We start from the raw sequence: 72,089 nt of genomic DNA on the forward strand, positions 1-72,089 counted from the left end.
GGTCGTTGAGTGAAGCTGGGTCTTGGCGTTGAGATGGAGATCTCTGGGAGATTTTCCCCGTTTGATATTACATGGAGCTGAGAGGTCTCTTGTGGACCAGTGTCCTGAAGTCAGCTCTCCCACCTCAGAGGCACAGGCCTGATGCCTGGCTGGAGCATGAAGACCCTGTCATCCACACGGTTCAGAATAAAAGGGAGAAAGAAAGAAAGAAAGAAAGAAAGAAAGAAAGAAAGAAAGAAAGAAAGAAAAAGTAAAATAAAATAAAATAATTAAAATAAAATATAATTATCAATAAAAGATTAAAAGTAATAAGAAAGAAAGAAGAGAGCAACCAAACCAAGAAGCAAATCCACCAATGGTAACAAGCGCTAAAAACTACACTAGAAAACAAACAAACAAACAAACAAAAAAACGGACAGACAAAACCCTAGGACAAATGGTAAAAGCAAAGCTATACAGACAAAATCATACACAGAATCGTACACATACACACTCACAAAGAGAGAAAAAGGAAAAATAAATATATCGTTGCTCCCAAAGTCCACCTCCTCAATTTGGGATGATTCTTTGTCTATTCAGGTATTCCAGAGATACAGGTACATCATGTTGACTGTGGAGATTTAATCCGCTGCTCCTGAGGCTGCTGGGAGAGATTTCCCTTTCTCTTCTTTGTTCGCACAGCTCCCAGGGCTCAGCTTTGGATTTGGCCCCGCCTCTGCATGTAGGTCGCCTGAGGGCGTCTGTTCTTCGCTCAGACAGGACGGGGTTAAAGGAGCAGCTGATTCAGGGGCTCTGGCTCACTCAGGCTGTGGGGAGGAGGGGTACGTAGTGCGGGGCGAGCCTGCGGCGGCAGAGGCCGGTGGAACATTGCACCAGCCTGAGGCGCGCCGTGCGTTCTCCCGGGGAAGTTGTCCCTGGATCACGGGACCCTGGCAGTGGCGGGCTGCACAGGCTCCCGGGAGGGGAGGTGGGGATAGTGACCTGTGCTTGCACACAGGCTTCTTGGTGGCGGCAGCAGCAGCCTTAGTGTCCCATGCCCATCTCTGGGGTCCGTGCTATTAGCCGCGGCTCGCGCCCGTCTCTGGAGCTCCTTTAAGCAGCGCTGTTATTCCCCTCTCCTCGCGCGCCAGGAAACAAAGAGGCAAAAAAAAGTCTCTTGTCTCTTCGGCAGCTCCAGACTTTTTCCGGACTCCCTGCCGGCTAGCTGTGGCGCACTAACCCCTTCAGGCTGTGTTCACGCAGCCGACCCCAGTCCTCTCCCTGGGATCCAACCGAAGCCCAAGCCTCAGCTCCCAGACCCCGCCAGCCCTGGCCGGTGAGCAGACAAGCCTCTCGGGCTGGTGAGTGCCGGTCGGCACCGATCCTCTGTGAGGGAATCTCTCCGCTTTGCCCTCCACACCCCTGTTGCTGCGCTCTCCTCCGTGGCTCTGAAGCTTCCCCCACCGGGGAGTTTCTTGCCTTTTGGGAAGTCTGAGGTCTTCTGCCAGCGTTCAGTAGGTGTTCTCTAGGAGTTGTTCCACATGTAGATGTATTTCTGATGTATTTGTGGGGAGGAAGGTGATCTCCATGTCTTACTCTTCCACCATCTTGAAGCTCTACCTTCATTTTTGATAAATGGTGAAAAAACTTATGCAATTTCTTTCCTTCTTCTCTCCACTTTTCTATTCAGGTTAGCCAATGGATCTATGTCTTAAACAGTAAGTCAGAAAAGTGATTCTAATGCCACAAATATGAATTTCAATCCAGAAATTAGGGTACAACAATGATCTCATGTGATGGTTAATTATGTGTCAACTTGACTGGGCCCAAGATGCCCAGATATTTGGTTAAACATTATTCTTGGTGTGCTCATGAGGGTGTTTTTAGATGAGATTAACAGTAGAGCCAGTAGACCCAGTAAGGCAGATTGCACTGCCCAGTGTGGGTGAGCCTCATTCAATTCAATAGAGGCCTGAAAAGAACAAAAAGGGCCGAGTAAAGGAAAAATCACTCTCTGTCTTTGAGCTGGGACATTAGTCTTCTGCACTGAGACTTGGACTTGGATTGAAACTCCATCAGTTTTCCTGATTCTTAGACTTTTGGCTCTTCCTGCATCTCTAGGTTGCCAGCTACAAATTTTGGGACTTTCCAGCCTCTATATTCATGTGAGCCAATTCCTTATAATAAATCATATATATTTATATATGTATATGTGTATGTATATTTATCCTATTGGTTCTGTTTCTTTGGAGAATCTAGATTAATACATCTAATTTTCTCATTTTCCTTATATTGCCTTAACTTTAACTCTGTGCTTCCCTTCAAATTGGACTGATGGGAAATTCAACTCCAGTTTTCTTGGAGTTGAAACCTAGGGCAGCATATAGAGCCCAGACCTTAAGACGAGGAGCAAGTTTTCTACCTCCCTGATCATTTATCCATCATGAATCACTGCTGAGATACTCATCGCTTCTGATTACTTGATCTCTTTAGGGCCAGTCGTTTCTGCACCTTTGGGGCCACCATTGGTACAAGGTTATCTCTGATGAAGCTTAAAACCATCAACTCCTTTCCTTTTGGGTGTTGCCACTTTCCTAGAGTTCTTTCAAGGAATAGGGCATGAGTCATTTCTGCTTATAGGATCCTCAAACATATATCCCTGAATGGATTGGATTCAAATTGTTAAGATGTCAATTTTCTCCAAAATGATATATAGATTCAGTACAATCCCAATCAAAATCCCAGCAAGATTTTGGGGAGAAATTAATGTACTACCTGATTTCCAGACTTACTATAAAATTATACATTAGTTACAACAATGTGAAATTAGAGAGAGGACACACATATAGATTAATGAAACAGTATCAAGGGTTCAGAAATAGACCCACACATATATGGTCAAAGATCTTTGATTAAAAAAAATTCTAAGCTGAGGAGATACAGCAGTGAACAGGACACTTTTTTTTTTTTTTTTTTTGCCCTCATGGAGTTTACATTCAACTGGGCAAGACAAATAATTTATTTATTCAAAGTAAACAAATATTTGAGTAATTAAATTTGGCAGTGGTGAATGCTATGAAGAAGTAAATCAGGATAAAGACATAGAGAATGACTTTTAGGAAAGGCAGAAGTAGCGTGGATAGAGAAGATTATTGAGCAGAGATGTGAATAATGAGAAGGAACAAACGTGGTGGAACTATTTTTATCATGCAATTCTGTTTTTTTTTTTGTCTGTTTGTTTTGTTTAGTCATCCTTTCAATACATTTTTGTTGTGCTCCTACTATGTGCCAGATATTATTCTAGGTGTTGGAAATAGAACAGTGAATAAAATGTATTTTAAAAGCCTACACCCAGGCAGCTTACTTTTTTGTAGAGAAACAAGGAATAAACTACATAAATAAGTAAAAGGCATGGGATGTTAGTGGAAATGCTAAGGCAAAAAAAGAAAGGAGGGCCTCCCTGGTGGCGCAGTGGTTGAGAGTCCGCCTGCCGATGCAGGGGATACGGGTTCGTGCCCCGGTCTGGGAGGATCCCATATGCCGCGGAGCGGCTGGGCCCGTGAGCCATGGCCGCTGAGCCTGCGCATCCGGAGCCTGTGCTCCGCAACGGGAGAGGCCACAACAGTGAGAGGCCCGCGTACCGCAAAAAAAAAAAAAAAAAAAAAAAAAAAGAAAGGAAGGGGATAGAGAGAGTGAGTGTGCACATAGGTATGGGAGAGTGATGATGGTTTCCACTTAAGATGCAGTGGCCAGGAAAAGCTTACTTAGAAGATGATATTTGGAGGAAGTGAAGGAAGACTTATGCAGTTATGGGGGTGGCAGTGGGGAAAGATGATCCAAGAAGAGGAACCAGCAGGTGCAAAGTCCTGAGGTAGAGCATGCCTGTTGGCTAGCAAGGAGCACTCAGGGGGAGAGTGGAAAGAGATAAGATAGTGTGTACAGGGGCTAGACAGACCCTATGGGTTTTTTGGGTCATCGTTAGCATTTGACTTTTGCTTAGAGATGAGAAGCCACTAGAGGAATTTGAGCAGAAGTTAACATGTATGACTTAGCTCTTAATGGGATTGCTTTAATTGTGTTTTAATTAAAACTGTTTTTTAAAGAAAGAGAGGAATAAGCAACTTTGCTTTTCTAAATCTGAAAGAAGGAAAAAAGAGGTAAACAAACCATGGAAAGCATAAATAAATGCATTTTATTCAGGGACAGAGGGCTGAAGCAATGAGGGTGAATCACAGTCACAGAATCAGTTATGTCCAAAGTACTCAGGAAATGGTTTGGTCCCTAATTAATCACTCCATGTTGTTAAACTCCGTGGAGATAAATTTAGCCAGCAGTAGGTGGAATGAGATAGGTTCTCATGAAAACATGTTTTCAATAAAGTTGGCAAAGAATACTGCATAAAACCCAAATAACCCAAACCACGTCCTAATAATGTTGCATTTGGTGGTCCACATCCCCAGCAGTGACCACTTCAGTTGTCTGTGCCTGAGGATGTTAACACTTGTTTAGCAGAAGGGGCAGGGATACTGTGGTGGGTGAGGGTAGGAGATAGTCTTGAAATATACAAATGCTTTGGTGTTACCGCCCCCTGGTGGCGATTCTATTGACAAAAGTTAACTTCTGTGTGATTTGGGCATATTTACTGTCAGGGCTCACACTTGGTTAAATTCCAACTGTCAGTAAAAGAAAAGTGAATTCTTAGTATTAGCCCTTGGATTGCATTTATTTAATTCACTTAATGTGAAAATGGAAAGTTTCTATTTTGACTGGCATCACAATTTTTCTGAGGAGAAAATGGTTTTTTGTTTATTTAAACTTAGAGGAGCCATTTGAGTGTCAAGGGCTGGGACCCAGAACAGAGGAAGGGTCTTGCATAATAAAGCGAGAGAAAATTGGGCTTCGCGGAAGAAAGATGAGAGAGGTGTGGCTAAGGGGAGGGGAATACACCAGAGGACAAGGAGGCCGGGGAAGAAGAAGAGAGAAATCGTGGCTGGAAGACTGGGGCTTGAGGCTAACACAGTGCCAGTGAGACATTCCTTTGAAGATGACAGCTCAAGGATTTTGAGGACAAAGATAGCTAATAACATTTCAGTCGTTTGCCCAGCAGAGGTGAAACCCTCTGGCTTCCCCACTGCCTCTCCCTCCCTTGGCCAGACTCTCATGCAAACCCATGATACACGCTGGCACGTTGACTCTTGTGTTCTGGTACATCTAGGGAGTGGGGGATTGAAGAAGAGGAGAATGATTGCCCGCTGGGGTTCATGTGGGCTGAGAGAGAGAGAGAGAGAGAGAGAGCTGTTGTGAGTCACGGGGTGAAGATAAAGAATTCAGAGTAAAATGGACAATGAGGCCAGTGGAAGAAACTCTGCTATATGTGGTTTTGAAATAGAATTCATATTTTACGGCAAGACAAGAAAATTTTAAACATAAAAAATGTTCTCTGGCCTCCGCTCTCCTGCCTATTGTGCATTGTGTACCTGCATTATGCATCGACCAGACCTCCCCATCGGCAGAAATACCTGCTCAGCCATAAAGAGCAATATTGTTCTAGCGTCAATAAGACACCTCCTTAAAGATAACATTCCTTCTTGATAAGGGGTCACAAGGAGCTTAATCTGGATTATGTAAACTGTCAATAATATGTCATCGAATGTACAGCACTCTGTCTCAAAAACTTTATGTAACTGTGTCTTGACTTCTAACAGGCAGAACAGTTTTCAGAGCTTTCTGAGATGCTCTTCCCGGGTTATAATCCTTAAATGTGACTCAAATAAAATTTTCCATTTCTATCTTAGATTGTCTGATTAATTTTTGGTTGATGTGGTTGAGGCTCAAGCTAGTTTTGTTCTGTAACTATAAGATGAAAACATAATTCCCCAAATAATGGGGGACTTGGGAACACAGAGGTAGTTATCCTTTGGTTATATGGGTGTGTGCTACCTTCAAGGGTTTAGGACTCTGACTTGAAAGAAATTATGTGAAAAATATGGCTTCAAATTTAATGACATTCTTATCAGCACTATTTATAAGAGCTCAAACTTGGAAATAATCCCACTATTCATCAACAGTAGAATTGATAAGTAAATTGCAGAATTTTTATATGATAGAATGCTACACAGCAATAAGAATAAATGATCTATAACCACAACAAATATCTGAATGAATCTCACAAATATAATGTGGAGTGAAAAAAAACAGATCCAAATGGGTACGTATCAAATTAAAGATAGCACAAAACCAGGCAAAACTAACACATGCTGTTGTCAAATAGTTCGGTTCTGGCAACATGGCTGCTTATGTTACCACTTGCTCACTGTCGGAGTAGAGGTATAAGTGGTAGAAAGACCAAAAAGGAATAAACAAGTCATTATTTGCAGTCTATGTCATTATTTACTTAGAAAATCCAAGCGAATCTATAAATTATTAGAAAAAACCATATTTATCAAGCTTACTGGATGAAATATCAATGTGAAAAGCAACTGCTTTCCTATATACCAGTAACAACTAATTAGAAATACAATTTTCCAAATTTTTCAATTTTCAAATTTTCAATAGAATCTATATATATATGTGTGTGTGTATATATATATATATAGACTATATTTAGGAAAATAAATCTTACAAAAAATGTGTAATTCATACTTGGGGAAAAACTTCAAAGTTTCATTGCTGGACATATAATCTCTAAATGAGTAAAAAGATATACTATGTTTGAGTATTAGGGATAGAATAGGAAGTTTTCAATGAATATTGAATAAATGATTGAATGGGTTAATTAATGTGGGAAAGGGCTGCATCATAGTCTTTTGTTTTGGTATCCTTTCTTCATATAGCACCTAGAATAGTATCTGGCACATAGTAGGGACTAAAAAATATTGAAGAAAGAAAACAAAGGAAGGAGGGGAGAGGAGGAAAGGATGAACCACTTTAAGTGAGAGGTGTGGCATTGGGTCAAAAAATTATTAAACATTTTAAATTCTTGTATTCCATTATAGTTTTCACTTTTGCTACCACCCACTTGCTTCATTGTTGTAATACTGTATTTGTTTAGTCCTTTATGGTTTACAAAGCTGTTGCATTTCCATGCTTTCATGTAGTACATATAACATGGTGAAAAAGCAGCAACATCCTTAGAAAACCTCTGGGCTCTCCAGCCTTAGATAAGAAATAACCTAGCTATTACTTGGACCCAAGTTTTCTAACTTCAAGGGTAGCGATTCTGCACTCTACAAATGCCAACCTATATGGACAGCAAGCTAGAAGTGTGGGTTATAGATTGCCATCCTAACTGGGACACTTTTGATAGTGGAAATAGGTACCATTCATTATGCTTGGAAACAGGTGTAAACTGAGACTGTCTGCAGTATATCTGAGATACAGTAACTCTAACTATGGACAAAAACTTAAGTATAAATTAACCCTCTTTATAGGCAGCACAGGTCAGAAGCCTTTTATCAAGCTACAGAGATTCTAAATGCTGCCCCTGGCTATGTTTACTGCGTTTTTGAGCAAAGCCAATAATAAATAATTTAATAAAGGTTAACTAAGAATTGAAATTTGCTTTTTTGTAGAAGAAATGCCACTTGCTTAGAGAGGTTTATATGCTGCATGTAGGGCCAAGTTGCTGCTGAGTATCATTCTTTCCATTGTCCTCCTAACCCCAAATGGCATTAAAAAAGGAATTAAAAAGAAGAATTTCATCTTCTTTCTTGAAGTCTTTTATGATGTGAAGATAATGAGTAGATCTGTGGGTAAACTCATTACCAGGAACAGTCAATACTTGTTTTCCTGTGGTGCTTTTAGTGATTATATTAACCTAATAGAGAATTTTCTTTAACTGCCAATTTTTCACTATATTAACAATTTTAAGGTTAGTGGACTCTAACCTGTAAAGATGTTGAACTTATTTTTTAAAAAACATGTTCCGTTTCTACAAATAAACAAGAAAATGTCAACTTAAAATAGAAGATTAAATCAACTGCTTAATGACATGTTTTATATTAACCTCCTAACTCTAACAAGTGAAACTCAACACTATAAGTACATAAAATATCCAACATGAAGACTTAATACAAAAACGTTAATGTTATGGAGCTGATTCTCTTCAACATTTCAATGCTTAATTTAAAAATCTGAGGATAAAGTTGTTTTCCAACTAAGAAAAAATTTATGTTACCTCAAGTAATTTGGGGAGATAATATTTAGCCAAATGAGATTGCATAATGACCAGAGATGTTAGCTGAGCTGCTGGCTGTATTCTTGTCTGAGACACCACTGAGTCTTTTTACTTGGTTAAATACTTAAGAGGGCATTTTCTGCATTGAATAGTGTGTGTTTAATTTTGTAATAAACTGCCATTTTGTTTTCCAAAGTGGATGTACCATTTTGCATCCGCATCAGCAATGTATGTTATGAGTCCCAGTTCTGCATCCTTACCAGTACAATGAATTGTCAATAAATAAAAATATATAAAATGGATGATAGGCAACCAAATCTTGTTTTCTAATGCCATTCTCCAATAAAAAGAATTAGGTCTTCTAGGACAAATGGTCAATTTTAGCCTCATGGAAGGAAAGAAAAGATAAGCCTGCTATACCTGAAGATGTGCCTGAAGTGTCAGAAAGTAAGGAAGTGCTCAAAAAAAAGAAAACTCCCACAGTAATGGGGACGTGTTAAAGTGAAGCAGGAGCTAAGGGAAAGAGTTCCCAATGACGAATTTTGAGTGATAAAGTAGCATTGGACTATAATCCAAAGGATAAAATAAATATCCTTGAGTCCATACTGATATAAATGATTGAATAGACAAACAAACAAACAAATAAAGAAAAGGAGAATAGACAAATATCCCATACAGAATTCCAGATTATTTATGTAGGTCCTCTGTCTTCAAGGAAGTGGAGCGTAACTCCCCACTCCTGATGCATGGGCTGTACATAGAGACGTTCTTCCAAAAAGTACAGTATGGAAAGGGGAAAAAATAGAAATTTCACAGTGCAGAAATCTGACAAATACAACCTCAGCCTGGTGATCAAGGTTTATATTCATCAATAGTTTATATTTTGGATATGACGTGATGATAATGGCATTTTATATCGGTGGTCTACCTTACTGAAACCCACAACCTCAGTCTAATCATGATGAAAAATCTCCGTCACCTCCTAAGTCAGGGACATTCTATAATGTACCTGACCAGTACTTCTCAAATCTGTCAAAGTCATAGAAAACAAGGAAAGTCTGAGAAATTCTCAGAGCCAAGAGGAGATTAAGAAGACATGATGACTAAATGTCATGTGGATAGAATCTTGAGAACAGAAAAAGGGCATTAGGTTAATTAAAAACTAGGGAAATCTGAACCAAGTATGGACTTGAGCTAATAATTATGTATTAATTTTTGTTTACAGTTGTCACAAACAAACCATACTAATGTAAGATGTTAGTAACAGAGAAAACTTGGTCTGGGGTAGTATAAGGAAACAACCTGTATTATGGTAGCAAATTTTCTTTGAATCTAAAACTATTCTAAAATAGAAAGCTTACTATAATAATGGATGGCAGAGCAGGAGGGATAGTTTTGTCTCACAACCTTGGAAAAAAGAGAGTTGGAACACAATTCACAGCAGACTAGGACATATATTCCTCTCTGGTGTGGGAGGGAGATGACATTTGTTGGGAGGACTGAACCAAATTAGGGTGTCCAGCTTGTTTTGCTTTGCTGTCTCGTGGCTCTTCCTGGGAAAGGCTACAGCTCTATAGAACCATGTGTTCTGGAGGATAAAATTTGACAATTCCTTGGTGCAAGGGGTGGTGATGTACAAAGTCAAATACCCACAGCATCCAGTTAGGTGGAATAAATGAGTAAAGCAAGTTGGCTATAAGAAATGTGGGAGCACCGGGAACTGTAGCAAATAAAAGAGACGAGCCTCAAATGAAAGGACAGCTCCTACTCAGTCAGTGCTGGCTGATTTTTGCTATTCAGGAAGGTAAACTCAGATGCATATTTCCTGATATTTCGAAAGAAGCTGGAAATCCAGCTTAAAAAAAATAATGTGGAATGGTCTACTTTTTAAACATTGGCAACTAATTCAGAAAGTTTTTGTTAAATGTCATGCATACTCCAATTGTGCCAAAGGAAATACTTCTGTAAACATGGTCGTCACACTGCCAGTTTGCAACTACTCTCTATAAAACTGAGCCAGGTGGGCCAATCTGGGGGAGCCAGAGCTTTGTCTGTGTACAAAGCGTGGAGTTAGTCTGTGTCCTGGGCTATGACAAGATCAATCTGTGGGAATCAGTGCCTAATCTTCTTGAAAGTTTTGGACAATATAGAGAACAGCTGGAAGGCATTGAAGGCAAGTAGCATGAGCCAACGTCAAGAGTTACAGCATCATAGTGTGTGTTTAGGGGATTGGATGATTGGAGAAGATTCATCAAAAGAAGATACTGGGCTAGAAAGTTAGGTTGGAGCTAGATTATGCTGGGTCTGGGCATTTGGATTTTAAGCTGTTGGCAACCAATGACTATCTCTAGGTCGTCTCGAAAAAGCACAGGGCAGAAATCAGGCATTTGACATTAACACCTGGAATTTCTAGACAGAAAGAGAAAGAGTAAATTAATATACTGAGTCCAGTTAGAGTAATTGGGTTCAGGTGAGAGTGCCCATTAATAACAATTAGCCAAAGTGTGTGTGTGTGTGTGTGTGTGTGTGTGTCTGTGTGTGTGTGTCCTTCTGTAGTTACTTGACACATACATAACCTTTCTAACTGGGTTAGGCTGGCCTATGTGGGCCCAGTCAGATCAGCTTCCACGGGCACTCCAGCTTTATAACGATAAGCCAACCATAAATTCATTCTCATTCTCATTCCTCTCTTGGTGCCTTTTGAACCCCTTCAAGGATTATTGCACTGACCCAGAGCTGTCAAAAAGGCAGAAACCCATGCCTGACCTGTGCACACAGCACACAGCAGTGATATTTGATGTGAGATTAGGTCAGACTCAGCCAGGGAGCCTTCTTAAGTACAGCATACAGCCAACAAAATGAAAAAAGTTTATCTGTGGGGGAAACGTTTCCCTCTCCGCCTGGCTGTCCCTTCTCACCCTCCCTCAGGCATCTCTTCCCCTAAATTCTAGTCTATAATTTTTATCTGAAACTCTTTAAATTCTACAGGGACTTTAGATAAGCACATTCCTCCCTAAATAATAGGATTATATTTCAAACTCTTATTGTTCTAATGCTGGCCTTTTACTCGCCCACAAGAGGCTGAAATAACTATCCTTACCTCACCACCATCATCGAGGAGATCAAATATCATTTCTAGGATTTATGATAAGCTCCTTCCATTGTGATGAAAGCACAAAACCAGAGGCCAAGAAACTGGCAGCTACATATTTTAAGTAGAATTTTGCTAATGGTGGGCTGGTCCTTTCTAACAATGAATTAAAGTAGGTGTTTTGTTACTTCCACTCATTGGTTCTAGTTCTGTCCAGTGAAACAAATCAGAGCAGCTCTAAGTTCATTTCCCTCCTATGAAAGAACATGAATTAATAACAGCAACTATTAGCAACCTTCATAAAGTTCTGAAGAAATAGTGTAAATTAGGGGCTCTGCCTAATCCCTTGCTTCCTTACCAAACAGGCAAACAGAGAAAAATTTCTGATTTTATAGTACAGATGAACCGGTCTGCAGGGCAGAAGTTGAGACACAGATGTAGAGAACAAACATATGGGGGGAAAACCGCAGTGGGGTGGTGGTGGTGGTGTGCTGAATTGAGCGATTGGGATTGACATGTATACACTGATGTGTATAAAATTGATGACTAATAAGAACCTGCAGCATAAAACAAACAAACAAACAAAAAAACAACTAATACTAAACTTTCTTTGGGTTATTTGTATGGAAATATGTTAATATGAATGTTACAGACATTACATGAAATTTCTAAAAATCTTATATGTTCTGGTATAATGTTATAAGTCATAATTCTAGTTATTACTTTAAAATGTATATCTCAGAAATAACTAAATTTCCTTGTCAATTGCATTATTATGAACTTTCATCAAATCTTTAACAGTGGTCATTTTTAAGTCTTTTGTCATTTACAGAGAGTTCTGGGTGTACTCTGATGCTTTTGCAAAAATGTTCCTAAAAAAGGGTTTCATCTTCAAGGAATTCATGGAAAAGACTCTGACAAGTACAGGTTTCTGGTAACTGACTATACTGCTGAACTGAATGAATAAGCATTTTCAGAACTCTGATGGAAAACTGATGAATTCATAAAAGTGCTAACAAAAGATCAAGATGAAAAAAATTAATTACATGGGACTGAGTGAACTGATGAGGATGATTATAATTTTTGTGACTTTCTGTTTGAAAAAAAAAATCCCACAAAGACTCAGAGGCAAAAAAATATACAAATCAATTTTCACTGCAAAGTGAAGGAGCTGTTACAGTGGAGGATTCCTGGACTGAATGTCAATATTATGACATAGTGTGAGTGTGTTTCGTGTTTGGTAATTGCAATCATTGTTGCTTTTGTTGTGGTCATCCATTTACAATGCTTGGTGTCAGTTTATTTATCTCTTGTAAAAATAAAATACAGTGTGTGTGTGTGAAAAATTTTTTTTCTGATTTTAGTCATGATGATTTACCACTGATAACCCAAAGTTGCTTTTGACTTTGCCATTAAGATTTATAATGAAAACTCTTTTATGTATACGTAATAGGAATTAAACTTCATGTGAAACCTTAAATGATGAACATTCTTGACACTGAAATGAGTGTTTTCTATATCCAAGTGATAGCATGAGGGAGGGTCCTACCCTTATTTCAAAAATGTCCAAAATATTTTGTAATACTTAAATAATTGTGTTTTTTTGTTTTGTTTTAACACGAAGTCTTTTATTACAGAAAGTAAAGAGAAATTTATTTTCAATTTATAGATAATTTTTTGTTGACGAAAAATACAATAGAGTGGCAATAAAAGATTTTCAAACATAAAATGTATTACATTAAAAAAAACTGTGTGGGAAGAATCACCTTTCCTGATGTTAATGCTTAGTATACAGCTTTATTAATCAAGATAGTGTGGTACTGACAGAGAGGTAGACAAGGATCAATGGAATAGAATAGGAAACCTAGAAATAAGGAACACTTATCAAGGACTATTTGAAGTCAACTATGATGACTAAAGTGGATAATTGAGACATCTGATAATCATCTGGGAGCAGTAAACAGGGTACAAGTAATAATCAAGACAGCCTTTTTTCATGAGGTTTAAAAACAGCTCCTGAAGGCAATTCACATAGAGGAACTCCAAAGATGTTCTTTGTAAGTGGTGGTAAAGAAAGACAATACTTGTGATGAATGGTAATCAAGTAATGTTGGATTAAAGAGCTACCTATTTTATAATCAAACTTCCCCTGCTGATATAAAGGTTTCTATTTATTTATTGTTTTTGTAGCATTATTTTTTGAGGTATAGTTAATTTACAATGTTACATAAGTTTCAGTTGTTCAACATAATGATTCACAATTTTTAAAGATTATACTCAATTTATAGTTATTATAAACTATTGGCTGTATTCCCAGTGCTGCACAAAATATCCTTGTAGTTCTTTTATTGGGTTGGCCAAAAAGTTCGTTCGGTGTTTTCCATAAGATGTTATATACATAGTAGTTTGTACTTCTTAATCCCCTACCCTTATCTTGCCCCTCCCCGCTTCCCTCTCCTCACTGGTAACCACTAGTTTGTTTTCTATATCTGAGAGTCTGTTTCTTTTTTTGTAATATTAACTAGATTCCACATATAAGTGATAATATACAGTATTTGTCTTTCTCTTTCTGACTTTTTTTGCTTAGCATAATACCATGCAAGCCCATTCATGTTGTTGCAAATGGCAAAATTTCATCCCTTTTTATGTCTGAGTAGCATTCCACTGTAAATATATGTACCACATCTTCTTTGTCCATTCATCTGTTTACGGACACTCAGGTTGCTTCCATATTCTGGCTATTGTAAATAATGCTGCTATGAACATTGGGGTACATGTATCTTTTCGAATGAGTGTTTTTGTTTTTCTTCAGATACATACCCAGGAGTGGAATTTCTGGATCATTTATTGTTTTGATTACACTTTAATTTGCTTCTGTGCAAGGAGAACCATAATTATGGTAGGATCCACTCATTTTTCAATGATTGCTTATTGAGCAACTTCTCTGTGCCAGGCACTAAGAGTAAGATGAAGAATACCGTGGACTTTGTCCCTGACCTCAAGAATCTGTAGTAAGGACTTCCCTGGTGGCGCAGTGGTTAAGAATACACCTGCCAATGCAGGGGACACAGCTTCAAGCCCTGGTCCAGGAAGATCCCACATGCCGTGGAGTAACTAAGCCTGTGCGCCACAACTACTGAGCCTCGAACCACAACTACTGAAGCCCACGCACCTAGAGCCCATGCTCCACAACAAGAGAAGCCACTGCAATGAGAAGCCTGCACACCTCAACAAGAGTAGCCCCTGCTCGCCGCAACTATAGAAATCCTGTGCACAGCAATGAAGACCAAAGGCAGCCAAAAATAAATAAATTTAAAAAAATTAATGAAAAAGAAAAAAGAATCTATAGTAAGAGTGGGGTTATGAGGTCAGGGTACAGAAAAACCAAAAAGCAAATCTTTGAGGCAAACTGGAAACCACTGCTATTGGTTAAATACGCCCACATTTTGAGTTAAATTTTCACTTTCCCCCAAAACATTATCTTGACAACAATATAGTCCCAGGAAGTATTAGGGAAAGCAGTAATGAAACTGTGGCAGATCTTGTACCTTTGTAATGTTTGCCTTGCTTGTGACCTTTGTGCATGAATGCTTCTGCCCACGTGGCCAGTCAAAAAATGATCTGGTTGAATTGTTTTTCTGTAAGACCTTTGTCCGAATCTTTGATGGACAAACAGAGAATCATGTTTTCAAGAAGGAACTACTTACAAATAAATTTCTATATTGTCATACTTTTAAAGTAAGACATGTGGACCAAAGTTGAGCAAACAAAAAGCAGTAGTGAGGGGCTGAGTTGAACTTTTAACTTTTAGAGGAGACTTACCCTATTAGAAACTTAACATTGAGTTACTTTTCTTTGAATTAATGTCATGAAAAGTTAGAATGCACTCATTCATTCAACATGTATTTATTGAGCACTTACCATAAGTGCCAAACACTGGTATCTTATTCTTTAATACATAACTACAAATGTTGAAGAGATAGAGAAGAAAAATGGAAGAGTGCTAAGAAAGCATGGAACACAGAGACCTAATTCAGGGTAGAGAGGGAAGGCTCTATGAGGAAGTAGTATCTTTAAGCAGAGACCTGAAGGATGAGTAAAAAATGGTCTGGTGAAAAAGACTGAGGGGAAGAGATTTCCAGGCAGGACAAGCAGCATGGGACAGAGTATATTTTGACTTTAATAAATTTCATATTGTGAAAAATCCAAAGTCCAAAATAGAAATTCAGCATCCCGTGACATGAGAAAATCTCATAACTTTACTTTAGACTGGCCAGAAATGTGTCAGGCAGAAAACTTCAAAGAGGTAGATTTCATCTCTCTGGCTGGTAAACAAAATGCTCAGAACACTTCCCCAGCACTTGAGGTCAGTTTGTAATTACTCTTTTCCATCATCCCAGATGAATTCCCAGACTTTAGTAACCTAGTAAAACTTTTTTTCTGCCTTTGTAAATAGAGACACCACTACGAAATCTGGCTCAAAAGATAAACCAAAGGGCAACTCAGGTCTTCAAAACATCATGTAAATATGACTTACTCCCAAACAGTCATTAAAAACAAAAAGAAAAAAATCAATTCACCAATGGAATGCTAGTGTGAGGTAGTAAAATGAAGCAACTCAGACCAGATGCTATAATTCACAAACAGGGCTGTCATGTGGGAGAAGGGTGAAGGGTGCAGTGGCCAAAGAAATTAACAAGCAGTCATGCTGTCTGTCCTTTCTTTTTCCATTTTTGCCCTATTCAACTAACTTTATCCATCTGGGTTATTTAGCTGTGGCTATAAATTATATATGTGTATATATACACCCATGATTGATGCCAAAGTCACCTGCTTAACAATACAAAGACTTCTTGCTAACCTGGGATTATGAATAGTCCTTTACTTTGCCAGACTTATGGAAAGGGTGTGTCCTCGAGCCCGTGGGGAGTGGGTAAGATGGTGACAGTGTCTGCATGTACTCACCTCACCCCACTGCTGCATCTCAAATCATGGGTCACACTGCTGGTTAGTCAGCACGTTTTTGGAGATGGAAGAAAGCACACCTGTTCTTATTCAGAATCTCAGCTTTAAAAGGGACCTCAGAGAACACCTAATCCAAATCCTTATCTAATTCAGTGCCGTATTCCCCTAAAGTGCATGTATAAATTGACTAAGTGTCATTCCCCACCTCCCCGCTATTCCAGCCCAGAATGGCAGTTCACTGTTTCATGAAGCAGCTAATTCCCTTTCTGACAGCTGCCATCTTTAAAGGTTCTTCCTAATATCAAGATAAAGTCCATTTTCCTTTAACTTCCACAAAGAGCAGTAATAATGCTATCTCTTGAGTACTTCTATGTAGAAGAACTGAACCAAGGAGCTTCACATGCATTGTTTCCAGGTCTCCCAACAATAGTGTCAGGAAGGGATCATCATGCACATTTTACAGGTGGGGAAACTGGTGCAAGGTCACACAGCTAAGAGGGGTGGATCCAGTCTGGCTAACTCCAACACCTAGGCTCCTTCCTCAACAGCATGCATAAGTCTGTTTCATATTTGTGTGTTTTAAGGCATCTCAAACTCTTTTTCTTAGTTTCCTCATTCATATCTTATATGCATGCTTTCCGATGCTCTCAGGATAAACTGTGACTGCATCTTTACAAAAGGTATAAATAGATCAAAAAAGTTATTGATCCCCAGAAAAATGCACACAGTACTCCAATAGAAATGTGAGCATTGCAAAGAGACTTCTTCGAGTCTTTTATTAGTGGAATTTATTTTTCAACAATAACAGTAGCATATTAGTTAAGGCATGGATTTAGGTATGTTTAACTCCTGGTTTTGACACTGATAAGCTGTTGGACTCTGGAAATTTTATTTCCCAAATTATTAGTTTTCTCACCTATAACCTGGAGATTATGATAATGATGCTGCTGATGATAGTGCCCACTTTTTTTAGAACTGTTGTGAGAATTGATATAATACATGTAAAGAACTTAGCATGATGCCTATTACTATGTTCAGTAAATATTAGTATTATTATTTCTTTATTTGCAGTAAAGCAAAATCCCTATGACTGTTGTCAAGCCAGGCTTCCCCTGTACCATGATTGTAAATTTATATTATAGATACACATATATAATTTTATAAATTCATGTTAACTTTCATCTAGCCAATAGTTCCACCTAGAATCTTATTCCTGTCATTTGACATGTTAGTAATACTTCCTAGTTTTGTGTCACCTGAAAATTGGCAAACATATTTTCAGTATTTCCTCCAAGTTGTTGCTAACAGGGATTGCACAATGAAATCTATGTTTGTTTCCATTTAGTTAACTTAAGCTGTTCTGTATTTGTTCCCATTTACTTATCAATACACTGGTCTCGGGATTTTGTGCTTGTTCTACAGCTACATATGAAATTTTCTCTGTGCTTTTCTGTCTGTACCATATACTTACTTGTTCTATCCCTTAGTGATCCCTGAGTTTTAAGCTGCCTCTGACCTATGATGCTGTAGATCTCCTGATATTGACATAGCTGAATCTATTAACTAGAATGGAGACTAGGACACTTGGGGCCTAGCACTAGCCCCTCCCCATACATGTACTTCAAACTCTCTGTAGCTCCATTTGTATACTTGTCAAACTGAGAAAATATTTGCCCTTTCCTTCGTTTCAGTGCTATGATGAAGAAGAAATAAAAAATGATAAAAGAACATCGTGTCCTTTAAAAAATTGGGACCATACCATTTACAGAGAAATTCCTCATCTAGTTGCTATCAAATCAGCTAAACAAGTAAACATTAGCAAGATAAGTATCTGAGCAGCAATGTAGATGACACCAAGTCTGTGTTTATCACCTGAATTTTACTCATAGACCTATACACACTTATAGCCTCATTATACACATACATCTAATAAGCTTGTTTCTTTCATTTCCTAGTCCATAGCCAAGTAGAGGAGGCAAGTAAATTAAAAGTAGTGAAGTAGGTAAATTGAAAGTACCCAAAGGAGGCAAATTGAAAATAGCAAGAAAGAAAGAATCATTTTAAAAGAAAAAGAGATAAAAGAACTATAAAAATTAGAACTCCCAGAAGTACAGAAGTCTGAGACCATTAAGTGAAGGGGAAAAGTAACCTTGAACAGATGACTAGGTCCCAAGAACATCACTGGATTATAAACTGGTACTATAATTGATGTTCAAAATGATCACTAATTCTTGTGTTGGACCTCTGTGTTTTCAGGTGTCCAGCTTTCATTCTGCTCTCTTTTGGAAGCAGCACTGTGAGTTTCCTTTGGAAAACTACCCTTCCCAAGTTGTATTCAGTTCCAGTGGAACCATCACTTAAAGTATCCTCTCCTCTCCTGGATAAGGTTGAGCATATCACCCAAGCCAGATCAGTTGAGCTGTTTTCTTGCAGGAATATGGGTGTTGAGCAGAGTGACTCAAAGCTAGTGGAGCTGCTTTATCCTGGTGGTGGTACCCTGAAGAAATGCTTCATTCTTCCCTTCTACTTAGACCACAGCTTACTGCATGGTCCCTGATCTCTTCAAGGTTGGTCGTCCAGTTTTCCTTTAATTTGGGGTACTACTCTAAAACACCCCAATAAAATACTTTGCTTGTTTAAGGTAGCCAAAGGTATTTTTTGGCTGTTCACAATTTGTGATCTGCGATCGACTCAGATTCATTAAAGGAAAGGCTCAATTTTGTTCTGTATGCCACAGTATTTGTAATAAAAATTTTAAATATTTCCATCCAACTTTGTTAAAATAAAATTTAAACATTTTTAGCATTAAAGAGATATTTCCATTTTAAAGGATTTACTAATTTCCTAACCATGTCACATAAATGAATTGTTATTGCATACAAATCCAACAAATAATTACATTTTATTTTATTATTATTATTATTTTTTTGCGGTACTCAGGCCTCTCACTGTTGTGGCCTCTCCCGCTGCGGAGCACAGGCTCCGGACGCGCAGGCTCAGCAGCCATGGCTCAAGGGCCCAGCCGCTCCGCGGCATGTGGGATCTTCCCAGACCGGGGCTCGAACCCACGTCCCCTGCATCGGCAGACAGACTCTCAACCACTGCGCCACCAGGGAAGCCCTACATTTTATTTTTATAGCTTGAGTGTATCTTGGTTAACCCCTTTTCTTAGCATGGCTCTGGTTAGCACCTTACTTAAATGATGACTGATGTCATAGAATGACTTTAGGACACATCTAAAATGGACACCTTTTTGTTGTGGTCAAAATACTTTGAGCACTCAGCAAATATCTGTATCTATTTTGTGTGCTGTGCTAAGTTCTGGGATAAAGCAGTGAACAAGGTGGACACAGTCCCAGCACTTGTGGAAGCTTCTGGTCTAATAGCCCAGCAGTGTATATGGAATGAAAGGAAGAGTGCCTTTGCTCATGATCAGCTCATTGCCCATGTCTTTGGCCTTGCATTTCTCCTGCCTAGAAAATCCAATACCTGACCTTTAACCACATCTTTTACCCATCCTTATCCCATTCTTTTTTCAAGGTCTGGGTCAAATAGCTTATTCTCCATTAAGCCTCATACACTAATAACAACAGTGATGGTAGCTAAACATTTATCGAGCAGGATGCCAACCTCTTCACTTGAATTACATCATTTATTTGTCACAGTGCACTATGAGGTATTTATGTATGACTCTTTAGAAAACTAATTGATGTGAATATTAGGAAGATTTAAATTATCTAACTCGATGCTTTGTGACAACCTAGAGGGATGGGATAGGGAGGGTGGGAGGGAGGCTCAAGAGGGAGGGGATATGGGGATATATGTATACATATAGCTGATTCACTTTGTTGTACAACAGAAACTAACACAACATTGTAAAGCACTTATACTCCAATAAAGATGTGGGAAAAAAATAAAATATTGAATTCAGTATGCTCAGAATTACTGAGATCTTTATTAGAATTACCTAGAATATAAAATATAGGGTGGGAAGGAAACAGTTTTATATCTGACTGTGCCATCAGAATTGCCTTGGGGGACCTTTTAAAAAATAGAGATTCCTGACATTCTCAAAAATTCCCGTTAATTAAAAACACACAAGCACACAGACATAGAATACAGCACACAAAAAATTACCCCAAATCCCATCTTTTTAAGATAATCACAAAGAGCACTTGGTATGTTTCCATTAGGTTTTTGTTTTTTGTAGCTATAAACTTTTAAACATAACTTTAGGGTAAATGTTACCTTATCCTTGAGGTCTTCCCTGAGCACCTTATTTAAAATTATAACCTACTTCCATTCCCTTCCCCATTATGCTTAAATTTTTTTCATAGACTTTCTTACCTGTTACTTATTAATGACATTTTAATTCATTTATTTTTCTCCCCCAGAGTATCTTATTTCCTCCTGCCCTTTCCACCCTTGCCACTAGAATGTCAGCTCCAGAAGGGCAGAGAGTTTTTGTCCGCTTTGTTCATTGCAGTATTTACAGCCTCTAGAAGAGTGCTTGGCACGGAAAGAGGGCTTAATACGTCTTTGTCGAATGATGGATAAATGGATGAATGAAATTGCCAAATTGTTCTTCAGAAATGCTGCACTATTTCCACTCCTACAAGAAGTGTAAGGCAGTGTCCACGTTAGAGAAATAGTTTTGCTCGGTAGGACTCTGAGGCCTTGCTTGAATGCTTCCTAGGATCTCTGTGGAGGGCATCAGGAGTCAGGAGCCCTGTGGTACTAAAGCAGTGGGCGGTGCCCGGGGCCGCTTGGCTGACAGCAGGGGCCACGCACGGGGCAATGCCATGCCAAAGATCACCCGCCCTCAAACGAGTTCAATAGGAATATTTTTTAAAACATGCCTAGCCAGTTATTGGTTTCAGCATTTGAGAACATAACTTGTCCACATTATAAATTCTGGGACTTGCTCAGGACTATGCCCTGGTTCCTTTAGTTCACTTCTTTCTACCACCCAGATTGACTAATTTTTGAACTTTGATGAATAGAGCACTGCTTTCTGTGCTATTTAGTCATTTCCCACCACTCTCTGTCCCTTTAGAATAGCTTTTAAAGTCACTTGGGCCATTTCAGTAGAGTACATTGGATGACTATTTTTGTGCAACTAAATAAATGGAAGGCTTCTTGGTATTAGTAATGTTCAAAACATGCAACCCACACTCATATTATTCAACTGGAGGCTGTTTTGAAGGCATTCTTTAATTACAGAATTTCCAAATCAGGACCTATATCTGAAAATAGAAATTTGGAACTAATTACACAGAAAATCATGAAGGGCTTTTTTATAAAAATTCAGAGGGGTAGCAGAGTTTAGTGGAAAAGCAGCAGGGCTAGGACTCAGGAGATCTGAGTTCCACAGGCATCTCTGCCCATTATTCATCCTGCAAGTCCCCCCATTTGGTTGGGAAATGGGGCTGCTCATCCTAACTTGTGAGCTTTGTTGTGGGGAACTTTATAGTTCCCCATACACGTATTTATATATGTGAAACACAATGAAAGCTGTAAAATTATATTACATCTGAAAGGCTGTGCAAATTTTCTTAAACACTGGAGAATGATGGTAGGATGGTAGAAAGAGGAATTTTGAAGGGTGTTAGAGTTCATTTTCTCAAACTGCTTTGCATGGCACACTACTTTAGTGAGATGTGTTCAGTCAGTTTTGCTGACTGCCAGCCTCAGTATCACAGTGGTTTATCCTCCATGCACATTTATTTTCATGCTTACGGTCGGCAGTTCAACAACAGTTAGGCTGATCTAGACCGGGCTCCATCGGGAGGCTCTACTTCAGAGTTCTGGTCACCAAGGCTTCATTCCAAGCTACTGACTGGTTGGGTTCTGATCTTCTCTGTGTATCTGTCATCATTCTGGACAAGTGGCTAACCAGGACAGGTTCTCAGGGCAAAGGGAGAAGTGCAAGAGAGAAACTGATCTATGCAAGAACCATCTAAGGTCTCTGTTCTAATCACATCCCTAACATTGTATTGACCAAAGCAAGTCACATTTCCAAGCCCAACATCAATGGGTTTGGAAAGTACACTTTAGCTACAGTAGATGCAGAGGGAGTGACTGTTTGCTTAATATTAATCCAAACTTTCACAGATGTCCTTTGAAAAAAAAATGGGAGCGTGTTTAAAAGAGCTTGGGAATTTCTTAAATATTCCCAGTATACAATGGCATATTAAGTTTCTGAGGATTCCTGGTCTAAATAAACTTGTTTGCTTTTGCTTTGCGTAGTACTTCCCAAATTTATGTGACCATAGTATCTTTCACCTGTACTTCACAAAGCCCATTTATATTTCATGGACTAGATGTTTGCTGAATCACTTTGGGAAATGTTTTTCCCAAGTATGCAATTAAACAATTATCAAGTAAGCTAGCTTTGGATCAACTAGACCTTCCTTTGACTCCTGGCTCTGAAATTATTTCAAGTATCTGGAATTCTTGCAGTAGATAGTAGGTTGTAGTAGAGTTGAGGGGTTTGTTTTTGTTTTTGTTTTGGAGCAGAAAAGGTTTATTGCAGGGTTATGCAAGGAGAATGGGTAGCTTGTGCTCAAAAATCCCCAAATGTGGGCTTCCCTGGTGGCGCAGTGGTTGAGAGTCCGCCTGCCGATGCAGGGGACACGGGTTCGTGCCCCAGTCTGGGAAGATCCCACATGCCACGGAGCGGCTAGGCCCGTGAGCCATGGCCGCTGAGCCTGCGCATCTGGAGCCTGTGCTCCGCAACGGGAGAGGCCACAACGGGAGAGGCCCGCGTACCGCAAAAAAAAAAAAAAAAAATCCGCAAATGCTTTCAGTAAAACAATTTTAAAGGCAAGGTGAGGGAGTAGAATTGACTTTTGATTCTGGGAAGTGAAGATGGCTGTGTAACCTGTGCTAAAGCAATGAAAGAAAAAAGGAGTGAGCTCTGGTAGTTCAGACCAGTGTTCTCATGATAGGTTCTGCACAAACCTAGTAAAAAATACTCTGACACCATGGGGTTAGGTCCTGGCTTAGGTAATATGGAGGATAAAGCCTCATCTTGGTAGGAGAAATTATATATGTGTAATTTATAAGATTATTTTGACCTCTTTCCATTCCCAAATTTCTTTCACACATATTTACTGATGCCTGAGATTCCTTTGCCAGGAAGACAAAGTTCTAGATAGTATAGTGAATAAGAAAAATTTGATTTCATAGTATGACTAAAACATTCATACTATATACTAAAATATAATTAGTCAATGAATTAATTGGTACAGGAACTAGCTCAATTTGGAGAAGAAAGAGTAGTGAGATGATAAGGAAAAGGACCCAGGAATTTGAAATGGAAGGTGCTATGAAATAAATGTTTATGTGCCCTTGAAATTCATAAGTTGAAACCCTATGCCTCCAGTGTGATGGTATTATGGGGGCGGGACCTAGGTAGGTAATTAGGATTTGCTGAGATCACGAGGGTGGAAACCTCATGAATGGGTTCAGTGTCCTTATAAGAGTCAGGAGAGAGCTTGATTCCCCTCTCTGCTCTCCTCCGTGTAAGGATACAAGGAGAAGTTGGCAGTCTGTCATCCAGAAGAGGGCACTTAACCAGAACCTGACTGTGCTGGCACCTGATCTCATACTTCCAGCCTCCAGAACTGTGAGAAATAAATTTCTGTTGTTTAAAAGCCACCCAGTTTATGTTATCTTGTTATAGTGCCCCAAGCTGACTAAGACAGAGGGAAAGAACCTCAGAGAGGAGGTAAGGAAGAAGTTGAAAAAGAAAGACATACTGCAAAAGCATCATATGTTTGATCAGGGCCACTTGAAGACAAATAGAACTTTGTATTAAAGTACTTGTCCCAGGCCCAGTTCTGCTTCATGGGATTTAAAGACAAGTTTGTTGAATACAGACTTCTTATAAAGGATCTCCGTTCCCAGAGGATGCATGAAACTAAGCGTTGCTATAGCTTCCACAGAATCTCAGTATGTCAGAGTAGGCAGGATTTTGAAGATTATGTATCCCAACACCATAATTTTACAAATGAGAAAATTAAGGCACAGAGATGAAAATAAAGGTCAAAATAATAAGGTAAAAACTTCCATTTATAAGATAAACAAGTACTAGGGATGTAATGTGCAACCTGACAAATGTAAGTATAATAAAGTATAATAACTTGAGACACATCTTTCAGGTATTTACTGCTACAAAAATACCCAAACAAACAGAAGGAAATAAACTAACAAGAAAAAGGGGAATGTAAGCATTAGCAGGAAAGAGGGAAATTTTAATTATGAGGAATTTATAATTGGTACAGAATACAAATTCATTACTAAAATTGGCTACAAGTTTAGATAAGTTGTTGGATAAAAATTAATACACAGAAATCTGTTGTATTTCTGTACAATAGCAACAAAAACTTAGAAAAGGAGTTGAAATTAAAAGGTACGATTCTATTTGCAATAGCAATTTTACACACAAACATATCCCTGGGAACTTTATTTTAAACAACAAAATACTTACAACATTTAATTCCTTTCATAATATGTAAGAATTGATACAAGATTATTTGTGTCATAAAATGACCTGGGCTGCAAAAAATCACACTCACACACTGTTGTGGCAATTGTGTGTTATATGTTATAGTAATGTGTAACTGCATGGTATGTATGTATATAGTTCATACACACACATATATATATATAGTTCATACATATATATATTATGTTATAGTAATGTGTAACTGTGCCAGATATGTATGTATAGTTCATACACACATATATGTAGTTCATACATATATATGTTATGTTATAGTAATGTGTAACTGAGCTAGATATGTATGTATATAGTTCATACATATATATATATAGTTCATACACATATATATAGTTCATACATATATATGTTATGATATGGTAATGTGTAACTGCGCTAGATATGTATGTATATAGTTCATACACACACATATATATAGTTCATACATATATATGTTATATTATAGTAATGTGTAACTGTGCTATATATGTATGTATATAGTTCATACACACACATATATATAGTTCATACATATATATGTTATGTTATGGTAATGTGTAACTGCACTATATATGTATGTATATAGTTCATACACATGCATATATATAGTTCATACATATATATCACATGTATTTGTGTGTGTGTATCAGGCAATCAATTACATAATTAGTATTCTGTATTTCTACAGATCAATGAGAGAAAGACAAAACCATGAAAATGTACTCAAACTCATTAGTAATCTTGGGAATGCAAATTAAAACCACAATAAGATACTATTTCAAGCAGAAGCCTGGTGTTAAAGATGCCAGGCAGAAAGAATACGCTTGATGTGGAGCTGTATTCAGTAGTTAGAAACTAGTCGACTTTAGACTCCTGGTTTAAAACTTCTTGGGTTGAATTTCCAGTTCTGTCACTCCCCATCTGACTTTGAACAATTTACTGAACACCTCTAAGTCTCAATTTTCTTATCTATAAAATAGAATAGAGCAATAAGAAAATGTAGGCAAAGCAGTCAGCACATTGCCCTGCACATAAAAAGAACACTCACTGCATGTTCACTATTATGTAAATTTTGTAACTAGAGTATGTTGAGTGCTTGCTATGGACCAGGCACTGCACTGGGCTAAGTGCCATAGATGTATTATTCTCTTTTAGTCATCTGTGATGTAATTATATCCATTCTACAGATGAGGAAACAGGCATAGAGTAGAGAAGAGGGAGCCAGGACTCAAACCCACATCTGGTGGCTCCGAAATTTGCATGTAAAAATCTTGGCTTTTTGTGCCTTCCACTGTTGCCATAGAGAGCATTGCATCTTAGGGGTTACAGATGATCTCCAAGGTTGCTTACGTAAATCCTTTATTACCATCACATGCACGCGCGTGCACACACACACAGCCTATTTCCCTTTCTGGTTAGAAGTTGTGTCATTTTTCAGTATTGTTCTAAAAACAGATTACTGACAATAGATCCTATAGTGCTTCTATTACCAATTTGTACAGTCAGCCTACAGCATTACTCATAAAAATGTTGTTTTGGAGCCACTGTGGGTCTCTTTGAGCATATCTGCAATGCCGTCTGTACAGAGAGTACATCTGAGAAGAATGAGGATAGGGAATAACATAATTAAGCCTGTTGGGAAGCCCTCTCTCTGAGGTAAACTGGAGGTTCAGATGTGGGTATTATGATTCTGAACTCCGTTCCCTGATGCTCCATTTTGGAATTTTAGAGTTATAAGGGACTTTAGCAAGTACCTTAGTTCAACTTTTCTCCTCTGCCAGAATCACTTTGACAATATTTCTGATAGTTATCACCACTTGTGATAACTGGGGAGGGAGGTGCAATCTCATGGGATTTTTCATTTCATTTCTGGACTCCACTGATGGTTAGATAGTTCATTCTTCTATCTTCATTTCTATAACTCTCACTCTCTGATGAGTTTTGCCTTCTAAAGCAGCGTAGAATAAATATGTATTTTATACATGACAAACCTTTAAAATTTGAAGACAGCAATCAGGTTTTGATCGTGAGGCAGGTTTCCTATGTGAGAAAGTTGGGTCTCATTTTGTGCTCCATTATAACCACAGCAACTAGAACAGTGTGGGAAATAAAGTAGGTAGGTACTCATGAAATTTCTTGATGAATGACTGAATGAGTTTTCTCTTTTCTACACTAACAGCCTCAGAGTCTTGAACAATTCTTCATGAGATATGGCTTCTAAATTTCTCATGGACTTAGTGATTCATTTATGAACATGGTCTACTTTCTTGAAATCTATTTCTTTGAATGTGAAACATGAAATATGACCATTAACTCTTCTTAAATATGAGCTCTATGTGGTGAGGGAACAGGTGAATGAGTGGTTGAATGAATAAATGCTTAAGGGCTGTTCTAGGCAGTTATTGGATAACTTTTAACCCTGCCATGCTTGGCCACAACTGATTGAGATAATGGTAAATATCTAATTTTGTTTGGGCCAATTAGATTCCTTTCCTGGGAATTTGGAATAAAGACCTATCTCTAAGGAGAGGACCTGAAAGGTCTAGCATTGAGGCTGAAGTAGAGACATGACTAGTTACAGCCTCATGGAGCAGAACCAAGAGCAACAGTGCAGTTCGACAGGGAGAAACACAGGAGAGACATAGCCCTATTGAGAAAAGACCACATAGCTGCCTACAGACCACGTGGCTCGCCAGTGCCTGGCTCCAGTTTCCATGAGGGTCAGCTCTCTCCACTTTGTGAGATCTCTGAACTCTTACAGTAATCACTGTCCCACTCTGACAGAGGGATACACACACACACACACACACACATACACACACACAAACATGCATTTATTAAAGGTTGCTTAGGTTAGTTCTATTCCTTCCAAACTAGCATGGAACAGTTTATTCAACCTAATATAACATGAATTCTTTTTAAAAATTTTTTTACTGGAGTATAGTTGATTTACAATGTTGTGCTAGTTTCAGGTGTACAGCAAAGTGATTCAGTTATACATATACATATGTCCACTCTTTTTTAGATTCTTTTCCCATATAGCCCACTGCAGAGTATTGAGTAGAGTTCCCTGTGCTATACAGTAGGTCCTTATTAGCTATCTGTTTTACATATAGTTGTGTGTACATGTAAATCCCAATCTCCCAATTTATCTCTCCCCTTCCTTTCCCCCCTGGTAAACATAAGTTTGTACAACACTAATTCTTGATTCATATTCTGCACACAGATAACTAAAAGGCCCAGGTTTTATCACATGAATTGCTGCTAAAATGATTGTGTATTTGATTTTTTGGGAAAGTTTGCTCATTCACCCATTCTTTCAGCAACAGTATATTAAGCTACTATTTACTATATGCGAATGTACTCTTTATAGTTTAGCTATTTGCCTGTCAATTGTCACTTTTTGCCACTGACAAGGACTGTTGCCTCTAATAATCTTCCCTTTCTATTAACTTCTTATTGGCAGTGGAAAAACAAACAGGTTACCAAATACCGAGGTTGTGAGCAGTAACGAGTAGGATAAGAGCTCTTAGTGTGGGCGCGTGCAGGGATGACACAGTGCTCAAAGTACATGAAGTTTACTCTATTTATTTTGGGTGCTAAGAGAATATTTGGCCTACCTCCTGTTTTCCTTTTAGATTTTGGACTGTTGAAAGTGTAGTAAATCAATAGTGGATAACTGGAGTGTCATGTGAGATTTTATACATACATATATATACACACATATTTCATATAAATTTCTACCTAAATACATACACATAGTTAGGGAAAAACTCAGTAAGGTTTCTACCAGAATCCAACAGTGAGGAAGCTTCAATCACATTTAAATAAATTAAATTGGTTACATTTATGGACCAGCAGATGTACTTGGGACTTTTCCTCTTTGATTATGCATCTTGAATAAAACTGAAGATTAAACTTGGCCCTCCATACCATTCTTTACTTCAGTCGAATTAACCAACATTGAAACACCCATTTCCAAGCTGCTTTTCAGCAATTCCAATTTGTATGGGACCCTCCTGGCCCCCATCACTTGTAGGTTCAGTTTTAGGGGTGAGAGGGACATGAGGAAGAAGGCTTTTTTTTTTTGTAGCCCAAATGGCAGTGCAGTAGTCAAGCTTGTACTTGGTCCATGCTTCATTTTCATAGCAATGAAAACAGTACCATGCTGGGATAAGAGATGAATCCTAGCTCTGCTACCTCTTAGCCAGACAACCCTTCTGCAGTTCTTTTAATTTCTTTGCATTTCAGTTTCTTTATATCTAAAATGAGGTTAACACTACCAACTTATAGGAATTGCTATGAGGGTTAAAAGACTTAATGTTTATAAAACACTTAACACACTGCCTGGCACCAGGAAGTGTTCAATAGATGGTGAGAGTCTGCTGTCAGTGCCCCCAAAGATAAACATAGAAAACACCATGTGAGGTAGAGGACTAAGAGAAGCATTTTATAAGAGGATAGTACATTTTCTGATAGTTCTGATGTTAGTTTAGAAAATCTTAAAAACTTGTCAGTGGTAATACCATTTATTTAGAGGCCCGTCCTAGGGATAATATGAATTCTCTTACGAGGACTATCCCAGGCTTCTTCTTCTGTGAGAACAAATTCCCTTGTGCTTCTTAAATTTCTGTTTTTTTGGTAGAGAGTCTGTTTTCCCTAATGCACCATGGGTTTTCTCAGTGTTTCTCTTTTCAATCTTAATAGTTTTCAGTCTGCGCTGTGGCAAGAATGATATTTAGAGGAAAGAGAAGAAATAACAGTTCTTTACCATGAACACTGTCTTAAGATCCCACATCATTTTCTACTAATCTTTCATCCCTTCTTAGACATTTTGCAGAAAATGGCCTATCCTGCGTATTTTTAATGCTTGGATCTAAGAAAAAGTTCTTACCAGCTAATTGCTGTGCATTTCAAGGCTGAAGTGCTTGTATTTAGGTTTGCACCCTCTTGGATGACTTGTGGAAGTATCTTCCAACCTCCTGACCGACTGAGTTTCCTCAGACTTAAACTAAGAATCAGAAAGGACTGTGATGATGTAGTTGATTTCAGAAGTGTAAATAATTGATCAAGTTCTTGGAATATTGGACCAAACTTGTAGGGGAGGCTGAGGAATCTGGATGTCCCTCGACTTTTAATAATATGATGGAACACTATTTGGAACTATTTGGTTAGACCAGATGACTACAAAGTTACCACTCCAAGATAAAAACTGTTGGTTGAGCAATATACAATCACATATATGGGTGTATCATGTGCTTCTGTTCCCTTACTCCAAATAAGTCCTTGCTGCTGGCAGGGAGATCAGCCTGGTCATCAAAATTTGCTGCTGCTAGTTCAGATGTGAAATGGTTAATATTTGTTATGCACTTAAAATCTCTTTATGGTAAATGGTACAGGGAATTAATTTCCTATATACACAGAATGTATCAAGGAGATCAAAGAACTTCAGAAGAGGTCCCATATCCAGCTAACAGATCTGTATCTGTTTGTGCTTAGATTGTAAAACTTCAGAAAAACCTCAAATTTCTCATGTTACTCTGAAGCAAGAAATGTGATTTCTTGGTGAATATCTCACTAAGTAACTCACTTTTGCTAAATAACAGACTCTTAAGATAACCTTTACCTGTCCTTTAGTTTAAGACTTCAAAGAGAAGTGTCGTCAGATTTATCAATGTGATTCATTCTCTAACATTTTCTCTGCTAGGAGAGAGCCCCATTCTCCTCTGACTGACTGCCGAGGGGAATCTCTGGTATAAAGAGCAAACATCCTTTTTAGCAAATAGCCAGATATGACGGTACTGAGTATGTAGATCATCTTGCTTATTTTGTCATCCATCAGTGCAGAGATGGAAACATTGTGAGCTGGGAACGTTGAGTTTCATTTTTACCGGTATTCTTGCCTTTTAGAAGGTATCTGTTAGGAGTAGTTAAAGTAAAATGGATTGCTTCTAAAATTGTGAGATGAGCTATAGGGCAGCATTTCTATTTAATTAGCTTTTTTTCTTATTGTATTTTCTGCTGAGAAAAATGGAGTGGGACCTAAGCTATCTATTCATTGCAGCATCCAGGTTGCTTAGAATCCTTTTAGGTTAAAAGGTTAGGTTCTTAAGTCAGCTAGGAACACTGTTTATGGGCACTCTAAAAAGTGTAGCTAGACAATTTGTAAATTCAATTTCATGTCAATTATAATCTACTTTTATGCTTCTTTCTGTGCTGTAGGTATTTACCAAGCTCAACCAGAGTTTCTACCTCTAATGCGAAAGAATAGAGGTAAAAAATTTTTTCTACCCACAGGTGGGGATGGAAGACAGCATCTTCTCCCTTCCTTCTCAAAGCATTCAAGCTTCTAATTTTTTATTTATATTTATTTATTTATTTATTTATTTTTGGCTGCCTTGGGTCTTTGTTGCTGCGTGTGAGCTTTCTTTAGTTGTGGTGAGCAGGGGTTACTCTTTGTTGTAGTGCTCTGTATTCTCATTGTGGTGGCTTCTCTTGTTGTGGAGCACGGACCTTAGGTGCACGGGCTTCAGTCGTTGTGGCACGTGGACTCAGTAGTTGTGGCTCGCGGGCTGTAGAGCACAGGCTCAGTAGTTGCGGCGCACGGGTTTAGTTGCTCTGCGGCATGTGGGATCTTCCTGGACCAGGTCTCGAACCCATGTCCCCTGCACTGGCAGGCAGATTCTTAACCACTGCACACCCCGGAAGTCCCCAGGCTCCTAATTTCAAACCATATATTCTTTCTCTACTTCTAATCTAATATTAAATTACATTGCTTTTGTCAATATTTTTTTCTATTTGTTCCCCACTTTCCATTGCTATTGTCATTATCTTAGCCCAAGCCCTCTTACTTCATTCATTAAATGTGTACGCTGCATTAATTTATTCATTCAACAAGTATTTATTATTTATATACTATGTACTAGGGATTAGCAGCTGGAAATAACAGCAATAATCAAGATGAAACCTCATATCAGGTACAATCTTCTTAACTGAGTCACTGCAAAATCCTTCAGATAGGTCTTTTATGTAGTCTCTCTCCCTACATTACATTAAAAACACTACTGCCAGTTTAATTTTGTGTAATGCTTCATTCTGGCTTGCAGGACCAAGAGTGTGTGCCCCTAGTCTTCTTTCCAGGGTTATCTCACATTATTCTCTTAATTTTCCTACATTTTGGGTAAATTCATCTGCTAGGTATGCCACCATGATCCGTGGCCTTTCCTGGTTTCAGCGGTTATGTTGTTCGTTTTTTTTTTTTGCGGTACACGGGCCTCTCACTGTTGTGGCCTCTCTCATTGCGGAGCACAGGCTCTGGATGCGCAGGCTCAGTGGCCATGGCTCACGGGCCCAGCCGCTCCGCGGCATGTGGGATCTTCCTGGACCGGGGCACGAACCTGTGTCCCCTGCATCAGCAGGCAGACTCTCAACCACTACGCCACCAGGGAAGCCCGGTTATGTTGTTCTTTTCATATGGATTTCCCCTCCCACATCCCATATGACAAAATCCAACCACTTTTAAAGTTCACTTTAATGATCACTTTCTTCAGGAAGATTTTCCTGATCTCCCTCCTCCTTCCTCTTTGGCAGATCCTTGGGATTTGTTTTCCAGCATTGGTTTTTATTATCTAGCTACCTAAACTCTGTCCCGACACATTCTGAATTGCTTACGTAACAACCTAGAAAGGAAGCTAAACTAGCCCTAAGCAGTTGTCAGCAACTGCCCCAGCAGTTTTTCTCTTATTTCTGGAACACTCTTGTTCTCTGCCAGTTCTTCTCGGACTTTGCCAGTTCTTTGCCCATCTCTGCCCTCTTTTCTCTGCACCTCCACACCAAACCTGGTTTTGAGGTATTTCTACTTGTTCTCTAGGCATTTGATAGTTGATTCCCCATACTGGATTTTGAACTAGTTTGTGTGTCATTTTTTTCTTAAAGTGGATATTCTTGGGTAAGATCCTGCTTGTATTCCAATCTCTTCAAATTCCAAACTTCCTTGGAGCCAAACCAATCCAACTTTCCCCTCTGTATTCCCCCAAGGTGGGGAGGTGGTCAATCAATTATCTTTTTATCATACTCTTTTCCCTTTTTTAAAATCCAAAAAATTAATTGTGGGAAAATGCATGTAACATAAAGTTTACCATCTTTATCATTTTTAAGTATACAGTTCAGCAGTGTTAAGTACACTAATATTGTTGTGCAACCAAGGTCCAGAACTCTTTTCATCTTGCAAACTTTCTTTGTATTTTTAAACAGCTATTTATTTGCTTGCTTTACCTCGCTTATTAGACTGGACATTTCTTGAGGACAAGGCTGTGTTACTGACTTCTGTATCCCTTATCAAACTGCCTGTTATAATCAATGAATAACTGCTTCATAAAGTTGAATTGACCCAAGCTTCCCCTGTGTTCTCATCTAATGTGCTCTCCACAGGAACGTTGCTTTGCTAACAGACCCAGATTCTGCCATCAGTGAAATAGAGTGCATCTTGAAAACATTTCCACTTATGTAAGAAAGGGAGATGAACGTCAACAGAGTTAGAAGTTGGCCTAAGCGGTATTGCCTCTGCTTATGAGGTTTTGCTTTTTGGCTTAACTGTTACATGGCGCTGTTGTGTTTGTTCTGGGAGATGGGAAAGCTGTTTTATTTATTTTAAGAAGGCAGAAAGCCAGGAACACATAATTGAAAGGAAGTTTCTGTGCTGACATATTATTATTGTAACTAAGATGGTTACAAATAAATTGAAACTTCCTTTTGTTTGAAGTGGTTGATGTGAACTGGAGTTTAATATTTTACACTCGTGAAGTTGCCAAGTGACAAATACTTTCATGATTCCTGTTTTTTAAAAAAGCCTCTAAATTTACACTCTACTAGTAATGTGTTTCTTTACATAACAGCCTCACAGAATTATACTGTACACGTCACCCCTGTTCTCCAGACTTAGGGGAAACCCATTATCTCCCTGCTCCCTGTCCATATTTTTGAAGGTACTCAGAGGGCTTATGTCTCATATAGTCACCTCTAGTTCTGTATTCCTGCTTCTGGAATTCTTATTTTATTTTATTTTTTTTAATTTATTTTTGCTTGCATTGGGTCTTCGTTGTTGGATCTTCATTGCTGCGTGAGGGCTTTCTCTAGTTGCGGTGAGCGGGGGCTACTCTTGTTTTGTTTTGCGGTACGCGGGCCTCTCACCGCTACGGCCTCTCCCGCCGCGGAGCGCAGGCTCCGGACGCGCAGGCCCAGCGGCCATGGCTTACGGGCCCAGCCGCCCCGCGGCATGTGGGATCCCCCCGGACCGGGGCACGAACCCACGCCCCCCACACCGGCAGGTGGACTCCCAACCACTGCGCCACCAGAGAAGCCCAGGGGGCTACTCTTTGTTGCAGTGTGCAGGCTTCTCATTGCTTTGCCTTCTCTTGCTGCAGAGCTCGGGCTCTAGGTGCACAGGCTTCACTAGTTGTGGCACACAAGCTCAGTAGTTGTGGCTCCTGGGCTTAGTTTCTCCACGGCATGTAGGATCTTCCCAGACCAGGGCTCGAACCCATGTCCCCTGCATTGTCAGGTGGATTCTAAACCACTGTGCCACCAGGGAAGTCCCTGGAATTCTTTTTCTTGTCTGCATTTTGTCTCTTGTGGCTTTGTTCTCTTTCCTCTACCCAAAATGTGTCCCAAAGCATCCCATTTTCCTTGATTTCTCAAAAATACCAGGCAGCTGTCTAGAAGAGGTATTTAAATGGAGAAAGAGGTAGCACAGAGGTGGAGGTTACCTTACGTAATAATGGTGCAAAACATTTTAAAATCAGATTTTAGGCACACTGTTCTTAAAATTCCTTAACCATTTTTACCACTGGAAATATTTTGGGGACTGACTTCACTCTTCAATTTCCAGGGTCTCTTGAAATATCACTGATTTCTTTCCACTTCCTTTTTTGCTCACCTCTGGGCCCCTAATCTCCTTCTGCAAGTTGGTTCTTGGAATATCACTCCCTCCAAATTTTGTCCTCTGTTTATCTTGCCCAAATTTCTATCTATCATGCCCTGGGACTATCATTCCATAATTATAATGGCAAATACTTTTTGTTTGTTTTTACTAAAAAGATAATTATCTTCCTGGAAGGAATTTAGTTTTAAAAAACTTTTGTTTTAGAACAGTTTTAGATCTAAAGAAAAATTGCAAAGATAGTACAGAGAGTTTCCGTGTACCTTGCACCGAGTTTCCCTTATTATTAAGATCTTACATTAATATGGTTCCTTTGTCACAATTGATGTGCTGCTATTGATACATGATTATACCTTAAGTCCATACTTTATTCAGATTTCCTTAATATTTTCCTAATGTCCCCTTTCTGTTCCAGTATGCCATCCAGGATACCACATTACATTTAATTGTCACGTGTACTTAGACTCTTCACAGCTATGATAATTTCTAAAACTTTATTTTTGATCACCTTGACAGTTTTGAGAAGTACTGGTCAAGTATTTTGTAGAATGTCCCTCAACTGAGATTGTGTGATGTTTTTCCTCATGATTACACTGGAGATATGTGTTTTTGGGGGGAAGACCACAAAGGTAAAATGTGATTTTCATCAACGTGACTTATCAGTGTGGATGTTGACCTTGATTACTTGGCTGAGGTAGTGTTTATCGGGTTTCTCCATAGTAAATGTACTCTTTTTTCCCCCTTTTCATATTGTACTCTTTGGGAGGAAGTCACTATGTGTAGCCTACACTTAAGAAGTGGGGAATTATGCCCCACCTCTACATAAATTATTTAGAGTCCTTCTGCATGGTAGATTTGTCTCTTCTCCCTCATTAATTTATTTATTCATTCATTTATTTATATCATTTGGACTCATGGGTATTTATTTTATGCTCTGGGTTATAATCCAATGCTATTTTACTTATTTTGTTGGTTAAGTTGTTCCATTTTTAGCCATTGGGAGATTTTTCCATTGACTCCTGGGATCCTGGTTCTCTTTGACATGTTCCTATCATTGTGGGGTTTTAGGTATTTTTATTTGTTTTAGGACTTTCTTACTTTCTGGTATTATAAGATGTTCTGGTACATCTTGTACATTTCCTGCTCCAGCTACAGAATCATTCATTTCTCCAAGGATTCTTGGTTCCTTTTATTGGATAATGGTGTTAGAAACCTAGATCTAGGTGCTAGGTGAGTTCATTGCTACTGGGTTGTCATGGCTTCTAGGCCCTTTCAGCTGACAGAGCAAGGAAATATATGTGTGTATACTAATACTTGTGTATACTTATATCTATAAATATTTATGTTTGTATCAACCTATATCTGTATTAAGCTAAACATGAGTTCATACTGATGTCTCCAGCTCTAATCCTTTACCACATGGATCATTCTAGTCTTCTCCTCCCACTCTGATGGTGAGAAACCTGGCTCTTGCCATCTGCTGTACATTTACTTAATTGTTCATGTATAGTAGTTTCAGAATTGTTAACCTGTTCCCCCATGGAATGCAACTTTATTAGCTAGAGTGCAATGTTTATGTTCAATTTCTTTTGCCTTTAGTATTAAGCCTCCTCTCACTTCCAAAGATACTTAAGGCTGCATCTTTCTCCCTAACTCCCTTCAGTGAGGTTGTTTCATATATTTGTAATATAGTTAGATTGTTTTTTCACATTCTGCATTCCTTTCTGAGATTCCCTAAATAATTTTCTAAAATTTGCACACATAAAAGTTCACTCATCATGCTTAAATTTCCATGGATTTTGACAAATGCATAATCCAAATGATATCCATGAGTACTATCATAAAGGATAATTTTAATGTCCTAAAAAGGTCCTTGTGTTTCACCTATCCATTTCTTGTCCCCTGCCTCTGAACCCTAGGAACCACTGATTTTTTTTACCATTTTATACTTTTGCCTTTTCCAGATGTCATATAATTGGTATATAGTATATAAAATTTTCAGACTGACTTTTTTTACTGAGAAATATACATTTGATATTAATCTATGTTTTTTTCATGACTTGATAACTCATTTCTTTTTACTGTTGAGTAGTATTCCATTGAATGAGTGTACGTGTATCATTTCCCTTTTCCCCTGAAGAACTTGTTATAATATTTCTTGCATCTCTAGTCCTGCTGGAGATGAATTCATTCAGTTTTGTCCATTTGAAGTCTTTATTTCTCCTTCACTTTTGAAGTATAATTCCACTGGATATAGAATTCTAGGTTTTTGGTTTTTTTCTTTCAACACTGAAATATTTCATTCCACTTTTTTCTTGGTTGCATGATTTCTGATGAGAAGTCCTTTGTAATTCTTAACCTTGTTTCTCTATATAGGTATATTGTTTTTTCTCTTTTGGCTTTTTAAAGATTTTGTCTTTGTCTTTGCTTCTCTGTAGTTTGAATATGATATGCTTATTTTTTTAAAAAATGTTTTCTTCTTGATGCACTCTGAGCTTCCTATGTTTTGGTCTGATGACTTTCATTACTTTTGGAAAATTTTTATCCTTTAGTAATTTCTTCTGTTCCATTATCTCTTTCTTCTCTCTCTGCCATTACAATTTCACAAATATTACCCTTTTGAAATGTCCCATACATCTCAAATGTTCTGTTCTGGTTTTTCATTCTTTTTCCTCTTTGAATTTCAGTTTAGGGAGTTTCTATTGACCTGTATTCAAGCTCATTCTTTTCCTGGCTGTGTTAAGTCTGTTTATATGCCCTTTGAAGGCATTCTTCATTTCTATTACAGTGTTTTTGATTTCTAGCCTTTAAAAAATTCTTTCTTAGAGTTTCCGTCTCTCTACTTATATTACCGACCTTTGCATGTTGTCTGCTTCTCTTTTTCCCATTATAGCTCTTAATATATTGTTCATAGTTGTTTTAAATTAATGGTCTGATAATTTTAACATTTGTGTCATATTTGAGTCTATTCCTGATAATTGTTTTCTCTCTTTAGACTGTGTTTTTCTTGCTATTTGTCATGTCTTGTAATTTTTTGTCAAAAGCTGGACATGTTATATTGGGCAATAGGAACTGAAATAAATAGGTCTTCAGTGTGAGGATTTATATTAACCTGGCTAAGATTAGGGCTGTTTTTAATATTTGCCATAGCAACATGTACCAGAAACTTCGAATTCCTCTAGTATTCTTTTTTTTGTCTCCATACTTGATTTAGGGCTTCCCTAACTGCTGCTTCTCATAAAGAGTGTGTTGTGCAGCCATGCCTCTGGGAGACCAATCAGAGACTTGAAGGCAAGTTGATTATATTGTACTTCTTTCACCCTGGAAGGAGAGCAATTACATATTTACTGTAATTGACACATAGTCCAGGTATTGTTCTTTCTTTCCTACCTATAGTGTGTCAGCCAGCACCACTCCATGAGGGCTTAGAGAGTTTTTAATACACTGACATAGCAGCTAATAAAATACTGCATTGGATTAATGGACGCACTTTACAGCAAAGAAGAGGTGGCAGTGGGCACACGACCATGGGACCATTGGCTCTTTCATATTCTGTACCATTCAGAAGCTGCTGGCCTAATGGAGTGTTGCAGTGACCTTTGAAGGGGCAGCTGTGGTGACAGCTTAGAGATGATACCTTGCAAAGATGGAGTGTTATCCTCCAGGATATCCTGGATATCCTCCAAAGTTCACTGATACACACCCTGTACTAATTATTATTATATAGTGCTGTACTCTCAGTCAGTAGAATACGTGAGAAGCAAGGAGTAGAAGTAGGAATTTCCCTGTTTACCATCACTCCCAGTAATCCATTTGGTAAATTTATGCTTTTACAGGGCTAGAGTTCCTGGAGGTCATACAGGGAACAATTTCTCAGCAAGTCCCTTTAAATGTTATGCTTCAGTTAACTCTGGCCGCTTTAGGCTTCTCATACCAGGAGACAAGCAGCAAAAAAGAGACACCATCCTGGTAGGGATGATTAACTCCTTAAAGTGGTAGGACTGTTAATGGTGACATCAGGGAAAAATAAATTTAGCATCCAGATAAACCAGTAGGTTTCCTCTTGATACTCTCCTGCCTAAGTTGATAGTAAATGTACAAGTGAAATAGCCATGGCCTGAGAAGGAGGTCATGGTAATCAGCGGCTCAGACATATTAAGAATGCAAGTCTGGGTCACCCACGAGTTAAGCTACCTAGACTAACAGAGATGCTAGCTGAGTAGAGGGAATTTAGAATGAGAAGTAGAGGAGGGTAATGATAAGAATCAACTGTGGTCCAGAGACCACCTGCAGTAGTGGAAGCTAGAGTCTGTCTCACAACCCTTCATCTTGAAAGTTTTTCCAAGAGAAAAGACTAACCAGAATTCTGGAAGAGCTCTTCCCAGGTGATGTAAATTTATTACATGAAGCAAATGGATTCAAGCAGCACAAGATGTGGATTGTAGCAGATGCTGTGTTATGTTGTGCAGATTATACCCTGAGAAGCGAGACTCTCACCTCTCCAGCTGCCAGGGGTGCTGACATCACACAGCTGAGTCCAACCCTAAGACTAGCCATTGGAGAGAGAAAGCCAACCCATCCAAGATTATACCTCCAACTCAGGAGCAACCCGCATTCCATGTCTGATCAATGTAGACAGTATAAAGCCCTTTCCCCTCTCCTCTGTGAGGGACATCTCATATGGGTCACCCCAGCTTCAGAGTTCCTTGTGAAGTTGTCTCAGGCATCTGTGGCAGCTGAGTTGTGCTTCTTCTTTCCCAATTGTCCAATCCTGTTTTCCTTATTCCTTTGCAGGCAGTGTTCTGTGGATCACTCCCCAGTAAATCACCTGCATATCAATCCCCATCTCTGGGTCTGTTTCCCAGGAAACCCAATCTTTGACACACAACGAGGGGACCTGAGAACATATAAAGATATTTCAGCGTATCTTAATCTTTTCTTTAATGAATGAGCTTAAATATTATATGGTAGGAATGGTGGGATGAAGGATAGAAAATAAAGATGATATAGGGAAATGACCAAAGTATTGGAACCTGTGGTAAGAATGAGACAAAATAAGAGGATATTAATCAAAAATGGGCCTAGTGGTACTGAGTCTAGAAAAACAGGTAAAATATGATGGAGATCATCCAGGGAATTATTGAAGGGATTGAAAAAGAATAATAGTGAGGTGCTGTACAAACCAGATTGTTGAAGAAAGAAATTTCTGGGTTAACTTTACCCCAAAACTGAACACACAAGTGGTATCAGCCTGCAGTGTCTTCCCCTGAGGTCTGTCTGCCTATTTTTGCTGTATGAAGGATCCTAAAGGATCTAATGGGAAGTCTCTGTCCCATCTTACCAAGTGGGGGTGTGTGTGGAAAGGGTAGGTCAGCTGGTCGGGTAGTGAGTAGGTGGTGTTTTGAGAGTTTCTGTTTTGTTTGTAGACATTGGGGTGATTTAATCCTTGCTAATATCATACTTTCTTGGAGTGGGGTGAAAAGATGGCCTGTCAAAGTGTCAGGGTCATGCTGTCCATCCTAATAGAGCCAAAACTCCTTGGATAATTCAGCAGTGCTCTTCTCTGGCACTTGACACTTCAAATGAGGGATAGTTTTCCCCACCTTTTCAATTTCACTGTCATTGTCATCAGTTTCTCCTGATCATAGAGTCTTTGTCTGATAACTCAATGGGCTAATAGAAAATGAGATTTATCACATGGGTTTGTTGTGTACTATTCAGCTCGACTGTAACATTTGGAGAGCAGGAATCATATCTGTTTTGTTCATTACTGGTTGTTCAGCCCTATGCCAGACCTTGGCTATGAGTAAGTGCTCAATAAATTCATTGTAGGACAGTGAATTTTGGGCAAGTCATTTAATGTCTAAGATCTTCTGTTTCCACATCTATTGGAGTGGGAAGAAAAGACTCATTTTACTTTCTTCATTATCTATGTGCAGCATTTTAATATTTAAAAGAAACAACCACATGTAAAATCAATTCTTTTATAAAAAGCCCTGAATCAAACCATTTAGATTTGAAAGGGAACATGTAGCCCACTCTCACATGTGGTGCAGAAATACTTTCTGTTGTATTCCTGACAAATAGTTATTCAGCTTCTACTTAATAAATTGTTCCAGTGACTGGCAACCCAGTCTGTCCTAATGAGCTCCACTGTCAGAGAATTCTAGAGCAGTGATACATGAGATGTGGTCCTAGGACCAGCAGCACCAGCACAACCTGGGATCTCATTAGAAATGAAGAATCTTGGGCCCTATACCAGGCCTGAGTCAGAATCTGCATTTAACAGTATCATCTGGTGATTCATCTGCACATTAAAATTTGAAAAGTATTGCCCCAGAGTTTTTGTTTATAATATCGATCTGAAAGTTTATTCTTTATAGTCTCCACTCATTATTAGTCTCAATTTAGTTTCTCTTAACTTTATTTAAATTCAGTCTATTCCTTATTCCACATGACAGCTGTTCAAATATTTGAAGGCAGAATTCAAATTGTTCTTGGGCTGGACTCTTCTCAGATTGTAAAGGCTGGAACCCTTCCTGTCCTGAGCTTTCCCATAGTACCTTTGTCCTGCAGGATTGTTTTAACAAGACTATCAGTCTGTAACTGAAGCATTTATGAAAGGAAAGGCAGGCTACCTCATCCCTTTGCCTTCAAGATTGGCAGAATGCAATGAACAAGAAAGAACATTTGAGCTGATTGTTTATACACTCAAGCTTCAGGGCATATAAACAGGATGAAACCACTTATCTCACCCTATCTCACTAGTACTGATCATTTCCTACAGATTGTGGCATTTTCCTAAATTTACTATCTTTTCAGGCACAGTTGTTCGAGTTCAGTCTTCTCTTTTCTAAACTAAAAACCCCTTGTTTATTTAACTACCTCTTGTATAGCAGGATTGGAGTGGAAACTTTTTGAGAGAAGGGATAAAGTCTTACTCATATTTATATTTTAAATTTCAAGTTAGATCAGTGCACTTAGCACATAATATGCTATTAATAAATATTTTTTGAACACACAAATGAATTAATGAATAGGGGAATAAATGTAGTTGTAGGCCTTTGTTACCATCTTTCAAAAACATGTTAGTGTGTTATGGCCGTGAAAAAAATGTGGCATCATGAACTGGGCAGAATACTCCAATGTGTTGCATGATTATTTTAAAGTAGTGGTATTATTAATTCCCCTAATTTAGACTTTATGCTTTGATGAACTCAGCCTAATAATGACAAAAGAGAATAGCTGAGTTTAGAAAGCCCTAATAGACCTCTACAAAGTTGATTTAGCTTATCAACAAGGTGAAATTTGCTTTAAAGGGCATTTTTAGAGTTTTTTCCTTTTGGATCTGAGGGGGCTTTCCAAGATTAGGAATGCTCTTCCAGCTAAAAAAACTGCTGAGATATTTCCCCTTGCCTCCTTCTTTGCTTCCTGATTCCTCTGTCTGAAACCACTTCCTTCACCTGAGATCACTTCTTCACTAAGTATTAACTATGAAAAGAAACTGTGGGGAGAGTAGTAAGTGCAGAGCAGATGGGTAAACATAATGGTCCAAGAAAGGTGATGATGAAATATGACATTTTCTGGTGTTGGATATAATAAAGGGTAGAGACAGAGGAACGGGAAACAGACTGGCTCCTTTGCCATGGCAACAATAAGTGCATTTATTATATAAACAGAAGGAGGAAAGGCAATTATTTGGTCACTATGCTTTTCTTTCCTAATCCTGTGTTTCTCCAGTTTTCGGTTTAGTTTAGATTCTCAAAAGATGGCAGCCAGTTACCTTGCAATGACATTGATCATTTCCTTAAATGCCCAAGATGTGCAGGTATACACTTGACTTTAATATTTTACTATTAAAAATAAGTAAGGATTTCTTTAAAAGCTCACCAAAGAATAGCTTGTGTCCTATGTTGTCAAGCACAGCAGAGTACCCTCTTTAAAAGTTTGTATCTTTATTTTGATATAATAAACTTACAAGCAGGAATCAAGGTACCTTTTTCTTTCCGATTCAACATCATTAGAAAATTGTCTGATTCTTTTATGTATGTCTCAAGGTTAAATGGTCATCAGTGAGTGTGCGACAGAGAAACACTAAGTGATTCTAGTCTAAAAGGAAAACCAATGTGCATTGAGTAGCTGCACTTGATAGATAGTTCAAAAATGTACTTTCCTTTGCTATGTCAATATGCACCTGATGCTCTCTGGTACCAGTGGGAAAAGGAAAGCTATTAAATGTTTATGATAGTGAAACACTGTATTTTAGGAGATAGGATAAATGGTGGGGGCTGGGTGGTATACAGCAAACCAACTGCAATCCAAGAATACAGCATGTTTCCCAAAGAGAACTGGCATGTTTTCACAATATTCTTCCCTTCCTAGAAGGGGCTGTGCAAAATTGAAAAATGTAATAAGTTTTCTGAATAATCCAAAATCTGCAACATGAGCTGTAAGATAGATTGGGGTAAGTTTCTTACACAGCTAAATATAGTATTACCATATGATCCAGAAATTGATTCCTAGGGATTTACCCAGCTAATTTGAAAATTTATGTCCACACAGAAACCTGCCTGTGAAAGTTTATAGCAGTTCTACTCATAATCATCAAAACCTGGAAATAACCAAGATGTCCTCCAATAGGTAAATGGATAAACAAACTGGTATGTACATACAATGAGGTACTATTTGGCAATAAAAAGAATGAGCTATCAAGTCACACAAGATATGGATGAATGGTAACTGTATATTTCTAGGTGAAAGAAGCCAGTCTGAAAGGGCTACATACTCCATGACTTTATATTCTGGAAAGGCAAAACTATATAGACAATAAATAGATCAGTTATTACTGGAGTTTTGAGATGAGGGAAGGTTAAATAAGTGAAGTACAGAGAATAATGGTGGTGAAATCATTCTGTATGATACTGTAATTGCGGTACCTGACACAATGTATTTGTCAAAACTCATGGAATTCTACAGCACAAAGAGTGAGCCTTAATGTATGCAAATTTAAAAAAATATTTAGGAGGTCAAGGGATCTCAGGATGGAATACAGACCATGACAAAATAATCTAACTATGTTATAAAAGTATGAATAAAACCTCAGTGTAAGGGGGTTAGGGGAAAAGTTGGCTGACCTAAAAAACTTTGGAAAAGAGTGGAGTAAAAAAAACAATTGTGCATAAGCACTGTACTCCAGTTGATAAAGTCTTCCATGGGGGAATGGGTTGACAATTCTGAAACTACTATGGTTGTATAATGGAATTAAAAAATTAAGTAAATGGATGTCAGCTAGTAGGAGCCAGGTTTCTTACTGTTGGAGTGAGAGTTTATGGGCAAGCAAGGGGAGGAGGAAGGAATGATCCCTGTGAATATGGCTTAGATTTGGAGACATAAGTATGAATTCATGGTTACCTTACCATAGATAAAGATGTTTACATATACATGTGGGGATTTTATATATATGGATTAGCTATATGCACATATATTTTATTTTTTTGTTCTGTCAGCTGAAAGGGCCTACAAGCAAGGTCACATGTATCACCCATATATTTGACTCTAATACTATTCTCCAATAAAAGGAACCAGGAATCCTTGGAGAAATGGCTGATTATAAGGAAATATACAAGATGAGCCAGAAGCATCTTAGAGTGCCAGAATGTGTAGACATGCCAACAAAAAAAATACCAATGGTAATGGGGCGTATCAAGGGAGACAAGAGCCAATGGAAGCAATTCCTAATGGCCAAAGATGGAACAATTTGAGTAATAAAATAAATTAAGTAGTATTGGATTATAATCCAGAATATTAAATAAATATCCACAAGTCCATGCTAATGTAAATAAATGATTAACTAAATAATTGTAAGAGAATAGATAAATCTTCCATGCAGAATTCCAAATAATTTGTATAGATCCTCTGTCCTTAAGGAGGTAGAACAAAGCTCCCTAGTTCTTTTTTGTTTTTTTTTTTGTTTTTTTTTTTTGCTGTACGCGGGCCTCTCACTGCTGTGGCCTCTCCCGTTGCGGAGCACAGGCTCCGGACACACAGGCTCCGCGGCCATGGCTCGCGGGCCCAGCCGCTCCGCGGCATGTGGGATCTTCCGGGATCGGGGCACGAACCCGTGTCCCCTGCATCGGCAGGCGGACTCTCAACCACAGCGCCACCAGGGAAGCCCCAGCTCCCTAGTTCTTAAGTGTGGGTTATACATATTGACTTCCTCCCTAAGAATGCAGTAGAGAAAGGGGGAAAAAGAGAAACTTTATAGTGGAGAAACCTGATCAACACTATGTCAACCAGGTGCTCAGGATGGTAATGTCATGTTGATAGTATGTACTCCTGATATGATGTGATGAGAATAGCCCTTTACTTGTGATCTTCCCACATAATCTATAACCATGGTCTAAGCATGAGAAAAATATTAGACAGATCTAAGCATGAGAAAAACATTAAACAGAGGGATATTGTACAAAATAACTGACAAGTATTCCTCAGTACTGTCAAGGCCATCAAAAACAAGAAAATTTTGAGAATTTATCACGGCCAAGAGGAGCTTACAGAGATGTGGTGACTAATTGTAATGTCGTACCCTGGGTGGAATCCTTGAACAAAAGAAGAACATGAATTAAATACTAATGAAATCTGAATGAAGTATGGACTTCAGTTAAAATTGTCTATCAATATTCATTCATTGATTGTGACAAATGCATCATACTAATGTAAGATGTTAATAACAGGGAAGTCTGAGTATGAGGTATATGGGAACTCTACTATCTTTTACAACTTTTCTTTAAAATCTAAAACTGAAATAGAACATTTATTTAAAAATTCCTATTCCAAGTTTCACCCCATAGTGTTAAATCAGAATGTCTGGGGTGTGAGCTAGGCATCAGTATTTTATTTTTTAAGATCCCAGTGTTAACAGCGTGTAGCATAGTTTGGGAACCTCTAGGGTAGAAGTCTTTAAGGCATAGAGGCTGTATTTTGGCATTCCTTAATTTGCTCAAAATGTTCCAAACTAAATAAAAGTGTTGAGTGTTGCTTCTATTTTATACCTACATGAAATTGAATTTTTAATAATAAGTGTAGTAAAAATAAAGTACTGGAACAAGTTGCCCATTTGAGCACCACTTGATGTCACACTATTGACTATGGAGCCACTAATAGACAAATGTATCAAGCATATAATTACAAACAATATTATATCTTAAAATAAAATTTCTCTTGTAATTTTCCTGCAATTGAAGTGAAAAAAGAACTTCACATGTATACCCTTTCCTCTGTCTGGTCCCAGTCCCCCTCACCAGAGTATTATCATTATGTTCTAGTGGACCCATTTCCCACCCTTTTTTGACTTGTTCTGTGCTCCCTGAGGCTGACTCTATCGGTTGCAATATGCAGGGCCCCTTGCCCTCTGATTTCCAGTTGGGTTCATGCAGGATGGAGGAGACAGATAGGTTATTGTGAGCCCCACTCTTTCCCTTCTTCATCATGATTCTGGCAGTGGCTGCGTTTGTCCTAAGTCCAGTTTCTGTCATCTCCAGCTCTCACTTGGCTCTGGAGACACTGTCTTCTTTCTTCAGCCCTTCAGGCCCCAAGGAAGTAATGGCTTCCTGCTGTGGCTAGTCTCTGGGTAACTCATCATCTTTTGTTGGCTTTTTAAAAATTTTTGCTTGCACCTCAGTAAATAGTCTCTTCACTGAAATATTTTTAGTTTAACCCTTAGAAGATGCCATCTGTTCCCTGTCAGAATGATGATGGAAACAGTGCATAGTTGTTTACTCTTTGTACTTGGAAATGATGACCACTGCCTCTTTTTTAAAAAAGTTGGTATAATGTCCTGCATACTACTTTGGCCTTGAAATGTCCTTTATTTTGTGAAGGGATGCGAATAGGAGAGAACATTATTTTCCCTAAATCTTTACTTGGCAAAGAAAAAGTTGGCAAACCTATGCTGGTTCACCACACATTTTTGAAATTTCACTTTTGAAATCCAGAGTCTGGGAACCATTGATCTAAATGAGTATTTGACTTTGAAACATTCAGGGAATTCAGCTGTAACTCATCTTACCACAAGAATCTACAAATCTAGTGAAAGTTGCCAATGTGAAAGTTGTCATGGCAGGCACTCAAGTTACTGGGGTTCTGTTGTTTGCATATCTGATTGTCCCACTCCTGATAAGGAGGGAAACAGTATTAGGGGAAAATAGAAGGGACTATAAAAATTGAAGTGGTTATCTTCTGCATCTTTCAGTATCGCATGTCATTGGATATCTGATTGGGGAAGGGATAGAGGAAGAAGATATGTGTGCATCTGGAAGTTTTTGCAAGAAGTTGAAAATACTCTTCCATCAACTGTGGAGTTTTGGTGATAGTGACTTAGAACTTCTATCTTCACAGATCCAGAAACATTTGTCTTTTTATAGTTACAGAGGCTCATTTATAAACGACTCCATCACTAAGCAACACGCATTGGACATATGTGTTTATTGGTGTTTCAAATGGAGTATGTTTCATGATGTCAAGTACAGCCAGTATATAACTGAAACACAATCTTTGAAGTGCCCTGTGCTTGGGCTAGGTAGAGGAACATAGGGTATATATTTATCACAGTTCAGTCTCCTTGACTTTAAAATTATTCTATGTTGGGAATGTGATATCCTTCTTTGTTGTATTTTATCATATTTTATTTGGACTGCAAGGGCATTACCATGTGATTGGGGTTTTGTTTGCTTGTTTGTTTTCATCCATTTAAAAACATTCTTTTGTTTTTATTCTCATTACTTTCTCTTTTTTTTCATTTAACATAAGAAAAGACACAAAGCAACTTTTAAAATTCATTCTTTGCTTTATATACTTTTTAAAAATATATCTTTATTGGAGTATAATTGCTTCACAATGCTGTGTTAGTTTCTATTGTACAACAAGGTGAATCAGCCATATGCATACATATATCCCCAAATACATATATCCCCAAGAGGGAGGGGTCCCTCTTGAGCCTCCCACCCACCCTCCCTATCCCACCCCTCTAGGTCGTTGCAAAACACTGAGCTGATCTCCCTGTGCTATGCGGCTGCTTCCCACTGCTTTATATACTTTTAAAAGGGAGTTTTAGAAGGGCTTTGTCATAGAGAAGAATTTTTTTTTTCCACACAGTTAAAATCCAAACACAAGCTATTGTTCACATAACATGAAAGAAGAATTGGTAAACTCAAGGATTTTCATTCTCTTTACATTTCTACCACTGAAACAAATGAATAGAAACTTTAAACCTTGATATATTTCCTCCTTTATCTGGTGGCAAAGACCAATAGATGCAAAGCCTGGGAATGTCAGTAACTGTGTTTCCTACCTTGTAGAGAGATTTAGTCAGTAAGAGGGAATGAAGCCCACCCCTGTTGGGAAGCAGAGATAAGACATAGAGAAATTACTAGTGGTTTTAGGGTTCTTGAAGACCAGCTACATGTCTGCTCCTTCTATTATTTGACTGTTCAATTCTACCTGATTCCATGAAATAAAAATTCCCCTTCTTGGCTAAGCTATTATGTTGAATTAGCTAATTTAGATTGAATTAGTATAAGTAAAGAGACTTAAGGAAAGATCCTGAGGAAGTTCACAGAATTAAAAGAAAAGTTGATCAGCGAGGCTTCAGGAAGACAGGAGCTGGCACTCATGGCGGGGACCCAGTGCCTAGGGCCAGGAGTTAGGTACCATCAAGACTCACTTTTCCCTCATGTGGCCTGTGTGAAGGAATAGTTTGATATATTACCTGCCATGTTTTTTCCCAGGTATTTACCCCTTAGCCCTCTTCCATTCATGGGCATTTTTGTGTCCATTGCCACAGAAGGAGATGTTATAGCAGGCTGTGTTTGAGTCTCAGAAACACCGACCAGGAGCCAATTCAAGCTCTGAACATTAAGAGAGCTTTCCCAAGTTAGGGGGAAAAGAAGAACACCAAGAGGGAAGCAGGGAGAGCTAAGTCGGTGTACCCCTGAGAAAGAGGCCCTGCACCCAGTAGATGACTCCATCACTAAGCAACACACAATGACAATTTGTGTTTATTGGTTTTTTTTTTTTTTTTTGAGGTACGCGGGCCTCTCACTGTTGTGGCCTCTCCCGTTGCGGAGCACAGGCTCTGGATGCGCAGGCTCAGCAGCCATGGCTCACGGGCCCAGCCGCTCCGCGGCATGTGGGATCTTCCCGGACCGGGGCACGAACCCATGTCCCCTGCATCGGCAGGCGGACTCTCAACCACTGTGCCACCAGGGAAGCCCTGTTTATTGGTATTTTAAATCAAATATGTTTCATCATATCAAGTACGTCCAATCTATAATTGAAACAAAAATTTTGAAGTACCCTATGAAGTTTATATCAGAGGATTGAACCCTAAGGGAGAGCAGTAACAGACACTCCCAGTGAATCTAGGGGGACTCCAAGAACCAAGGAATCACAGAGTAGGAAGAGCCATTGCCCTTTAACCTAGATAGAGCTGGGGGTGGAGAGAAGGCCGCAGGGCTCTTGGCAACTTGGGGCAGCATGGGGTAGTACATAGGAATTGCTGTGTGATGAAGGCAGTCAAATCTAAAGCAGCCTCGTAGAGTTCCAACTTGACTCACTTAAGGTATAGGAGCAGTAGAATAATTCCTGAGAGTAGCATAGAGAATGGTTCTGGGCCTTGTAAAGCCTCACCAAGGTGCCAGAGTGGTATTTGGTGAACACCTCTTAGTGTACTTCAGAAAGCCTTCAGGGGCAAGCAAGGAGAGTCATTGATCCTGAAGTGACCTTTGGCATGGACCCATGTAGATCAACACCTGAAAAACAGACAGGATGATGATTCAACAGATGCCAAATTCAACAGATGACAAAGATCAGGACCTTTGCTTATTCTGGGTCCTGTTTTCCTTCCCCTCCAATTGTCCCCTGCTTAGAAGTTAAGAAAAGGAAATAGGACCCGCAATTTTTGGGGTTTAGCTTCTATTAGTTGGTAAAATAGGACTTCATTGAAGAAATTAAGCTCACTGGCATAAAAATAATTGACACACTTTCTCAACACCTGCTTATGTGGCTTCAAATTCAAATTCTGTCTTCTACTGTAGACCCTGTTCAGTCATGTGGCAGAGAACCTGGTTGCTGGCAGCTGCAGCTCACAACCACACAGATTCACCATCTGAGGGGAAAAAGCTCTCGAACACCCCTTTGACTTCCACCCCCTGGAACCCCCATCCCAGCTCCTGTTGGCAAAGCCTTAGAGAACAACCTTGACTGGCCTTTCTCTAGTCATGTTCCCACCCCACTGACCAGTTACAGCGCCATGAGTGTAAGAGTCTATGATGGATCCAGCTCGGATGACATGCTGCATAGCCTCTGAAGCCAGGATGCTATAACTGGCAGCCCCAACTAGATGCACGTGCCTGGAGTCAGGGAAGAGCAGTTCCTCTGCCAAAAGGAAATACTTTGACCAGAAGAAGAGAAGGGGAGCTTGCTGATAAAATAGTAAGTGTCCTCTATAATCTGTTTGTATTGGGTATCTCTCTGGTAGGACCAGGCTAATAAAGGTTTCCTTACTGTTACATTGATATGATCAAGGCAAGTAACTAAAATAATGAAGAGGATACTATGTCTTTAACAACTTAGTAGCTCAGAGCTAGAATCTGGGCTCTGAAAAAAACAAACAAAAAACCCCACAACACTTAGTCTTTTTCATTGTAAATTTGTAAACTTTGCAACAGCTTAACTATGAGACTTGGTTTATAGGCCAGCGAATACCCTGGTGCTGTTTGCTCTTAAATCCCATTATACTCCTGCAGAGGACAAAGTGCTTTGTGCTATGTGAAAATTGGCCTATAGAATGTGAGTACCAATCATCAGGATTACCACATATATTGATCACTTTCCTTTAAGGTCCATAGGGACTTAAACTGAAACACAATTCTATGAAAACGTCATTTAGCTGCATGATTCTGAAATGATTCTAGCCAACTGTTCATTCATAGAAGCCTCCCTCAGGCAACCGTCGAGGAGTAATTTCTCCATGTTTATTCTCTTAATTTTACTTCTTATTGTATTCTTTCAGATGCAAGGAAATAACTACTTTAGCTTAAGCATAAAATTTGGAGAACTTTGTAATTTCTCTTACACCCTGATGCCCACTTCTGGTAAAGAGGTAAATAGATAATAAATATGAAGATATAGCATGAAATACTGAAAAAATGTAAAAGATAAATTCCTTGAGGAAAAGTCATATTTTAGTCCAGGTTCTGGTACTAATTTAAAGGTTGGAGTGAAATAAGTTTTATTCTTGGTAGTAAATTGTAAACAAATAATCCAATTGATTTGCCTTTCAACTCATAATAGCTTTTAGGTCACAGTTTAAACAGCTGCTGTGAAACTATTGGGTGTTTAGATAGGTGCAAGGAAGTATTGTACAGCACAAGGAATATAGCCAATATTTTGTAATAACTGTAAATGTAAAGTAAATTTTAAAACTGTATAAAAATTAAAAAAATAAAAATAAATAGCTGCTGGGAGTTTCATTGGTGTTATATAGCTTTTTAGGCAGTTGGGGGTAATACAATTCTCCCTTATTTATGCTGGTAGCATTTTAAAGAGCAAAAAAAAAAAAAAAAAAGATGTTCCAATAGATTAGGAGCCTAAAGGAGTTACAGATTTGGTCTGCTAGCCAGTGAACAGCACCTGACAGATGATCCCAGGCCTTAAGGATCATCTGAATGGCTCTAGTTCTCAGGAATAGTTTTCAAAGAACACATGATTTTACAATTCCTCTGATCATATTATCCTTTTAGATAACTTGGAAAGATACAAATAACTAAGAAAACAATCTCCTAAATTAGATAATCTAAAGATAGCCACTGGAAACATTTCAGTGTATTTCTTTTCTTTTTTCCTATGCATATATAATTTAAAATCCATTGAGATTATGTTATATATATAATTCCTATAATATATATGCTTTGGAAATTTAGAATAAAAATCCTCCTCTGGTATGTGACCTTTAAACAGTGCAATAAGTCAATAATCATTGTAAAGTACTTATAAAAAAACATTTTTGTTTTTGTTCCTTTTAATTATGCAAATGAAAAACTACAAGATTTGCTTCTTATACTTCAGTCCAATGCATATTAATTGAGCAATTTCTACATCCAAGATAATGTGAAAAACACTTTGGGAGATTAAAAACAGAACAAAACATTCATAAGACACAACTTTTGCCCTCAAGGCATTTTATATAGATATATGCACAACTAACCATTAGATGAATCAGAGAGTGTTTCTTTATAAAATAGAGACTAAATAAGTAGCCAAATGATCATAGGCCATAGATAGAAGAGCTCCAGTTTGGGAGATTACAAAGATGGGTCAGTTGAGTTGGATCTTGGTATATGGCTGGGATTTCAACCCACAGAGGGTGGTGATGGGTAATGGTTGAAGGAAGGGTGATGTGGAATGAAGGAAACACATTCAGGATGGAATAACATGAACAAAAGCAAGAAGTGAAAAAAAATGAGTTGACCTCTGTAGTAGAAGAAAACACTGGTAAAGCGAATCTCAGATGATACACTAAAAACAAATTTGAATGCCAGACTGATTTTATATGTATGTTTTTTCTGTAGGCAGTGTAGAACCACAGATACTGAAAAGGGGCATAAAATGATCAGGGCTATACCTTAAGAATATTATATGGGACATAAAATTCCTAGAAGGTATGATATGTCATTTGTGTGTAGGTTGGTGTTCGTATAATGGTTTTCTAAATACCCTTTTAATTTTTTATTATAAATTGATATGTTTTTTTCTTTCTATACCCCAAAAAACCTTTTTAAAACTACTTAAAAGAGCATAAGAATTGCCTAAAATATTTTAATGTCTAAACTTCCTTGTCATTAGTATTTGTTTTTTATAATTTGCAACTTAACAATGAAGTGTTCATTTTTTCTGTATATATTTATTCCCTTTGTCTCTCTTTCATGAAATGCTTCATTCGCTCAGAAAGCATTTATGGACAACTATATGAATAGAATATTGTGTTACATAATGAGTATTACAGGAACTATGTGCCCTGGATAATTTGGGATAAATTCTGGGCCTGAAGATAGCATTTTAGTAAGGGGAATTTTGAATATCATTCATTTAAGGAAAATGCTAGCACTTGAGATAACCAAACCTTATTAGTTGATACTAATTATCCTGGTTATTAAATATCTGGAAATTTAGATTTCTCTTACTTGTTCTTTAATTTCCTTTCTAAATTTTTAAAGTGTTTTCTTTCATTGCTTGTTAACCACTTATGATGCATACACATCATAAGCTGTCAAATTACTTAGTGGTTCTTTGAATGCTTAACTGAACTGGTTAAAGTCAAAGCCTGTGTATGTATGTTTAAACAGTCTGCATCAATTAATTTTCTTGTTTTAGGTTTACTGATTTACGCCAACTGGATTGAAAATAAGACAGATAGATAGTTAAATAGATAGACCTAGATACAATGAAGAACAGATGCTGGCAAAGTAAGTAAAGCAATTGTCACCTTTAGAGGGAAAAAAATTGTTTATGCTTTGTGATTCAACTGTACTGTGGGTGGTAGGTAACATTTAAATTATGTAACATCATTTATACACAAAAACTTCTACATATAAATACTCTGAAGTTGCAGCTCCAAATTATAGGTTATTTGGTGTGCTGGGGACCTTAATTACCATCACTCTAGTCTAACCTCTTTCCCACCCAATGTTGTCTTACAATATTTCTGATGGACAGTCTTTTAGTCTCTATTTAAAAATATTTAGTGATGAAGGGCTTAATGTCTCACCAGGTTGAGGGACCACTAGGAGTTGGTGCCCAAACCTCTCCTGTTTTCTCCCCAGGTGGCACTGGAACCTCTCCTTGCCCTCAGCCTGGGCCTTCCCCAGTGATGTTAAAGATAAGTATGATTCCTTTATCTTCAGCTCTTTTCAGAGGCATTCTGCCCACAGTGCCCAGTCCTCAAGGGGCTCTAGTCAGGTGGCCAAGATGATCACTCATGCAGTTCATGGGGAACCAAAAACCAGCACTAAAATAAAGCTGAATGGTGGAAAAAAATTTTTTTGAATGTTTGATATTTTTATCATTCCTTTCATTATCATCCTGTTAAGCACAGTTTACAACTGAAAAGAGAAAGATAAATATATATTATGCAGTTAACTTACTGAGCATTACCTACAGAATACATATGTACCTGTATCTCACATAAGAAAAATGTGATTTCTCAGTATTCATATGACAATTGTTCCATGTAGGAATAATAGTTAACATAAGTACAACTCTATTTTCAGGCCAATCATGCATATTTAGATCAGAGCACTCATGGGACATTGCCTGTTAATCCCTAAGTTTGCAGTCAAAATGTTTTCAGAAATAAATATCATGAAATTGATAAGCTAAAATAAATTCTTAAGACAAATAGCTATGAAACCTGGACAGAAGTCTCCTTAGTTTCTCATCTTCTATAAACAGCTTCACAAATCACTAGGAAAATCAGCCTAGAGATAAACATAATAAACCACATTTCCCATCCATTCTTGTAGTTGATCTTTCTTGAGATGTGATCAAACATTACCTCTTGTTGAAGACAGCAAGAAGGCCGAAACTTGATACTCAAGCTTTGATTCTGGATCAGTTTGTTGGCCTGGACTCACCAGGAAGCCCATTTCACTTCTAATGGGTGTGAGAGCTAAAAAGTTATTTCTTTGATTTGGTTTAAATTTAGCTACCTATGCTTTCTATTCACTGATTTTAGTTTGGTTTACAGGAGCTATATACAGAAAAAACTACCACATCTTTTGATGATTATCTTTCCAGTGTTTGAGATAAACTGTAATTCTTGCTTGCTTCCAAAAGCAAATTTTCTCTAGTTTCATTTGGCATGCCTATTAAAATACAGAGTTCTGGGAACTTCCCTAGTGGTCCAGTGTTAAGAACCTGCCTTCCAACGCAGGGGACACGGGTCGATCCCTGGTCGGGGAGCTAAGATCCCACATGCTGCGGGGCAACTAAGCCCATGTGCCACAACTAGAGAGAGGCCTGGGCCACAGTGAAGATCCCACATGCTGCAACTAAGACCCGACGCAGCCAAAAATAAATAAATAGATATTAAAAAAAATACACAGTTCTGTTTCCCCATATCTGGAGGCTTTTATTCATTAAGTCAGTAGTGGGCTCCAGGATTTTTGTATGAGCTGTGTTTGCAACTGAGTAGTTTTATCAGCCTGTTTCCTGTATGTGGTAATTTGGAGGTCCAACAGCTTTCTTCCATTTTGTATGCTGTCTCTTTAATTCCAAGCTGGCAGTGTTTCTACTGGTATAAAATTGTCAAGAATCTATGAGGTCTCCTGCATATGTTAAAGGAATTCACTCCAGAAGAACAGAGGCTTGTCTATAGATGTTCCCCAGATAATCCCATCTCTATATTGGAGCTTTGAGGGGAACTATGAGTCAATCTCTCCAGAGAGATCTGTGGGACTGAATACTCTGACTTATTAATCTTTCTGACGTATTAGCCAAAGGTTGACCAGCCACATTCTTGGCTTTTTCTCTGCAGAATGCTTTCCTGGTAGTAAATCTCTTAATTTTTGTGTTTTTTTTGAAACTGGATAAGCTGAGAACGTCTCAAATCAAGCCCTGTTCCCTTTTTGTTTGAGTTCTTTCCTCAAGTTGGACAGCTACATGTAAATCAATGAAGTTAGAACACATCCTCACACTATACACAAAAATAAACTCAAAATGGCTTAAAGACTTAAACATAAGACATGACACCATAAAACTCCTAGAAGAGATCACAGGTAAAACATTCTCTGGCATAAATTGTACCAATGATTTCTTAGGTCAGTCTCCCAAGGCAATAGAAATAAAAACAAAAATAAACAAACAGGACCTAATCAAACTTAAAAGCTTTTGCACAGCAAAGGAAACCATAAACAAAATGAAAAGACAACCTACAGACTGGGAGAAAATATTTGTAAGCGATGTGACTGACAAGGGCCTAATTTCCAAAATATACAAACAGCTCATACGACTCAACAACAAAAAGGAAAACAAACAACCCAAACAAAAAATGGGAAGAAGGCCTAAATAGACATTTCTCCAAAGAAGAAACACAAATGGCCAAGAGGCACATGAAAAGATGTCCCACATCACTAATTATTAGAGAAATGCAGATCAAAACTACAATGAGGTATCACCTCACACTGGTCAGAATGGCCATCATTAAAAACTCTACAAATAGCAAAACCTGGAGAGGGTGTGGAGAAAAGGGGAACCTCCTACACTGTTGGTGGGAATGTAAGTTGGTGCAGCCATTATGGAAAACAGTAAGGAGGTTCCTCAGAAAACTAAAAATAGAATTATCATATGATCCAGAAATCCCACTCCTGGGCATATATCCAGACAAAACTGTAATCCAAAAAGATACATGCACCCCTATGTTCATAGCAACATTATTCACAATAGCCAAGACATGGAAACAATGTTAATGTCCATCGACAGATGAATGGATAAAGAAGATGTGGTACATATATACAACGGAATACTACCCAGCCATAAAAAAGAACAAAGTAATGCATTTGCAGCAACATGGATGCAGCTAGAGATTATCACACTAAGTGAAGTAAGTCATAAAGAGAAAGACACATACCATGTGATATCATTTATATGTGGAACCTAAAATATGACACAAATGAACCTATTTACGAAACAGAAACAGACTCACGGACATGGAGAACATCCTTGTGGTTGCCAATGGGGAGGGGATTGGGGGAGGATGGAGTGGGAGGTTGGCGTTAGTAGATGTAAGCTAGTATATATGGAATGGATAAACAACAAGGTCCTACTTTATAGCATAGAGAACTATATTCACTATCCTATGATAAACCATAATGGAAAAGAATATTAAAAAAGAATGTATATAAATGTATAACTGAATCACTTTGCTGTACAGCAGAAATTAACACATTATAAATCAACTATACTTCAATAAAATAAAAAAAGAGTTCTTTTCTCAATTCACCTCTTTCTTTCTGCAATTTACTATAGGCAGTAAGCAAAAGCCAGGATGCATATTCAACACTTTGCTTGGAAAGCTCCTCAGTTGTATGTCCAATTTCATTGTACACAAGTTCTATTTTCCACATAACTGCAGGACACAATTCTGCTAAGCTTTCAGCCACTGTATAAAAAGGATCCACCTTCTTCAAATTTCCAATTGCATGTTCCTCACTTCCTTCTTAGTCTTCACCAGCAGCCGCTTTAACGTCCATATTTCTACCAACAGTCTATAAGTGATGATTTAGGCACTCTAAGGTGATATATGTTTTTTTCTGCCATTTTCCTCACTTCCTTTTGAGTCATTGCTAGCAGAGTTGTTAACATTCATGTTTCTACTAACAGCTTGTTTAAGGCAAGATAGGTTTTTTCCATCATATTCCTTGAAATTCCTCCAGTTTCTGCCCACTGCCCAATTCCAAAGCCATGTCTACATTTTCAGTCTTTTTAATAGCAGCACACTGCTTCCAGTTACCAAAATTTGTTAGGGTTCAGCTAGAGAAGCAGAACCAGTAGAAGATACATAGTAAGATATTTATTGCAAAGCTCATGTGATTGCAGGGCCTGGCCAGGCAAGTCCAAAATCCACAGAGCAGACTGCCAGGAACAGCAAGCTAGAACTCTTGGTCATGGTCTGAAACTTCTGTCCACAGGTGGAATTTTTTCTTCAAAAGGGAAGCCTCGGCTCTGCTTTTATGGCCTTTCAACTGACTGAACCAGGCCCATCTTGATTATTTAGGATAACCTGTCTTACTTAAAGTCAACTGATTATGGACTTTAAACACATCTACAAAATATCTTCGTAGCAACACCTAGATTAGAGTTTGATTGCATAACTGGGGACTGTAGCCTTGCCAAGTTGACACATAAAGAAACCATCACAGTATACTCTATTATGGTTCTTTCATTAACCCAGCTGCCTCCTCACATATACCCTAGTAATTTTCATTTGGATATTCAGACTTTAAAAGGATTTATTCTCAGAGATATTTTAAGGATCAAAATAAAATAATTCTACCTTATTAGCTTGCTGTACGTAATAGTTCTTCAATTAGCAGTTGTATAAGCTGCAAATTATTTCTCCATGAGGATTTAAAAGTTTGATGTCCATTACATATAAATTTCTTTTTGTTGTCAATGGCATTAGTGGTATTTAAGTAGTCTGTTGTCCTACTGGGGACTAGCAGCATTGACATCACCTGGAAGCTTATTAGAAATACAGACTCCAGGGTCTCACCCCAGCACTCCTGAAGTAGAATCTGTGTTTTAAATATCCCAAGATTGATTTGGTTGTACACTGAAGTTTGAGAAGCACTGGTCTATTGCAATGGCTTAGTTTCTTCACTGTTATCCCTAGCTCTAGGCTTATCTTCTACCTTTTCCACCATACTTAACACACCCAGGATGTGCTTTCCTTCTTACAAACCTGAAAATATAATTCCTAAGTCTAAAAGTTTTCAACATTTCATCATGCATAATGGTTAAAGTCCAGATGACCTTAAAAATCCACATGACCTTCAAAGTTCTTCCTATTAGACTTCTAAGTACTTTTCCAGGTATACTTTTCTGAACATACCCTGAGGTCTTAGTATACTGCTTGAATTTCCCTAAGGTACCATGCCTTTCCTCCTCTGTGCCTTTCTTTCCACACTCTGTTCCCCTGAATAGAGTGCCCTACACCAACCTGGTTGAACTTTGGGAATCCTCACTTTACTTTTTTTGGGAATAAAGGACCCATGCTCTTTATCGTGGTAATTGTACCTGATACACAATAGATATTGATTATCTATTAAGGGAAAAATAAATTATCAGCATACAACAATGTACCAAAATGTTTTCCAGAGATGTTTGAAGACTAAATGAGATGAATAACAAGCAAGCATAATAGAGTACTAGGTAATAAGTACCATTCTAAAGGCATAGTGGCTATCTCATTACTTCTGATGACATTTCAGCGAGGTGGTTATTATCATCTCCATTTTACAAAAAAAGGAAGCTGAGACAGAAAGAGGGTAAGGAACTTATTCAATGTCTCATAATATGTGTGCATAAAAACTTAGGCAATCAGATTCCAGAGCCCACGTGCTTGAATATATGGCCTCCAATGCATATAAAAACATTTTTCAAAGTCCTTGTAAATGTAAAATTTTAAGATTTGTGTGGTAATCAGACACATAATCAATAATCACAATTGTCATTTCTTTACAAATAACTTTCTATGAAACATTTAGAACACCATAAAAACGGTGAAGTGTCAACTGTTTCAATTAAAACTATGTTCAGTTCACAGCAAAACTTTTTGAGTGTCTACTGTAGTGGATATGTATCTGGGCTTTTTCGCCCACTGCTCCTTCAGTAAGATCAACCTAATTTTATTTTGAGGTACCACTTTTCCCCCACTGTAAGTTATTTGGTTAGAGTGAGATCAATTCTCTTCCCATTTCTTGTTTTCCAGGAGTGCACAGGTGACTCACACCTGTACGGTCATCATATTCGAAGTTATTGGCCACCATGACTGATTCAGAGATGGGCTCATGACCCAAGTAAGTCAATGAGTAGGACTCAGTTTAGTAGATATTAACATATTGGTAGATGGTTTATAATTGTAAGAGTAGAAGAGCAAGGAGGAAACTCAAAGAGGAAAGAGGTGAACCAGGAGAGAGTGGAGTCATTGAAATCATTGTTTGTAAAGAGTTTCAAGAAGTAATGCATCAATATAATGAAATTAATAGTTGAAACTATCAACCAAAATACTTGGACAAAATATTTTATTCACTTTCAGTAACCATAACTTCAGTTATGATTGATTGTTCCCAGCAGGATTTGTATCTGTGTAAATAGGCACATATTGATTTTTTTTTTAAAAGAGAAGATAGGTGATCTCATTATTTTCTTTTTTAAATCAAAGGTTTCCTTTTAGGGATTTTTCCTTCACTCGGGAAAATACTGAATGAGTCACGGTGTTAGTCTGTTTTGCTCTAATGAATCTTATCTTCTTATTATGGAGATGTTTTTCAGTGTGGTGATAATTGCCTAGTTGATTGATAGTGATTTATTTGTACTCATCTCTTCATTCAACAACTCTTTATCAAGTTTCAGGTATGCATCAGACACTGTGCCAGAGGAAATGAGTTTCAAACGTGTCCCATAACCTAGAATGTAAGCTGCATAGGAGCTCATGACTCAGAGCCTGGTGCCTAGCAGACATTCAGTATTAGATCACACTATCAGAAATCCATACATATGGATGTGGAGTGTATTTCTGTATTAATTTAACAATGGTAGATTCTGGCAAGCTATGCTTGGCCTTCAAATATTTCCTATGACTCAGACATGAATTAAAGGCTTGAGCCTCTGTACTTCTTTTCCTTATTACAGTTACTCCTCATAAGCCCAGGTTTAATGACACATTTTTAGCCGTTCACAATAAAATCATTAATTATGCTTAGTATCAGTACAATTTTGAATAGCGGTCCTGGAATGGCACCCTGATTCCACAGTAGGCAATGATTTTGGCCCCTATTAGTTTACTAGCTTTAGTGGGTTGAATGGTGGCTTCTCCCCAAAATATGTCCACATCCTAAACTCTAGAATCTGTGAATGTGACCTTATTTGGAAAAGGGGTCTTTGCAGATTTAATTAGTAAGGATTTCGAGCTGAGATCACCCTGGATTACCTGGATGGTTTCCAATTCCAATGACAAATGTCTTTAAAGGAGACAGAAGAGAAGAAGACACAGACACAGAGAGGAAGGCCATGTGAAGATAGAGGCAGAGGTTGGAGAGATTTAGCCATAAGCTGATGGAGTCCTGGAGCCGCCAGAAGCTGCATGAGGCAAGGAAAGATTCTCTCCTAGGCCTTGGGGAAGTCTATGGACCTGACGACATCTCCCCTTTGGACTTCTGGCCTCCAGAAGAGTGAACAAATATATTTCTCTTGTACTAAGCGTTGAGCCTGTGGTCATTTGTTAAGGCAACCCTAGAAAACTAATACGCTCGTTCATAGCAACTATCTCATTAAGGATTCTCTTGGGTTGTTTTATTTCACAGTAATTTGAGGAAGTCAGTATTTCTACTCCAATTCTTATTTTCATCCAGTGAAGACATTTGTCTCCATTAAAGTGATACTGACCCTGGGACGATATTCCTCTGGGGGAAAAGTTCCGTTTACAAAGCTCCACAGGTTGGCCAAGTGTCTGGGTCAGAGAGCAGGGAGACATTGCTTCTGGCTCTACCCATCTCTGGGCTAAGTTCTTTCTGTGTCTCTGATGCTTCTTCCTATGAGGATGTTAGGCAAGTTCCGTTGAAAATTAACCACCCACCCACTCCAGAGTGCTCTATTCCCCTTTATTCTTTCTTCCTCACTCTGTTGGTTTCTTTCATATCATCCATCACAACTGGTAATTATATGCATACTTGCTTGTCATAACTCCAAGTTCAAGGAACATAATAATTGCACCTAGCATATTGTGTGGCACTCAGTAGGGCCTCAACAAAAATGTATTAATGAATAAATCAATGAGTGAACATTTTGAGTGGAGAGCAAGAAAATGATTATTACTTTGGGGTCAGAATCAGACTGTTCAAGGACGGATTTTTTTTTTTTTTTTTTTTTTTACTTACTACGTCAAACGCCATTGAATTTCAAGATTGAAACGAATCATGCCTTCCTGACAAATATGACCAAAATGCTTGGCTGAAACATTCTCAGTGACAGGAAACTCACTACCTCACTACTTCTGGTCTTTTCCACTTCGCTTTCCTTTCCCACTCCTCCCGATTATTACAATCTTTATTGTAGCATTTTGCACACCTGATGCACAGAGGCCTGGAAGTCTGTAAGTGGGAGGGACAGAGGGAACCCCAGGGCCCAGTCCAGGGCCTGAGACCCCCGGGCTCAGAGTGGGCGCGCGGTAGCTGACAGTTGGGTAAGGTAGCGGCGCCACCTTTCTGCCGAGTTCGCCTCGAGTCTCGGCTTCCCTGCGGGCAGAGGGTCCTTCTCCCCGGACTCCTAGCTTTTCCTCCCCCAGGCCCGCCGCCACGCGCAGCCGCATCCCCGCCGCCGCCCCCGTCACCTGCGCGGCCGCCCTGGCGGCTCAGGGGCCACTCCTGCCGCCCCGGGAGCGGTGGCGGAGGGCGCGGGGCGCGCGGGCGGCGACCCGGCCTTTCCTCCCTTCTCTCCCCCAACTCCCGCCTCTCCCTCCGCTCCCTCTCAGCCCCTCCTTCCACACTCCGCTGCCTCCTCTCTCTTGACAGCTGCCCGGCACCTTCGGCAGGGAGTTTGGAGCCGCCCCACCACAGAGCCTACAGCCGGCCGAGCGCCCGCGCCGCCGCCATCTCTGCTTCCGCCTGGGTGGGACCTGGGCCTCGAGGTGGGACCCAACTCTCTCTCTCCTCTACCCCCTTCTGCCACCTCTTCCCTCTCCCGGCCACGCGAGGAGCCGGGCGCTGGGGCGCGCGTGGCCGGCCGGAGCCCGCTGGCCACCTGGGGACCGGGAGGCCGGGGCGGGTCCGGCGGCGCCACCGGAGGGGCCCGCGCCAGGCGGGAGGGGCGGCGGGGGCTCTCGTTCCCCCGGGGCAAGGCGCGTCGGGGCGCGCGCCCGAGGGCAGCCAGCCCAGCCTGGGTGCGCACCTGCCGGGCGCCCCCGAAAGGAAGTGCCACCTGGCCAACTTCTTTTCCAGGTCTCCTTCCTACTTTGGAAACTGAAGGGACTGCGACGGAAACCAGTAAGCCCTGGGGCCCGGAGGAAGGATTTGTTGGTTTGGATGACGAAAGAAAAAAAAAAGTGCTCTAGGGATGGTTTAGCCCGGAGCTTCTGTTTCCACCATCTCTGGCTCTCCCCAGGCAAATTAATAAAACAAAACAAAAACAAGAAAACCCAATCCCAACCAAAGCACTTATTTAAAGGGACTTGTAGGGATGTGAAAAAGAGACCCAACCGAGGAATCATTTTGGAAACCCCAGGTAGGATGAGGCCATTTGAGAAAGTGGGTATTTGGGGGTGTTATTTCTAGGACTTGGGTTTGCAAGCAGAAGAGGAGACTGGCTCTTGTAAGCCTGAGGGAGTTCCTTATATTGAGGGGCTGCCTGGAGTGTCCTCTGTTAACTTTCATTTACTTAAGTATTAAAGTATGTTGAAACAAATAGCTCTTTCAGAGCTCTGGACTTGGAGTCAGGACATCTGGCTTTTGGTATGATTTGCCATTTATGGTGACAGCTATGGTTACTTTAGTTTATTTGGGCCTCAGTTTCCTCATCTGTCAAGTTCTGAGGGCCTTTTAATAATATCTAAGATGTTTCCCAACTTAACAATTTATAATTCTTTAACTTTTTAACATGTTACAAACATTGCTAGATTCGTAATTTCATGAAATTTTAAAAATGTATACTGATCTTGGCATGTTTGTTCATATGCATTTATGACTCATGATTTTAGGGTTTTCCAACCAAAACTTAAAGAGAAAAACACTTATAAAAGAGCTCAGAAATACGTAGTTTATATGTAAATATTTAGATCATCTCTGAGTCTAGCTTAAAGAATCATGTTCAACTTGCAGTTAATATTTGCAACACTGCAACAAAAACATGTGGCTTTAGTATAGTACTTATTCACTTTCAGTATTGTATATTTGGAGGAAATAAACATTGTTTTGGAGGAAAACAAAAATTGCACCTTTCCTATCAATTTCTGCTCTTGAACAGTGTTACTTTTTAGCATGAAGTTGTGTGCAGGATATTAAAAAAATGGTTTCAGACCACTTTAGAGCCTCTCTGAAATTAAGTTCAGTAGCAAAGGTGCCAATTTTAGTAATGCATTTTAGTTGTCTTGGGATGAATCCTAGAAAAATAGCAGAGTTAACTAAACAGATAAACCAGAAATTAGGAATTGACACACAGACACACACAAAGTTGTACAAGAAGTGTGTACTATAAAGTGTCAGCGAGATTTTTATTTCCTTTTGATAAAAAACAACAAACAACTGCTGACTTGTTTTAGCAGACAGAATATTAGCATAGATTTTGTTGTTCCTTGTAATTCAAAATTATTTGAGACTTAGTCATCAGTATTTGGGATAGGTTTAGAAGTGTCTCTGGCTCTTTTTGGTGGCTTTGATCTAAAATAAAACACTGTGTTTGCACCTAGCATGTGCTTTGTATTCCATTTGGAAGAGTGGAGTAGATTTGAAGTACTCTTTTATGAACACATTTAAATTTATTTTCATTGCCTTTTCACCTTTGGACTGGAAGTGTCATCAATTATTCAGTCATTTGTCTTCCATCATAGTCTCTGGTGATGTAGATGATCATCTCCTTTGAAAGAGATGCCCAGAATGTTAAAGAAATTGGTTGTTGAATGAACAGAGAGTAGTAGAACTCAAATATCCTGGCTTCTAGTCGCTTGTTGGAAAACAACTGAAAACAGTGGATGGATCTGCTCATGGTCCAACTCATTCATGGCTTGGGAGAGCCATCATGGTTGGCAGAAGCTCTATTCCTCTTTTGTAATGAATTAAAAAAAAAAAAAACAGTGTGTCTTCACAGTTAGATCACTATTATATAATGAAAAGTTTTGTGTTTGTGAAGTGCAGTATCCCAAGGGGTCTTAGAAATAAAACTTTAAAAATATCCAGAAAAAGAAAAGAATTGCCTTGGCAGATATTGCACTGCATTTTTCCTACTGAGAGCCAAACACATACTAAAAAACATGTCCTGTGGAGTTAAAAATGAAGAAAAGGGCTTACAGTCTGCTCTAATTCTTTTAAGATTTTTATGTGATTTACAAATTCCACTTTTAATTAAAGCAGAAAGGCACAAGTGTTCGCCTCCTGGCCAGACCTAGTACATATAAACTTTTGGAGTTTCAGTTCAAATTTGGTCTGCTTATAATTTGAAATATTCCTCCTCAAATATTTTTTAAAACTTCTGTTAACTCTGTAGTGATATTACCTGTTGTCTTTTCATACACATGATCTTATTAATCTTTAAATTTTTTGAACTATGACATACACAGGGAGAAGAGTACATAAAACAAATGTACTGGTTGACAAATAATATAGCAAATCATTATAACAGATAATTACAAGGCAAATACCCATTATTTACCATACAAGTAAGAGAACATGCCAATACCCAGAAACCTCTTGCTTGTTCCTTCCTAATCACAATTTTCCTTTTACTTAAAAAAATTATATGAATATAGGAGGCACTCTTTCATAGATTCTTTTGCTTAATGTTATGCTTATGAGACTAAGCCATATCCTCTCCATTTGAAAGCATAAACTTTTAAAAAGAGATGTCTATATTCCCTGTCATTGATTCATTTCTTCACATTCTCTCTTAAACCTACGTCTATCACTCTTTTTTTTTTCAGTACTCTGCCAAAACTATTCCTGTCACTGTCACCGGTGACATCACCTCTCCCAAATCCAGTAGTCAGTTGTCACCTTTGATCTTACTTCACCTGTTGGTAGCATTGTCACAGTTATCACTCTCTGCTCCTTGTAATATTTCTTTGTTGACCTCCAGGACACCATGCACTCTTGATTTTTCCTCCTTCTTCACTAGCCATTGCTTTCTGTCCCCTTTGCTGATCTCTCTTCTGCTCTCAGAGGATTTAACCTTAGAATATCTTAAGCTGTAGTCCTTGGGAGCTCATTTTTTTCTACACTCTTTGATGATTTCATGCAATCTCTATATTTGTACACTGATGCCTCCAAAATGATAGCTCAAGCTTTGAGTTATCTCCTTGAACTTCAGACCTCTATGTCCACCTGCCTGCTCAACATTTCCATTTGGATGTCTAGTAGACATCTCCAGTTCAGCATGCTCCAAATGGAATCTTCATCTTGCCCAAGCCCACTCTATCTGCAGCCTTCCCTACCTTCATCCTTCACGTTGCTCATGCCCCAAAACATGGAGTCATCTTTGATATCTCCCATTCCCTCATACCTTAGATGTAATGTGTCAGGAAGTCCTCTTTGCTCTATCTTCAAAATAATTCCTGAATATAATTACTTTCATCACCTGCATGGCTGCCATCCTAGTCTGAGCGGACACCATCTTCCACGTGGATTATTGCAAGAACCTCCTAACTGGTCTCCCTGTTTTCATCCTTTTCCCTCCATAATCCAGTCTCAAAATTGCAATTAGAGCTCTTTTCTTGCAACATATTTCAGATCATGTCACTTTTTTCCTGCAAAATCTCCAGTGCCTTTCCAGTTCATACAGAGTAAAGTCTTAAAGGACCCAAATCCTTAGAATTACCTATAAAGGTGCTACCTGTTTTTTTTCTCTCCCATTTACCTATCTGATCTCAATTCTTGCTGTTTTTCTCATTCACTCAGTTCCAGCTACACTGGTCTCCTTGCTATTCTTTGAGTATATCAGGGACCATCTTTCCTCTGGCTGGAATGCTCTTCTCCCAGATACCACAGGACTTACTCTGTTACTTTCACTTCTTTTAAATCTTTGTACAGTTGTCTCCTTTTCAATGAAGCCTACTCTGATTATCACATTTAAAATTGTACATCTTACCTTGCAAAACGCTTTCCCCTTTCCTTTGCTTTTCCGCATGTACTTACTACCTTTAAAAATACTGTATGACTTAATCATGTTTCCTGTCCCATTTTTCCTGTCTCATTTCTATTAGAATGCAAACTCCATGAGGGTGGATTTTTTTTTTCCTGTTTTGCTCCACAATAGAGCCTGGTACCTGAAATAGAGCCAAGCATATAAGGGGAGCTCAGTAATTTTTTTTGATGATTGAATGCTGTTGCTGACAGTGGATGTTGTTTGTTTGTTTTCATTACTGGATATATTTTATTATGTGAATATAATACCTTTATTTTTTACTCATTCTGTTTAAGGATATTTGGGTCATTTCTGTCCTTCTCTCCTTCCCTCCCTCCCTTTTTCCCTTCTTCCTTCTTCCTCCCTCCCTCCCTCCTTCTGTCCCTTTCTTTCACTACCATAAATAAACCACCTATGATTCTTCTTCTACAAATGTCTTGGTGCTTAGATGCAGGAGTTTCTTTAGAGTATAAAACTGCTAGTCAAATTACTAGAACACAGGGCTTGCAGATATCAGCTCTATTAGATAATGTCACACTTTTCCAGCATGGTTCCACCAATTTATATTCCTACTTTCATTCCTCTAAATCCCCGCCAAAATTTAGTATTATCATGACCTTTAATTTTTGCCCATCTGATAGGTATGTATTATATCATTACTGTTTGTTTCTTCAATTACTAGAGAGATCGAGCCTAGTATCTGTAAAAATAGGCTAGGTTATGCTGCGGTAACCGATTATCCCCAAATCTCATTGACTTAATGCAATAAAGGTTTATTTTTCATTCAAGAAAATTTCCTCTGGATTAAGGCAACTTTCCAGGGCAACTATTGTCAGGTCTAAATTCAGGGAACCTCCGTCATTCTGTAGCTGTACAATCTGGAACACAGGACTTTCCCAGTTGGTATGGTATGGGAAAAGAAAGTGTGGGTAATCATGAACTAGCTTTAAATGCCTCCATCTGGAAATGACATGAATGATTTACACTCATACTGTAGACGCAAAAGAAGTCATATGGTATGCCTAACTTCAAGGAGGTGGGGAAGGTTAACCTCTGCTCTAAAAGAAAAAATAAATCTGAGAATACTGGTGAGCAGTAATGTATTAGTTATCCATTTCTGTGTAACAAGTTACCCCCAAATTTAGTGGCTTAAAACAACAAGTACTTACTGTTTTCAAATATCAAGAGTTGATAATATGTGTGGGGCTGTTTTGGGGCTCTGTATTTGTTCCTTTGACCTCTTTCTGTAATTACTACGGGTTTAAACTGTCTTGCTATCTGGTAGGTAGGGAAGTAAATCCTCCCACTTGGTGAAATTTTTTCAGGAGTGCTACAGCATTCCTTGGCCCTTTAGCTTTCCATATACATTTTTTCAATCGGTTTGTCAAGTTCTAAAAAATTTGTTAGGAATTTAATGGAGATTCTATTGAGATTGTTTTGAGTCTATAAACAATTAAAAGGAAATTGATACCTTGTAAATATTCAGTTCTAGAATCCATGACTGTCTCTCAATATATTTAGGTCTTCTCTAACATGATAAATGTAAACATAGTCTAATTTTTCCCTTAGGAGTCCTTGAACATCTTCTTGTTTGATTTATTCACAGGAACTGCATATTTTTGAAGTTATTTTAAATGAATCTTTTCAAAAAATTCATTGTGTTTCTGTTACTGCCATATAGAGATAAACTTGACCTTTAAAAGTATTTTAAAAATAATAGCTTTATTGGACTATAATTCACATATCATAAAATTCATCCTTTTATAGTGTACAAATCACTGGTTTTCAGTACGTTAACAGAGTTATGTAACCATCACCACTATCTAATTTTAGAGCATTTTTGTCACTCCCAAAAGAAACCCCATACCCCTTAGCATTCACTCCCCATGCCCCCTCCTCTGATCCCTGGAAACCACTGATGTACTTTCTGTGTCTATGGATTTGCCTATTCTGGACATTCTGGATGAATAAAATCATGGGGACTTTAGAGAACAGATTCTTTCACTTAGCATGTTTTTAAGGTTTATCCATGCTGTATCATGGATCAGTACTTCATTCTTTTTATGGCCAAATAATATTCCCTTATATGGATATATCACATTTTGTTCATTCATTCATCAGTTGATGGACATTTGGGTAGTTTTCACTTTTTGGCTATTATGAATAGTGCTGCTACTAATATTTGCATACAAGTTTTTGTGTGAATGTATGTTTTCATCTCTTTTGGGTATATACCTGGGAGTAGAATTGTTCAGTCATATGTAACATTATGTTTAACATTTGAAAATCTGCCAAACTATTTTCCAAAGCAGTTTTCATCATTTTACATTCCCACCAGCAATGTACAAGGGTTCCAATTTCTCCGCCTCCTTGTCAACATTTGTTACAATTCAGAACCTTGATTAAGCTATCATAGTGGATGTGAAGTGATACTCATTATGGTTTTGATTTGCATTTTCTGATGACTGATGATGTTGAGCACCTTTTCATGTGCTTATTGACCATTTATATATCTTTTTTATGAGAAATGTTCTTTGCCTATTTTTTAATTGGATTGTTTGTCTTTTTATTGTTGTGTTGTGAGAGTTCTTTATATAGTGTACAATCGCTTTTAAGATATAGGATTTCAAATATTTTCTCCCATTCTGTGAGTTTTCTCACTTTTTTGACGGTATCCTTTGAAGCCCAAGGGTTTTAACTTTAAGTCTAGTTTATCTATTTTTATACTTAATTTCAGTCTAAGAAGCCATTACCTAATTCAAGGTTGCAGAGCTTCATTTCTGTGTTTTACTTATAAGAATATGAGAGTTTTAGCTTTTATGTTTAGGTTTCTGATTACTTTGAAAATGTGGAATGAAGGAAAGGACCAATTTCATTCTTTCACATTTGGGTATCTACTTGTCCCACCACCATTTGTTGAAAAGACCATTCTTTCCCCATATTTAAGTGTCTTGTCAAAAATCATTTTGCCAAAAATGTAAGGGTTTCCTTCTGGAATCTCAACTCTGTTCCATTGATCTATATTTCTATGTTTATACCAGGTACCACACTGTCTTGATTACTGTAGCTTTGAAGCAAGTTTTGAAATCAGAAGTGAATCCTCCAACTTTGTTCTTCTTTTTCAATATTGTTTTAGCTATTCCCTTGCATATATCAATACATATGAATTTTAGAATCAGCTTGTCAATATATATACAAAATGTAGCTATAAATTTGAAGGGATTGCATTGAATCAATTTGGGAAGTATTTTAATAAAATTGTTTTTCAGTCTATGAACGTGGGATGTTTTTCCATTTATTTAGGTATTCTTTAATTTCTTTCAGTGATGTTTTATAGCATTCAGTGTACAAATAATTGCACTTCTTTTGTTGAAAATATTCCTGAGTATTTTATTATTTCTGATGCTATAGGAAATGGAATTATGTTTTAATTGTATTTCAGATTGTTCATTGCTAATGCACAGAAGTAGAAATGATTCTTGTACATTGATCTTGTATTCTGCAGCCTTGCAGAACTTATTTATTAGGTGCAATACAGTTTTTGTGAATTCCTTATTATTTTCTACATACAAGACCATGTCATCTGAGAATAGAGATAGTTTTACTTCTTTGTTTCTAATCTGGATGCCTTCTTTTCTTTTTCCTGCTCAATTGCCCTGGCTAAAACCTCTAGCTGAATAGAAAGTGCAGGTGAATAACTTTGTCTTGTTCCTGATCTTAGCAGGGAAGCAGCCAGTCTTTCACCATTAAGTATGATGTTAGCTATGGGTTATTCATATGCAGCTTTATCAAGTTGGAGAAGTTCTCTTCTATTCCTAGTTGAGTGTTTTTGTCATGAAATGGCATTGGAATTTGTCAAACACTTTTTCTATGGACATATCATGTCTTTTATTCTATTATTATGATTGATATGTTGATTGATTTTCACATTTTAAATCAAACTTGCATTCCTGAGGTAAATCATATTTGGTCATAGTGTATAATCCTTTTTATACATTGCTGGATTTGGTTTGCTAGTATTTTTGCATCTATATTCATAAAGGATTTTGGTCGGTAGTTTTCTTTTATTGTGATGTCTTTGTCTGGTTTTGGTATCAGAGTAATACTGGCTTCATATAATAAGTTGGGAAGGGTTTTAAATGCTTAGTTTTAGGTAGTTATATTTTCCACCAGCAATCTTGCTAAGTTTTGTAATTAAGTTAAACAGCTTACATATAGATACTTTGGGATTTTCCACTTTTCTTGTCATTCATGAATAATGAGTTTTGTTTATTCCTTTATAATCCTTAAACCTTTTCCACTTCTCTTTCTGCCTTGCCTAGGACCTCAGGTATAATGTTGATTTGAAGTGCTCACAGGTGAAGTCATGTCACATTAAGAATGATGTTTCTTTCTGACTTTGAATTTCCTCTCACTACTGCTTTATCTGCATGAAATAATTTAAGTTTTGAGATGCTTTTTTCACTATCATCAGTTTAAAATATATTATATCTTTTTTGCCCAGTGGCTTACTTTTTTTCTTAATGTCCTAATATATGGCATTTGTGTAGTTATATTTTTGCTATTTTTTTCTGTTTTAAAAACACCGTGGACAGAGAACGTGGTCTGTATGATTTTAGTCCTTTGGATTTGTTTGTAACTTGCCTTATGTCTTTGTACATGGTCAGTTTTTTGTAAATGCCCCATTGGTGATTAAAAATAATATGCAGTCGGGCTTCTCTGGTGGCGCAGTGGTTGAGAGTCTGCCTGCCGATGCAGGGGACACGGATTCGTGCCCCGGTCCGGGAAGATCCCACATACCGCGGAGCGGCTGGGCCCGTGAGCCATGGCCGCTGAGCCTGCGCGTCCGGAGCCTGTGCTCCGCGACGCGAGAGGCCACAACAGTGAGAGGCCCATGTACCGGTTAAAAAAAAAAAAAAAAAATAAATAATAATAATATGCAGTCTACAGTTTGGGGGAGCAGAGTTCAATGTATGTCAAATTTGTTAATGTTTTTGTTCCATTATCATTTGTTAGTATTATTTCATTCTCATATATCCTCATGTATTTGTGTCTGCTGTTCTATTCATTCTTTAGGAGAGTGTATTAAAATTTTCTACCATATATGTGGATATCTGTCTTTTTCCTTGCGGTACTCTGAATTTTCACCATATACATTTCAAAGCTACGTTATAATAAATATGTTATTTTGAGGTTATACTACATGTACACATTTAAAATTATTATATATTCCTGCTGAATGGACACTTTCATTAATTTGGAATGATTCTCTTGAGTTATATTTCTGTTTTTGTAGGGTTTTATTAAAGGGATACTACTTTAAAATATGTATTTATATGTTTAACAACCTTTTTCAGTAGTTCTGACTTATAATTATCCTCATGCTTCCTGTTGGCTTTAAAATGAAAACCAGAAATATCCACTCTTGTAACCCTTCAATCCACACTGCTGATGTGCCAAGCTTAAAGATGTGATTAATGCCATTGTAATATTTTTAAGTGAGATTTAGTAGATGTTTATAAGAAATATCAGACACAGAAATACTGGTTATGTAGTAAAAAAATCCCTGTCAAATTTAAGTGCCATCAACTTGGAAGTTTAAAATCTTTTTTAAAAAAAATATTTACTTATTTATTTGGCTGCGTCAGGTCTTTGTTGTGGCATGCGGGATCTTCATTGCAGCATGTGGGATCTTTCGTTGTGGTGCGTGGACTTCTCTAGTTGCAGTGCGTGGGCTTCTCTCTAGTTGTGGTGCCCAGGCTCCAGAGCACTTGGG

This window comes from Hyperoodon ampullatus, assembly GCF_949752795.1.
Source record: "Hyperoodon ampullatus genome assembly, chromosome: 2".
In the NCBI taxonomy this organism is placed as follows: domain Eukaryota; kingdom Metazoa; phylum Chordata; class Mammalia; order Artiodactyla; family Ziphiidae; genus Hyperoodon; species Hyperoodon ampullatus.